Source organism: Cucumis sativus, chromosome 2, assembly GCF_000004075.3.
Source record: "Cucumis sativus cultivar 9930 chromosome 2, Cucumber_9930_V3, whole genome shotgun sequence".
Lineage (NCBI taxonomy): Eukaryota > Viridiplantae > Streptophyta > Magnoliopsida > Cucurbitales > Cucurbitaceae > Cucumis > Cucumis sativus.
The window spans coordinates 11,680,757-11,747,399 of record NC_026656.2 but is presented as its reverse complement, the minus strand read 5'-3'; the positions used below and the strand labels follow the sequence as shown (position 1 = coordinate 11,747,399).

The following is a 66,643-nucleotide window of genomic DNA, read 5'->3' as shown; positions in this document are numbered from 1 at the left end:
CAAAATGTCTCTAAATTTGTTTGAATTAATTTAAAACAAAAAAGAAACATAATTAATTATATTATTTTTAGTTATTTTAAACTAATTTTAAATCTTGACACTAACAAATAGCATTAAGTAAAAAAAATAGTTTTAAAGTATAATTTTCTAAAATTCATAGATTAAATTGAAACTAAACTCAAATATCAAACTTAAAGTTGTAACATTTTGAAATTTAGAAACTAAATAGACTAGATTCAAAATAAGTTTTATTTCTTATTTTTAATAATATGTGTTTTTTATTACTTTTTGCAATATCTAGATCCATACATATCAAAATCTATGGAAAACATTTTTCTTTATTATGTTTGATGTCAATTAAGGTGATTAATTTACAAAATTTATTTATAAATATAATAAAAGGAGGAGAACATTTATTTGTATATTTAAAAAGCAAATGATAAGAAGAAATGAATAAGATGAAAAAAAAGAAATGGAAATTATGGAGATAAAGAAATGTTTGACAAGTAGATGGAAATTGAATATACTCCGGCGGAGTGTCCGTTCCGTGGAAGCGACGTCCGTAGTAACGCGTTGATGCCGTCGTCCTCTCCGTCTTAGATGTGGGACCCATTTATCGTGTAGGGTCCACTCAAGGCTTTTTGTTTTTCTTATTATTATGAACGTGTTTTTTAGTGTCATTTAATCATTGTCTTTTTAACTCTAATTTATACCCAAATGGGTTAAATTTTTTCTTCACAATATTATAAGTTGTTGTATCAATGTGTGTGTGGAAATGGAAATTACTGCTTCCGTAAAAAAAAAAAATTATTATATTGAATTTGACTAATTAACCATTTTGTTTCTTCAAATACACAGTTATTGGGAATTTATTGCTCTTAATTTGGTAATAATGGTCCACACATGATTTCAACAAATGCTGAGATATATACATATATAATATATGTATGTTGATTGCTACAATATTCCTTTCTATATTTTTATTTTTAATTGCAACACTCTTTAACATATTTATTCACTTAATTCAAAATTGTATGTTCAAAAAATTCAAAATGTTTTAAAATGTTAAGAAGAATAAAATAGTGAGGCAAATTTCAATTTAGAAAAACACATCATTGTAATCTTTTCTAGAGGAAGAAGAGTTATTTATATAAACAGATTAAAAAAATAACCATTTTCAAACAAAGATTACATTTATTTGATTTAATGAGATAATAATGTTAGAAGAATTTTGATGGATCCCAAAAAAACTTAAATGAACTAGAAAGAATGAAGAGAGAAATGGTCATTAATATTTATACTTGGTAAATGATGGAAAGTTAGTAGAAAAGATGGTATGGATCTCAAGTAATAATCAAACGTAACCTGATTGAATACCTATTTGGGCTAGTGAAAATTATGGATTTAGGAGCAGAATCACAGTTCTTTTCGTGTGGAATATTAGTAAAAGACAACAAATTTAATTAACTAAGTCCTACCATTCATTTATTACGCTTAGCTTCACGAGAAGAAAAATAACCTAAAATTTGTTTTCTAGAGTTAAGACTTAATTTTGTATTGTTTTTCATGATCATTTACCTCTTTTATCTTTGACGTTTGTTTTTAAATAGCAAATCGGCGGGCTAATAGGTTATTTCTAAGTAAAAATGACATAAAAGTACTCCTAAATTCCAAAGGACTTGAACCATGTATTTGAAAAGAAGATCACAACAAGTTACGGAACAAAATTTTTATTTAAAATTATTAATCCAATTTTGGATAATAATTATTTAAAAACATTAAGTGATACTTATTAAAATAGTTGAAATCTTAAATGAATATACTTATGGAAGTAAACGTTGAATTTTAAAATGATACAGTTATTAGTTCAATATTTAAGTTGAGACAACTGAATTTATATTTGTACAAAAAAAAATTAGTTAAAGAAGAAAAAAGGGGTAAATTGTTGTCCTCTAAAGAAGTGGACTAAAAATTAGATCAAAGTAAAATTTAAAAGGAGTTATCTTAATCATCATAGATTAGCCTAGTGATAAAAAGAGAGACATGGTCTCAATAATTAACTAATAAACTAATGTTTGAATTTAAATAAATAAATAAACATAATAACCTTACGTTTGAAAGAGAAACAATTTTTACTAAGAAATTTACTCTAAAATGAAATACACCATTGAAAAAAAAACATGCTTTGAGTAATCAAATTTTTACATGTCATCGCAACAAAAGCTTTATTTGATCGGAAAATAAAAAAGGGCAAACTAAAAATATCACGTCACTTTTCTAGTCATCTCATTACAATTATTGATTCAACGGAGATTAAGTCCAAAAAACTATCAATAAATTTGGCTATTAGCGCGACTAGCATGAAATTAAAAATGGTAGTAAATTAAGTAATTAATGCTTCTCGGATCTGTGGTCCAATTCAATTTAGGCCTAAGGAAAACTTCTACAAATTATCGATCCAAGATAATTAACAAGCAAGAGATCAACCTAGGATGATCAACAAGCCATGTTGATCCAAGTTATCAACAAGTCATAAGCCCATCTAGATTAATCAACAAGTTCAAATCAAACATCGGTCCAACCCAATCAACAAGCTAAAGGTCGATCATCTAAGAAGATCAACAAGATTAAGGATTAAAGTTTAAATATTATAACTTTTATTTACAATATTGGAATCAATCTGAATGCAAAGTTCAAATTAAAAAGTTTAAATTTCTCTCAAACCTCTTCAACCTTTCATCTCTTTCTCTCATATAAGATCAAATGGTATATAAGGGCATCACTGTGAAAACTTCAAGTGAAGCTTACCTAGGGTCAATTACTATGGTGAATCCAAGGAATCCCAATAATTTGGCGAGGACCAAATGCCTAAGACTGCAAAGAACATTTGGAGACTAAAAAGCACTAAAAAAAATCCTTTCTTGGCTTCTTATTTATAGACATTTATTTTAGGAAATTCTCTTTAAATCCTAGGGATTTTTCAAAAGCTCAAGTATGACATTACAAAGCCCTAGACTAAGTTTTAGGGCAAAATAGAGAAAAGAAGTATGATGGATTTATTTCAGAGGTTGTCTCGAATTTATGAAGTGAAGAGCAAGACATTTCCGATAAATTCAAGAGCGTTTCGATAGTAGTGCTTCATTTTCCTTTTTTGTTATCGTTTATATGCTTTCCAACTTGTATGCAAATATATGCTTGAGAGCTATGAGTGCCTAACACTTTAGTTTTTCTAGAGGTCAATGATCTCTTTAGTTTTAGGGTGTTGATGAATTTATTTACGAATTTAAGTTTGTATTTCATGCTTTTAACTTATATTGTTGAATAGTATGTTATTCAATGTTGTTATGATTTGATTATTATCGATTCATCTTCAATAAACACTTCTATAAATTTAGTTTTTTTTTACGCACACAAATTTTGATTTTTTTATGGTCGTTGCAAAAAATCATCAACAAAAATATTTTTCTTGATACAATTTTATCTTGGTGGTCATGTACGTCAAGAAAAGTCTCTTTATTTTGTTGAAGAAATACGAAAAAACGTAAAAAAATGTGAATTTTTTATTTTCTTGATGGAAAAAGTTTTCTTAATTTTGTTGATGGTCCACAAACATCAACAAAATCATTTCTCGATGAACAATGAACTTCAAAGTCAATATATTAGTTGACTGGCAATGAGCATCAAGTTAGATAGGTTTTCTTAATAGACAATGCCCATCGATGAATGAATTTTCTTGATTTGCAATTGTCATCATCGAAAAAAATTAATATATTTGTTTTGGATTTCTTGATGGATTTAGAATTTTCTTGATGGACAAAGACAAAAAAAAATATCATGAACAAGGTCCATCAAGAAAAATGATATTTTGACGGACATTGTCTATCAAGAAAAAAAATTATAATTTTGGATGATAACATCATGGGCAATATCCATAAAAAAAAATGAGATAGTTGCAAATTTAGCAATTAAATTCAAAATAATTAAGTATATAGCAACATTTTAAAAAAATTGCAAATATAGCAAAATTTGTCAAATTCTATCAATGATAGAGTCTATCACTAATAGACCATGTTATAAAAATTGGTGATACAAGTCTATTAGTGATACAAGTCTGTCAGCGATAGTTTTGCTATATTTGCAATTTTTTTAAAACGTAGTTATATCCTTAATTATTATTCCTCAAATGGTCATCCATCACAATTACCCTAAAAAAAATGATATCTTGATGGACAGAAAAACTATTTTCTATGAAGCATGTAATTCAGACCCTCATTAACGGGTTTAGAAAACACGATATTCATTAATAATATTCTTAAAGCTTTATTATGTTTTCCAATTATTACTTTTTTAAAAGTTCACTGTTGTAATTATAACTAAAATAAATGACTTTATCAAAATTAAATTAGTTATTGTGTTCAACATTAATGAGTTGAATTGAAAGTTTGTGATTTAGAGTTTTTAAAATTTGAAGAAATTATAGAAAATAGGCTTAGTTTAACTGACACATGTATATATTTGTGAACAAGGTTTTTTGCTACATCTTTTGGCCATCAAGACAACAATTTTCTTAATGGATTTTTCAGTTTCCTTGATGACGATCAAGGAAGAGTTTTTATTGATATGTTTTGACCATCACTTTTCTTGATGGTGAACTTTCTTGATGTCAGCTTATTTAATGGACAAACACCATTAAAGTAGATATTTTTTTTACTTTCTTTGTAGATTAAAGAAGACTAAATTTGTAGCAGTGAAATGTCAACGTGAATGTTCAATTGGATGGATTACATGTTTAACTATAACTACCACATTAAATCATTATTAATTGTTAGATTGATAGTAAAAGTCCTTAACAACTTTGCTTTATGTCTGTTTCTTAATTTGGTTTCAAGAAAATTAATTGTCAATTAAGTTGCATGAGAAAATATTGCTTTTGAAAAAAAAAAAACTGACCTTAAGTTTCTAAAGGTAACCATATTGTTTATACAAGTTTCCATAAATAATATAAATATGATTTAGTGAAGTAATTAATGAAATTAACATCCTAAAACACTTTACTTCTTAGTTTTTCACACTCGTCCTTGGTATTTGTCATTGTTTTCAAAACTAAAAGTTCAAATTTGGTTTCCAATCCTTAGCCAAATTTGATAAAACTCTAAATAGCTAAACTATACCATAACATTTGATTCTCGAGAACAACACTCAGCCTTTTATGTCATTTTACTTTACTATATATAACTTGACCATAGTATGCTTGTGTGCCTTATTAATGAAAGAGCAAACAAAAGATGAGATTGTCATCTAGGAGACTTCTTTATTGAACATATGGTTCATTTTCTAAACAATCAGCCAAAATAGCATTATACTCAAATGTAATGTTAGTCATGATGGTCGATATTGGTAAAAGAAAAAAGAAATGGTGGTTGAACTAGAAAAGAATGGGAACATGCTAATAAAAACAGATGAAGAGAAATATTACATGATGTTACTGATTCAAGCCAAACACCTATTATTAACGATAATGACTAAAAATAGACAATCAAAAGTTTATCTTTTATAATACCAAAATTTGATGATTTCCAAAGTTTCATTCATCTCCAACATACATTATTCTTATTTGATGATCTTCAAATTTTAAGTCAATTTTTGTAAACAAACCACAACTACAAAATCCTTCTATAGCATGTCATCCAACCTAGGAATAGAAAGTTTATACTTAGTTGTAATTTTATTCATAGCCCTACAATCTATACACATTCTCCAAGATCCATCTTTCTTGGACACAAGTAAGACGGAAACATTACAAGGAATTAAGCTTTCATGTAGGTACATGTGAGCAAGCAATGTAACTCATCAACTTGCTTTTAAATCTCTTTTGTCTTTTGTGGATTGGTTTGTTAGAGTTGGTCAATTTCAAATTTGAGTACTCAAACAAAGTTAATCTTATGCTCTATATCTCTTAAAGTTCATAATTTTCTAGGCAACTCATGGCGAAAGATTTCATTAAATTCCTACAAAATAGACACAAAAATACTAAGCAAAAAAGATTCAAAGTCCTTAACTAGCAAGGAAGTAAACTTCTTTAAATGTAACTAGAAGTACGTTTCTTCTTTTAAAAAATAGTTTTTCTAATCTCACACTGATTTAATACTCCAACTTGCTAAATTTCACTCTATTTCTTTGGATATTGCAACCTATGCTCTTGCTTTTCCCTCAGTCTCTCGTTTCTATAAAGTTCTCTTTTTCCTCTTCTTTTTCTTTTGCTTTTGCTACCACCTCTTTTTTTTTTCTACTTTTCTGAATCTATATGGGTGATAGGGGTGCAAGTATTGTTTTCTTACCATTGTGGGCAAAAGTGTAATGGGGAACCTTCATAGATTAGCATTCCAATCAAACTACCAATATCTACGAAGGAGTATACTATATGCATTGGTACTACATCACACAATACTTCGTCCTTCTATATCTCAATTAGTATTCATCACTCTATATTACTGTCTAATTATATTTAACTATTGTTTTGCACATTTCATTTGAATTCAATTTTTGTGGTCAATATTTTGGTAAAAAAATGCTATTTAAAGTCAGTTTTAAAAGAACATACATTTATATTTTAAAGATGGTAAACGAAATCAATGACATGAAATAGATATTCTCTTACTACTTGTGATAAAATAACGAAAAAAGGGTTATATTATTCCAATGCCATGAACTTTTGGTATGATTCAATTATACCCATTTTAATTTGATAAGTTGTTCTTTTCCTCTGTATTTTGTTGGAAAAATACTTCTCAATTTTGAAAATTGAAACTATTCCTTAGATTAATTTTTTATTTAAATAAATAATGAAAACTTTTGATATAATTGATGGTTAAAAATTAAAAATTATATGGAATAATTGTTTACAATTATATAAAAAGATTAAATTTTCAATATATACGTTACATATAGACATATACACTATGCTAATTTCCAATCTTATTTGAACTGAAAATACTAAATAGCTTTCAACATTTATGCTCAGGATAAAATTCAAAGTTAATTAGAAGACACAAATAGAACTTTTCAATTAGAAACAATTAGGAACACAATCTACTTTGCATATTTTAACTTTCAAATAGTCCTTGTAAATTGAGACCTGTTCTATTTTTCTTCTCCAATCTCCTTAGTTTAAATGTCCAAAAAAGCTCATTCCTATTAGTTTATTCTTAACCTTTCTTAAACTAACCATAAAAACTAATTTAAAGATGTAGACACTAAATTTAGACATTTAAAATATATCAGTTCTTTTACTTCAAAATTCAAACGGGTGAAACATCCCCAACGTTCACGTGCACTAACCATAAAACTATTCGAAAGCAAGCTGAAAAATGTGACCTATAAAAGAAAAAAATTGTACATTGATGCTTAAGTTAGAAAGTTAGAGAGTTCAAAAGTAGAATTCTAGTTATCTCATATGAACTGAATCATCATGATGTATTTGTACAAAAGTTTGACCTAGATCTTCTTTTTATTTTCTCTCGAAATCGAACTTTATGATAACGAATCGATGTTATATGAGATATTTGGACTCGAGAGGGTGGTTATGCGCTTTAAAAGAATCGATAAATAGAGGTTGGACAAGAGACAAAAGTGCAGAACCCATATTGGAAAGTTTGAACACTTTGTTACTCTGACTAGTCCAACCACCCTGTCGGCAAGTAATGGTCAATATTACAAAGTCCTCTTTCTTTTTTCCTTCTTCTTTCTTTTTCCTAATCATCTAAAAAAAAGATAGTTCATTCTACAAATATAATGTTGATGTGATTGTTCACACCACAATTCAACCAAAAAAAACTTCTAGATGATATTTTTTTTTTGTTGGAAGATTGAATTTTGTTTAAATATAGTTTTAGATGCATCGTTGTAATATTTAATAATGATTGAACCGGAAAAAAATGGTATTTGGTTTGATGTTCTATTGACTATAATCACTTCACATGTACAATGCATTGTTCGTATCTTTAACGAGCTTTAATAATGAAGCGTGATTCATCTTATAATGGAGTCTGGTGATGGTCAATGAACTATTCTAAATTCTCTCTTAAATTTATGAACCCAAATTAAAACGAATGAGAACTTTTCTATATTGTGAAGTTTTCTATCTAGCATTAGGGCTTGCAAGGTGAGTATTAGGTTTTGGGAGCCTGATTCAATTACGGGGTATTTTAGGTTTTGGAATAATTGCATTTTGGATGCGAGTTTTTTCACTAGTGCATGGGCATTTAAGACATTTTTGCAGCAGTTTTTTTTTTTTTTTCCATTTTTTACGATTTTGCTTTATTAACAATTTAAATTAATTATTGCCACTTATGCAAAGTATATCGTAAATTTGATATTTTTCTGATCAATCTTACAAATTAATAAGGTATTTTTAACTAGAATAGCTTTAATAAGGATCTCTATTTACATGTTGGACATGATATTACATCATATTCACAAAAGTCCTAATGAACTACAAATTTACACAAATAATGGGTTCGAATGACAAAACTACAAACATTTAATATTAATATTTGAGAAAGAAAAAACTACGAAAAGTTGAGATATTTCTATTTCAAAAGTATATATAACCTATTGTCATAAATTTATTTTCTCGATTTGAAGTTTATCTTTCTATTTCCTCCTTCTCTCCACTTGTTTTTTTTTTTCATTTTAGTTTCTTTCTTTTTTAAAAAAAGTAAATATATATTCTTCTTTTCATGTTCTATCTTCATTCAGTCCCTTATTTGTACCTTCACATAATGTAAAATTTGTTACAAAATTAAAATATAATGTAAAATATGCACACATACATTTTTATTTTCATCAGCATACTATATTTCATAATTTCGTACATATAATTAATTTAAAAACTTGAAGGGATGAACATAATTAAAAAGAATAAACAAAAAAAGAGATCAAACGAAGAGAGAAATCGGATGGAGAAAAGAATATTTGAATAAAATCACAAGAAGAAAATTAATTAAGGAGAAATTTGATTATAACATTGTCATAATAGAATTAATTACATATCTTACTTACGTAAGATATTTAATAAATGTAAATCTTAACATTACATGAAAATAATTATTTTAATTAATTAAAAGACTAAAAATGGTATTTTAAAAAATATAACAAAACGGTAAAATATTTACACTTTATAGAAAATAATTTCGAAAACGAAAAAAGTTTCGGACCCACAATAGAAAATACAAAAAATATTTCACTATTAAATGACATGAGCGTCTAATATATTTGAAAAATAATCGTTTAGATTTGGGTCCATATGTAATCGATTTTTTTTTCAGTACATTATCATTTAGATCTGATTATTTAAATTTGGGTATCCAAATCTCTACTATTTTTTTTCAAAGATTTTTTGGAATTTGATCGTTTAAATTTGGGTAGTTAAATCTGAATGATATTTTTTTAAAAAGTTTTTTTTGTACTTTAGGTACATGGTTGTTTATATTTGGGAAACAACTATTTAGATTTGACTATTTTTGGTACACGGTCATTTACATCTTACAATCTAATATTCCAATAATTTTTTTTCACAATCTTTTATATTTGACGGACGATCATAAACAACCAAATAACAATTTGAAAAAAAAAAATTGCAGAAGAAGAAAAAAAACGCAAGAAAGAATATGGAAATGAAGAGCAAACAAAAATATTTAAAAAAAATGAGAGAAGAAGAGATAAGAAAATTGAAGAAGAGAATAAAGACAAACCTAGAATTTTTTAAAAAACTAACCAATTTCATGGATTTTTTTTTTATTTTTGTTACATACGCAGTATATATTTTCTTTGTTATATTTATTAAAAAATTTATAAGTTTTAAGGTAGATAATAAATGTATAATAAAATATTTATAACAATAAACTACATTATATTTTTGAGAATTTATAATATTTAAACTTTAATTCAAAAGAGAAATCGATTAATAAAAATATCGAAATCTTACCAAAGTGAAAAATAAAATTTTATGACATTGGTGTTTTCCCTAATTATTTCAATTAATAATGAAGGCCGAATTTATGAGGCCCATTAAATATGTTTAGGGCCTTGTAGACCCAACTTCATTATCCGGCCCAATTTGAAGAAAACAAACCCAATTTCCAATGGCAAAATCATTATTGAAAAATAAAATGAAAAAAAAGAGACGCCGTTGCCGGGGATCGAACCCGGGTCACCCGCGTGACAGGCGGGAATACTCACCACTATACTACAACGACTTGATGACATTAAACTCAAACATTAGTTTATATTAACTATTAAGTTTTACATTTTCGTTTTCTTAATTAATTATGTAATATTTTTACAAAAACAAATTCTTGTAAGTAAGATGTAAAATATTTGTATAAAATGGCTAAAATACTTACCATTTTTCTCTCTTCTTCTAACTTCTCCGTCTGTCTTCACCATTTCTACTGCTTTTCTTTTTTCTTTAAACTTGTCTTTGGTTAGGTAGAAGAAAACAGAACCCAAAATCAAAAAAGTTATCGCGTAGAGAAGTCAATAACAAGTAGACAAACAACTAAACCAAAAGAATGAAACAGGTTTTAGAAAACAGGTTAATTGGGGTTTGAGCGAAAGAAACCCGATTTGCCGATTTGCCTTGACCGATGTCAAACCCTCTTTGTTTGTTAAACAATGTGTACTATGGCCTACCTGAATCTTAGGAAGAAAATGGTTTGTACGATCAAAAGCTTAAACCAACCTAGCTCCTCGGCCTTCGACTTAGCCAACCTCCTTGTTTTGTCCCATTTAGCTCACAAAATAACTTTATATGATTAGAAACGTTGGATAAAGACACCTAATATAAGGTATGATTCTACTATAAATATATCATTAAGGCCTAAGAAAATAAATCCATTCTAATACTAAAGTGTTGTACTTGAAACACACATTTTGATTAAGCATCAGACCATGTGTGGTAAGTGCCACATCGATGTACAAATCTTTTTCCCTTTTTTTACAGGTCACATTCTTCTTCAAATTACAAATTTATTATTGTTACCACTTAAGGGTTGTCAGATGCATTTTCTTTCTCAAGATTTTGTAAATATTTTGACTCATCGTGCTATATCTGAAATGTACCTTAATTATTGTTTCATTACATAAAAAAAAATCAATACACATAAGCTAGAAATAAAGTTTTAAATTATTTTCATCGTAACACATGCATATTTTTGTGTGTCAATCATCCAATGCATATAAAATTTGTTGGTGGAAGTTGTACATAAACTTGTTCAAACTTTTTGTGTCACGTATAGTATATATAAAATACCTCCAAACACACATGAACTTAAACACATCCATCAAACAAAGAAGGAATAAAACAAAATGATGTTACACCCTACCCTTTAATTATACCCAAAATACTCATGATATTATAAATATTGTCATAAGCACAAAGCTATAATATATATCTCACATACCCCTGCAATCAAAGCAATACAAACAAAGGGCATAAGATAATCATGCATTTCTCAACCACTCTCTCTCCTACAAAAAGAGGAAAAAAAAACAATATCATCGAGTTGATCACTATGCATACTTGACACAACCCTCTAAAATCAAAACGATATCGATGAAGGACATGCCTCTACATAGTAAAAAAATAATACCAGCAACAACCATATGTTATCTTATCCATATCTCACCCAACCCTCACAAATAAAACAATACGAACATAAATGCACAAGTACTTACGCAGGCATAATGCATATATGATATCTCAACCTTCCAATCAAAACAATACAAACAAAGGTCATGAGTCATTTAACCACTGCATTTCTCATACCCTTTAATTTCTTCAATCAAAACAATAACAATGGATGTACAAATTGATAACACATACCTTACCTACCACTCAAAAATCAAAACAATATCAATGAATATCATACCTTTGTGTAATAAAAGCAATATCAACTCGGAAGAGATAAGAGTCTTATATGGTAAAAAAAACTTTTTAGAGACTAAAACTCAAATTTAATTAAGTTTTGGAAATAACCGTACATTGACAAAATTAAGTATATATAGAATCTAAATTAAAAATATTTTTGGAATTAAATCTAATTTAATGAAGGAATACAAAGAACACATAGATTTACTCTCTTTGATGTCTCGATATCTAATAAACGCCAACTATTTATTGAAACACCACCTGATGGAGTCTCTCCTATTCTATAAGTAACTCAACAAAAGCTTATTGAGAGATTATTTATTTAAACTTTTCGGCAAAATAATAAAAAAAACAATAATAGGTTAGGCAGTCCTCTTATGCAAAGAAAAAGAAGAAACCTAACGTAAAAAAAATATATTGTTATTATTACTATTATTACTATTCTCCTTTTCTCTTTCTTTTCCTATAGAAAAAAATCAAATAAATTTCTCTTTCCATCTTAAAACTCCCATCAAATCATCTTTTAATCATTTTCTCAAAAATTAATATACCTTTACAAATAATTGTATTTTTTCAAAATATAATTAACCTCTTTCTTAATAAATATCTTTTTTTCAAAATAATTATCCTTCATAAAGAACTTACTTGGAATTTTTCCGTTAGGGTTAATTTGCTACTGTCAATAACTTGATTCCTCCGGTTTATACGCTTTTCCACAGTAATTTGGTCTAAATTCGTGGAGAATACCCAAAAGTTTATTCATTTATTGGTTAAACAGTAGCTAAATTCTTCCAAGACCTCAAATCTAGCCTCCATTCAAGCCAAAACTCAATAAGTATTCGAAAATCTAAAATAAAAGCCAACTAAAACAATGAAACTTACCTCTAATCTACTATTCGAGGTGAAATGGTGATTAGAAAGGAGCAAAGCTAATGGTGATGGGTTCCGAAATAGTGACGAAGTATGACTGGGTGATGGAGAATTCGACTGGCGACCAAATCGTTCAGGAACTCGAACAGAACGACACAAAGGAAACCCAACTTTAGATATGGGTAATTCGCGAAAGGGGCAGCGTAGGGTGGTCGTCATCCGACGTTTCAAGCAACGCACCACACTCAGAGGTACTGGTGTCGGCTGGACGAATGAGAGGTGGGGAGTGTTAGTCATGGTCGATTTGATTAATATTCATGTCATGTTTATAATGTTTATGATGATGTTACATGCTATGGGTGAGTGTTATGTTAACTTTGTCTATTAGGATTCTACTCATATGGGTGTCCCTCGAGATCACCACTATTTTCATAGATTTATGTATGACTGTGTGTCGACCACCAGTCTGTCATGTTATAGTTATATTTATAAGTTGTTCGACTGGATCACAACAATCCAATATCATAGATGTTCCTTCAGGTTCATCGACAGATGAGAGTGTTTCTTTGAGATCATTAGATTGCATGTGTTCCATCGGATACGATTGTTACAACCCGATATCATAGGTGTTTCTTTGAATTCATCAATAGATGAGATCACTAGATTGTGTGTGTTCTATCAAGCACGTGATAGTTTCGAATACCTCCTCACAAAATCTTAATGGAAAGTTAATAGACACTTAATGGAACCACACAAAATCTTAATGGAAAGTCTTAATGGAAAGTTAATAGACACTTAATGGAACCAGTAGTGGGTTTTTGGGTTTTTGGGTTTTTTACTGTATATATTATATACTCACTCTTTTCTATGTTTAATAGTTTAGGTAAAGGCAGAGAATTCGAAAAGCAGTTTTGCTTATGCCTTCATTTATAAGTTCTTCACTATTTTGTTTTTAGATATTTCTCACTAATTTTTCATCCTATTTATTTAAGTTTATTTTATTTAAAGAATTGTTTCCTACATGTCATATTATTATAGTATTTTATTAAATTTACAAATTTTATGTTTTTCTAACATTTATTTAATAAAAATTTTAGTTTTTCCCTTTTCAAGAAAGTTATTCTTGATATATATATATATTAACAAGAGTTGGTAATTACAAATATAGTACAACAAAACCATAAAATAAAAGAAAGCAAACATACCTTATGGGACGGTGAAAGTCGAAAGCGAGAGGGATTTTTTTTCTTAAATTATTAAAGGTCAAGTAGGAGGCAAACTTTTTTTTTCGTGAAAGTAGGTAGAATGGTGAGCAACTAGGGTTTTAAAGCGGTGAAGTAATGTATCCAATCCACGACCCACGACGCTCTTCATGTTGAAAAATGTGGCAGTCAACTGCAGCTAACGCCGCACATGATAGACATGTGAATGGAGTCGTGTATGTACACGATTTCAGTCCCACTCATTGATGAGATCCATGATTTTGGGCCCTAGTATTTTTTTTACATTACTTTTCCACCTACCTTACTTTTTACATTATATTTTAAAAATAACATTATTAAAAAATTTAATTTAAATTAAATTTCTTCACAGTAATATAAAACTTTATAAAATTATAAAATTTCTTTTTTTATCATATATATATATATATATATGATAAAAAAAAGACTTTATAATCACATTAAAACTCTTATTTTTAACCTAAGCATGCATATTTTATTTTGAAGGTTAGGAAACAAATAGTCCCTACTACTCCAAAGTAAAATGTGAAAATGAAATGGACAATCTATACCAGAATCTTGGGCACAATATTCCTTTTTATCTTTCTCAAATAAAACAAAAATAAGCAAGAAAAAAAAAAAAGCACAATCACTAAATTAAATTACATAAAAAATTTATGATAAAAGTAACACCGAACAAAATAAAAAGATGATTACAAAAATGGAAACATACATATATTTTCATTTTCCAATATATTTTTTATTTGAAGCTAACGTAACTCATTGCGTGTACACACATTCAATAATAATGAATACAACTTTCTCCACATTAAAATCTCAGCCACTTCTTATCTTTATTTATAACTTACAAACCAAACCACCGGTTGCCTTTCTTCTTCTTCTTCTTCTTCTTTACCTCACTAACAATGGCTTCTTCAACAAACAAAAACGATGATGTAGCCTTCGATTTCTTTCCCTTTTTAAGAGTCTACACTGACGGTCGCGTCCAACGACTCATGACCACCTCCGATATTGTTCCCGCCGACGCCGACGACCCTAAATCCCCTTTCCGATCCAAAGACGTCACCATCTCGACAGATCCTGCTGTGTCGGCTCGTGTTTTCATCCCCTCCTCCGCTGATCCAAATCAAAAGCTGCCCCTCCTCTTGTACGTCCACGGCGGAGCCTTCTGCATCGAATCGGCTTTCAGTTTGCAGTACCACCAGCACGTGGGCTCTCTTGCTGCCAAGGCCAACGCCGTTGCGGTCTCCGTTGAATACCGCCTCGCGCCGGAGCATCCTATCCCCGCCTGCTACGAGGACTGTTGGGATGCTCTACGGTGGGTTGCGGCACATGTGAACAGGTAAAGTAAAGTATATCTCAATTTATTATTATTATTATTATTATTATTTTAATTTTACTTTATTGTTTTGCAAATATGAATTTATATTTTTCAAAAACAAAACTAAAATTTAGATAAGAGAAGACAAATGCTTAGAGATTTAGGTAGGCAAATTGCAAGATTGACAAACTTTCATAATAAAACATACATGATCCTTCTACTTATACCCAAAATTAAAATTGAATTTAGGACACGTTTAGTAACGTTCTTGTTTTCTGTTTCTTATTTCTTGTTTCATGTTCCTAGGTTTCCCTTACTTCTTCTATTAGATCAAAAGATAAAAACGGGTTTGATAATTGTTTCTTGTTTCTTGATTTTTTTAGATTTATTTTTTATTTTATTCAAATTTAATTCAATTAAACATCAAACAAAAATATATGTCCTCTATTAAACCTAAAAAATAAAATAAAATTATCAAACATAGATTAGAAAGTCTTCTTGTAATCTTATGGAGAACGAGATGAAAGATTGAGATATGAAGGATAGAGCTTACGAGAGGAAGACAAAAACCCACAATGAAGAGGAGGACTGAAACCCATGGTAAAGAGAAAGACAAAAATCGACAGCGAAAACACAATTCACGCAAAGAGGAAGACAATGAGAGATGAAGAGGAAGACTGTGAAGACAATGAGAGGAAGAGAAAGATGATGGTTATTTGGAAAAGAGATGGAAATGAGAGGAAGAAGAGAAATATATGTGTTCTTTGTATTGAAAAAAGAGGAAGAAAATGAAGAAAAAAACCGACGTGGAGAGTGGTTATTTTGGGAAAGAAGAAGAAAGAAAAGAAAATTACTAGAGGAAAATGAAATAGAAAAATAATTGAAAAAAAGAAAAGAAAACCAATAAAAAGAATTGAGAAAAAAGAAAATGAAATTAATAAAAAGAATTTGAGAAAAATGAAAAGAAAACCAATAAAAATAATTGAGAAAAAAAAAAACTAATAGAAGTAATTGACAGTCACGGAAGAAACTATTTTTTTTCAAACAATTTTTTATAAAATGATAAACGTTTCTATTTTTTTTAGAACAAGAAACATGAAACGTTACCAAACACTTCTATTTTTTTAAAAATGAAAACAGAAACAGGAAACAAGAAACGAAAACATTACCAAGCACACCTTTAATTTTTCAAGTTTCAATTTCAAAGCTTGTATAAGTGTTTGAGAGTTCAATTTTTTTAATTGAAATTTTTGAATGTAACTACAAATTTTCCAAATCACATAAACATTGAAAAGCAACCTTAAAAACTATCATACTTCACAACTAGCTGGGATTCTTTGGAAGAAATAGTCAAAATCAATTTTTTCAATAGTTATGGATTTAGTGGAAGATTGGAATAAAAATTACTAACATCTAAATTAAATATCAATTTTCTTTTAACAAAACTTAATCAATTTTTAACATTTGAGAAATATTTAATTTTGGTTTCAGTGTTAATGGAATAACTTAAGTATTTGATGAAAGCTGATGTCCAATTTGAAATATTAATAATAGTAACGATGTTTGAGAGGAGATACTCAAAATTAACAAAATAGAATATTTGACAAAATATTTATTAATTTTTTTGTTTGGGTCGGATTGGTTTTATGTTTTATGGAATGTATTAAAATTTTCACATTTTTGCAAAAAAACTCTATTATAATAATTACTTTAAAAAAAAACATGATTTCTACTCTTTTGGGTTTTATTTGATTAAATTTAAACTTTATTTTTCTAAGTATATTAATTTATACTATCTTTCAAATTTGATTTGATCAATAATGTGCATGAAATGTGTGATTTAAATCCACTAAATTTTTAAATTAATATTGTACCGATCAAACTTTTCAAATATAAAATGAGGTTATTACCTAAAAGAAATAACATTTTCGAACTTTTAAAATAACGCAAGGTCTACCCATTTTATTAAATAAAAGATAAAACAAACCATCTGAAAATAAGCGTTTGACAAACCATTAAAAATTACTAAGAAAATAAACCAATTATTCGGGCCCTATCTAGGTTTGAAGAAAATATAACGTAAATGTTAACCAAACTCTTTAACAAACGGGAGAAAAAAATATCGCAATGAAATCATGAAAATCATGGAAATAACGTAAGAAAAACATAAGCAAGAACGTTAAGTTCACATATGACAAGTCACAGGTCCTTGTCGCTCGATAACTTGTACGTTTCTTTACCTTTGTCTAGAAAGTTAAACATAGAGAAAGAGTGAGTATAAAAATACTACATAATGGATCCACTACTAGTCCTACTGGCTTAGCCGTTAACTTTCTATTAAGATGTATCATGGGTCATATAGTCTGGTAATCCCGTAAGAACACACATCAATCATAAAGTGAACTGAAAGGCACAATTAGTAGTGACCAATTAGTCATCAATATGAGTTTAAAAGTGGTGATCTCAAGAGACACAGTACATGTAGATTATAGCCTATTAACCAAAACTAACAGTTATTAACAACTACCAACAGTTTAAATGAGCCTACTATCGTCAAACATATAGTCTAATAGTAGGTATAAACATAACATGCAAACATCATCCAACAAACTCCTCAATTACATAATCAGTTACATAAATAAATCAACACATTCTCAGTCAAACCCCCACTTAAGCCTGTCAATGCAATTTAATTTTCGTCAATGAACATTTTAACTAGTCAATCCATACAATATGATTCCATCTTGATTCGAGGGTCCGAGGATAGAAATCCCATAGCTTAAAAAGAATTAAATTCGTGTGCACAACTCTTGATTCAACTTAAACCACAATTTCATCCTATCATGGTCAAAGTTAAATCAATAATTTTGCCCACGAAAATTGTCAATTTAATTAACCTTGGCTTTCCCCACTTATCCAAATTGAAGTTGAACCAAATTTCAAACTTAGCTTGATGGGAATTAAGAATCAAATTCAAATGGCTCCAATTCCATCTTCAGAGATCGAGAAGCTCAAAAATTAAATTCAATGAATTAGATCTTAAAATGTTTACTAAATGGTAATCAAAACCCCATAAAACCACATCTTACTCACCCTTGGACCAAAATACAAGATCGACAAGCGATGGCATGACCGGAGGAGCGACAAACAGAGTTAAATCGAATGAAGGACCCACAACGGTGGGCAACACGAAGTTGACACAGACAACTTGTACTAGAAGGGTGCTCGACTAGGCTCCTTGTTCATGACATCAAATGAACGAAGGAGAAGTCAATGCAGACAGTTAACCAATTATAAATAAATAAATATATATATATATATATACACAAACTAAAGGGTAATTGTGATGATGGTCATTTTAGGAATAATAGTTAAGAATATAGCAATATTTAATTTTTTTTTGTAAATATAACAAAATTATCGCGAATGGACTCGTATGGTCTATCAGTAATAAACCAATATTTACACTATAGTCGATCGGTGATAGATTTATATATCATTGATAGAATTTGAAAATTTTTACTATATTTACAAATTATAAATTTTTAAAATATTATTATATACTTAATTATTTCGAATATAATTACTAATTTGTACTTATTGATTGGTTAATACCAATTCTCTTTCTTCATTTAATTCCTTATCTCATCACCAACCATCACACCAACCCATCCCTCGTTAAATATTTTCCAACGAGTATCTTTCTTTTCACCATCCAATATATATATATATACACAATCAATGATAGTTCCACCAAAATCCACATTCTTAAATCTTAATTAAATATACATAAAACACGTGTGCTTAAATAATTTCAGATAAAATAACACCCAATACCAACTCAAACGTAAAATAAAATTAAACCCAATACCAACACAAACATAAAATATAATTAAAAATTACTTTAATTTTAAAGTGTTACAAGTATGGCAGGTACACTTCTTCCAATATTGATTTTACAAAATGTAATATCGAAGACGATATGTTTGAACGGTTTCATAGAAAATTTAGTCTAAGAGTCTATATTAATTAATTAATTTATATAAATTTAAGGGTTTAAGTGATATAATCATAAGTTTCATAAAGAGTTTTTTTCGAATGAAAAGGGTACAAATCAATACACTTAACAAAAATTCATGGTCTAAATTGTTACAATAATAAATTAAGATTTTTATAGTCTTGTGAGAGGTCACGTCACAAAAATCTCTTAAGTATTTAAGATCAAGAATATGAAGTATTTATAAAATGCCAGGAAATCAATTGTTTATAGATCATTTTTTAAAATGGGCTTCAATGATAATCAAAGCTAAACTTAACTGCCATGTAAATTATTTTCCTAAAAAAATTGAATTAAACTATCAAAATTATACTAAATATTAGAGAGACATTAAAAAAAACCATAAAAGTTAGCTTCTAAAGTTATAGATATCAAATTAAACTAAATTTAGAGTATCAAACACTATATAGTTAATTTGAATCAAAGTTGCAGTATCTTGATATTGAGTGTATTTGGTTTAAGTTTTTTAGTGTGTAATTTTAAAATTAGTCCGTTAGAAAAAGTTAAAATATTTTTGACAACTATTTAAAATAACTTTAACCTAAGTTTTAAAATAGTATTTTAAATGGTTAATCAAAAGAATTTTTTTGACATTTTTTTTATATAATCATTCAAACAAATAACCCTTAAACATCTAGTATTAATTTAGACCTAAATTAGTTTTAATTAACTAACTTCTGAAATATATTGAAATAATTATATTTTTTGGACTTCATCAAGTGAGCTATATACATCTATGTATGCTTTCAAGTATAATGTGATAAGAGATTAAGTTGAGTTAAATCTTTCCATAAACAACAGAGATGGTTCAGAGCCATGGCTAAACACATATGTGGATTTCAACCGTATTTGTTTAGCTGGGGATAGTGCCGGTGCAAACATCTGCCATTATTTGGCTGCTCGAGCAAGTTCGTCGGCAGAGGAACTGGGTGGAGCGAAGGTAGTGGCAATGGCTTTGATTCACCCGTTTTTTGGTGATGGGGGAGAGAATAGGCTGTGGAAGTATCTGTGTTCGGAGACAAAGTTACTGAGACCAACCATAGAGGATCTGGCCAAGTTGGGTTGTAAGAGAGTGAAGATTTTTTTAGCGGAAAATGATTTTCTGAAGTCTGGAGGGAAGAATTACGAGGAAGATTTGAAGAGCAGCGGGTGGAATGGGACGGTGGAGACGGTGGAGCACGGCGAAGAAAATCATGTGTTTCATTTGAAGAAACCTGAGTGTGAAAAGGCTGTTGATTTGTTGGAAAAATTAGCCTCTTTCATTAACTTAGATTAGAAACATTGTTTATGTTTATTCCAAATATTTGAAAGACATTTGAATAATTATCCTTGTCAAGGTAGGTGGGTATGGAGGAGGAGGGAAAGAGTTACGGAGGAAAAGTATTATGATAATTCTAATATTCTTAGTTTTATAATAATATGTGTTTGGGATTAGGGTTATTATTGGTAGTGTTATGATAATATATGTTTGGGTGAAGAAATATGAATGGTAGTGTTATGATAATATGTGTTTTGGGGAAGAATTATTGTGGTAGTATTATGATAGGGTAATTATAATTGATGACCATTATATTTTATGAATAATAATTATAGATATAACAACAATTTTAAAAAATTGTAAATATAGCAAAACAATCGCTGATAGACTTGTATCACTGATAGATTTATATGATCTATCAATAATAGATCAATATTTGCAACATGGTCTATTGATGAGACGATGATAAAATTTTATCATTGATAGAAGTTAACAAATTTTGTTATATTTGCAATTTTTTTAAAAAATGTTGCTATATACTTAATTATTTTGTATCTAATGACTAAATTTACAACTATCCCTGATAAGATGCGTTTGGGGAAAAAATTATAAATATAGTGTTATTATAACATGTGTTTGAGAAAAGAGTTATGAGTGGAGTATTATGATAAGGGTTATTTAACCCTAATCCCGGAAGTACTGTACATCCATTCCATAAACATGTAAATGTTCCATGCTTTTTGTATTTCCATTTACTGATGCTATCGTGGTCACTTACGGAGTGCGAGTGCGAATGTGTAATTTTGTATGTGTCTAAAAGTATAACACCACATATAAAACCTTTCACTTTTGTGATTCTTTTGTTTTCGTAGACATATTCTATTTTGGTCAAAATTTTATTTCTATAGACATTTTATTTTGGTTCTTAATAATGATATGGAATTGGTTTTTTTAAAAAAAATATGTAGAAATTTTTAGTGCCACACTTTAATACGTTGCAAAAGATGTTTGTAACGATCACAATAACTTTTATCAACAACATTATTTGTCACTAAAACATCACATTTAGTGGTGAGTCGGCCAATAAATCACTATAAAAAATAAAGAGTGACATAACATATATTACTAATAGTAAGCTTTTAGTAACGCGCAAACGTCACTAAAAGTATAACTTTTGCGGCGTGTAATTGTTGCGTCGATAAAACTTTTAGCTACGTGGATACAACGATAGTCCTAGTGACGAATGACTTTGCATTGCTAAAAGTATTGACAACGTGTTTTTGAGTTTTAGTGACACTTTTGCTGCACCACTCAAAACAAAATTTCTTGTAGTTAGTCTTGTCAACCAAGACATCTGCAGCTTCCCTAGGCACAAATGCTTCTCCTCGTATTACGGTATCAAACGCCTAACTCACAACATCCGATATGGGCCTCTTCTCGCCACTCATTCTTATCATGCACTTCTCTTCATGTGGTCTCTTTTCCTTCTTCTGCGCCTCGCGTAGTGTGCTTCTATCTGAGTGATTCCTCAGCAATAATTTTTCTCAACCCGACTTCCTTCTTTGGGTCAAGTTTTTTACGTATACTCCTTTCACAGAGCATATTTTGCAGTTAGAATTTACTTCATTTCGTCACCGTCGCAAAGTCTTTGCCGCATTGGGTGTAATCGATCGGAGCCTTACATGGTTGCTCTCACCTGTAAAAATCAAAGAAAAATTTCTCACAAACATGAGTTCATAATATACTCAAGGTTAAGCATAAATTACCTAGGTCTTCCTAGTGAAATAAAAACATAACTAGTAGACGAAGTTACATTTAGTGTTTACAATTTCATGGTATGATCTTATGTAAATTCATTGCATAGGAGTGGATTATTATTGCATTTGTGTCAAACACAAAGTGAGTCGTATCCATAGTGTTACCAAGACAAGATACTTAGTCTTATTCTTATACTATAGAATATCTTTTAAGTTGTCTCTTGAACATTGATACATGTAGCAACTGGATGTTAGTTTGTTGGATTTAGGTTGGCTCAGGATTTTATTAATGACAGTGGACGAATTTTAGTTTTCACCTTTCTTCTTCTTGGTCCTTCTCAATCATAGTTAGGGGCATTATATTAGAAAAAATAAATGTATGTAGACGAGATTCAAACCCAGAATCCTAGAATTTTAAAAGAGACACAACCATTATACCAAAGGCAAAATTTTATAATAATATATATTGTAATTTAATACTTTAAAATTAATATTAAAATATAAAAATGGGGAATGTGAGTGTATATATATTGTAGTTTAATACTTTAAAATTAATATTAAAATATAAAAATGGGAAATGTGAGTGGGGGCAGACGTCGATAGCCCCTTAATAAATTTGTGCCTAATCGAGATTGTGTTTGAATTTTGATAGTAACAATGACGGCAAGTACAAGAGAAAAGGAATTTTACGAAAATGCCTTCTAACCCTCCCAATACATATTTTGGCAAAAAAAAAAAAAACAAGGAAAAAGGTAAGTATAACGATATACTAGTCTTTCGATTAGTTGTTATAATTTGGATGTTGTTGAGATCAATAATTTTAGTGGTTTACGTAATCTTGGTGGCAAATTATTATTCTTGGTGAGTTTGTTTATACTCACATCCAGATATTTAGTGGAGGGTTAGAATCTCTTGAGGCAGACTTGTATGTTTTTGCACTAGATTTCTTTCCATCCTCAAGAAGAAGTAAATCCATAAGTTTACCAAAAAAACAAAAAAGAAAGAAAGAAAGAAAAGCATTTGAAAACTAAAAAAATGGTTATTTGAGTTGATTGGCGTAATAACTCTAAAAATGGTGGGTTATAGTTATAGTCATATTGATCACAAGTTTGGCAATTTGTTTGCTATACATGTAAATAACAATGGAAAACTACTTGCCACCAATAATTTCTCCCAAGGCCCTAACAACCCACCCTTTTTAAGTCTACAAGTTAGAACTCATAAAAATCAAAGCCATAAGAAAGAGATATTCATTTATTGGCATAAAAAAGAGAGAGAAATTTCTCTGTTAATTATATCCTTCTCTTCATCTGCCGCTTTTTTCTCCTTTCATCTCTACTCTCTCCACTCTCCAATGGCTTCCACTGAAATTGCCTACAACCTTTCCCCTATGCTCATCGTTTATAAAGACGGTCGCGCCGAAAGGCTCGTCGGCAACGAATTAGTCCATCCCTCTCTTGACCCTTTAACAGTCGTTGAGTCCAAAGACATCGTCATCTCGCCAGAAACCCCCGTCTCTGCTCGGATTTACAGGCCCAAACCCACCGCAGAACCTCACAAGCTTCCTCTTCTCATTTATATTCACGGCGGCGGCTTCTGCATCGAATCAGCATTCTCTCCTACCTACCACCACCATCTCAACTCCTTAGTCGCTGAAGCCAACGTCATCGCTATCTCCGTCGAGTACCGGCGAGCTCCGGAGCACCCACTTCCGATCGCTTATGAAGATTCCTGGACTGCTTTGAAATGGGTTGCCGCCCACTCGGCTGGAACCGGCCCAGAGGAGTGGTTGAATAAAATTGCAGATTTTAACCGGGTTTATTTCGCCGGAGATAGCGCTGGAGCCAACGTCGCTAATAAAATGGCGATCCGGGTCGGAATGGAAGGGGTGGCCGGGTTGAATCTGAAGGGATTGATGTTGGTTCATCCTTATTTCTGGGGAGAGAAATTGATCGGAGATGAAGAGAAGCTGAAGCCGGAAGAAAGATGGTTTATTGAGAAATTGTGGTATGTGGCTTGTCCTACTATTAGCGGGTTAGATGACCCGATTGTGAACCCGGAATTTGAACCGAATTTAGGGAAGGTAACGGCGGAGAGAGTGGCGGTTTATGTGGCGGAGAAGGATGCTCTGAAAGACAGAGGACGGTTTTACAGTGAGTGTTTGAAGAAATCGGGATGGGGGGGCGCCGTCGAGGTGACGGAGACGAAAGGCCAAGGCCACGTGTTTCATTTGTTCAACCCTACGTCAGACGATGCGGTTCAATTCGTCGGAAAGCTAGCGGCCTTCCTCAACGGCGGACCCCGAGATTGAGCTGATAGGAAGGATGAAATGAAAAATTCCCCTCCACACCTCCTTCTTCGGCGGTGGAATTTGAAGCAGTTTTCATATAAATTTCCTTTTTTTTTTTTGTTGTTTTCAATGATTTTGTAATTTGGAGGGGAAAAAGAATAAAGGGATTGTGAAAGTGAAATAAGTTTTTTTCTCTGAATTTAGAATTTGCTTTTTCCTCGTTTACTATGGTTGGTAGAATGTGTAGTCTAATAATGAACTTTGTTTTCTTATATACAAAGGGAGTGGATTGAATTATTCACTTCTATTTTATAAAATCATATTAATTATAAATTATAGTTCAGCTAAATTACTCCAAATAATTTTATAAATATAAAGTTGTTCTTTTACCTTGTGTTTATAGGATTCTGAAAGATTTGTCTATTTTCCAAACATTGAAATTTGATTTTAACCAAAGAAAAATATCTTTATAAGGGACCTTTTATGTCCAAGCCAAGGACACCATTTCTTTTACAACTGGCCAACATGTCTACAAACTTCCACAAAAGTTAAATGTCAATTCCTTCTAAGCCATCCAATCCATTACTTAGAGAGAGCTTTTTTCCCTCTTTTTTTCTCTTCTTTTTTTTTTGTTCTATATATATATATAATAGACAATGTGATTATGTAGTATATCAGAAACTATCATTTTTTTATATATTATGTTTCTATATATATATAATAGACAATGTCATTAAATCAACATTTAATTTTACATAAAATAAACTTTGACTAATTTTTTCTAACTCATTTGTAACTTGATATCACAATTATTACTCCTTTTCTTGATAAGTACTTTATATATATTTATTAACATTTATATATTGTCGTGTCTATTACAAATATATAAAATAATAGGAATCCAATGTGAGTTTAGCATTATCAATTTTGTTATAGGTTGATAGAAGATTAAATTTGTCATTCCATAATTAATATAATGAAAAGTATATATAATAAATGAGGAAAGGACATGGTTAGATTGCAAAGAACAGCCATAATAAAATTGGATTGTGATTAGGCCAATCCAAAGGGATGGGATGCATGGGACTTGTGAGATCCAAAATCTTTGATATCTTAATATATAATCTCAACTTTTGAAGATGTCATCTCCTTCGTCTTAGTGGGTAAGTCATTTTCTGTGTACATCAAGAAAGCACGTCATCTAAATAGTAAATACAATATTAATGTTTATACACTCAACATTTAATATAGGGTTTGCATGGTCTATTTATTTATCAAGAAGTTGTATACTTTACTTTCTTTTCAATCTTTAATATCCTGACATACATATAAGATAAGTTAAAATATCATCCTAGTTTTTAGAAATTTGTCAAAAATTAATAAAATATTTATACTTGACTAATAAATTTTCACTTTTCACTTTTTCTTTTTTTCATTTGGTGGGTAAATATTTTGTTTTTCTTTTTTTTTTACGTATTTACTTTAATCAATCTATATCATCTTAATTATTCAATTTTTAGTTTTTGAGTTTTTTATAAACTATATAATAAACGGATGAAAAATGCTCATGCCCACGATAGAAAATATAAAAAACGACCATGTATCAATATTTGAATGATTTTTTTTCAAGATCGTGTATTAAATAAATCTTTTATATTTGATATATTTGGTACAATATCTTTTATATTTTGTACACGATCTTGAACAAAAATAATAATACAAGATTTATGATCGATTGAAAACAAAGATCATGATTTCAAAAAAAAAAAAAATGGAGAAGAAAGAAGGGACAAATGTATATATAATAGACTCATATATATTTCTTTCAATCTAGTCGACTAAGATATTTCTTTCAATCAAGTAACCTATGTTAGTCATGTCAATTAAGAAGTCAAGAAAATGAACTTTTGATGTGAAGGTCTATTTGGATTATTTGTGCAAGAAAAAGTATTTTTGAAAGAGGAAAGCATTTTGTTTTAAACTACTTTGTAGGGAAATGTTGAAATCAAATCGTCAAAGAGGGATTGGTCCTCTAATACTAATGATCAGTACCACAAGTTCTAACACTCAACTTTATTTAGAAAAAAGACAATAATGAATGTGAAAATAATTAATAATGTTGTGGAAGGTAGTGCAGTAATCAATCAATTCAAACTAATAAATCATGTAAATTGAGTCAAGAATTTGAAGCTTTATGAGGATCATAACATGGAGGAATCAGTCTCATCATTGGCCCAAAGTCTAAGTTCGATATAAGCCCAGTCCAGTATCGATATAAGTCCAGTTCAAAGATTAAAAAACTAACCATAAGGGGAAAATGCCATTTTAACGGTAAGTTACTATATAACGGTAACCTACTAGGTTAATATTCTCTCTCTTCTTCTTCTTCTTCTTCATCACTTCATTTCCATTTCCATCCGCCATTTTTCTTCATCATCTACAAAGCCCAATTCTCAATCTATTCCCCTCTTCCAATTTGGCTTCAAGGTCTCTTCCATGGTCGGTAACTTCTTCTTTTAAGGGAAGTGATGGATCAAATTACAAATTTTTGAGGATGCAATAATTTTCCCTTTGTTTAATATATTTAAAACTATTAACATTACAGCTTCAGCTTAACGCTGGGAATGAAACTTCTTCTTTCTTCCTCTAACTTTCAGAGATGCCATCAACTGATTGGTTACTTCAAATATTATTTTATTAACCCAGTTTTTATGGTTGGCATTCTACACGTAACCAACGTAGTCTCCTGACCTTTTTGTGTGGCTTTATTTGAGTGAGTTAGCGTGCCTTGGTTGCACTGCATCTATTATTTTAATATTCGGATCCAAGACCTTACCATATTTTTCTAATATAAATTTGGTTCAACTTTTAATTTTAATTTGTTGACTATAATTTTAAACACGTAAATAATTCATCCAAACTTATGTCATACTCCTCAGTCCCCACATTGATAGGTACTATACTTTTATATATATAATATTTTTACTATTTATTTAATAAAAGTAAAATCAAGAATATTTTGTTATACGATTGTTGTAGAAAGTTAAATCATTGTACGTATAGAAAGTTAGTTTATCGTGTAAGAAGTAAACGATAGTATGAATGTCGAAAGCTACACGATCGTGTAAGAATGTAAATGATCGTTTAAAAAGCTAAATGATCGTGCAAGAGGTTGTAGGATAAACGATCGTGATAGTATAGAAAGCTAAACGATTGTATGGTGCAAAAGTATGATATAGTACAACAACATCTTCATTAGAAAAGAGTTAAACTTTACAAACATTGGGAATACAAAAAAAAAAAAAATTCCGACAACCCAACTCAACCCGTTTACACCCCTAATTCTATTCTATATTATATAGAAAAAGTTTGGATTATAGAAAAATTTATGTTATCAATATTATCATCACAATAAATAGAAACTCATATATGCATTATAGATCTGAGTTCAACGAATTCACGTTGTCTAACCATAGTGCTTGACTTTTCAAAGTAATTTGTCTCCCATGATATAACATATAACCTTTCTTCTAAGAGTAGCTCCTGAGCTAGAAGATCAACGAAAAAACTTTGTGGATCAATCGAACGTCAAAATTGTGAATAATGAAAAAAATGTGTTTTTTTTTTAACCAAATAGAAAATGGTCTTATTTATAGATTTATTCGTGGTCATTCGAAAAGTCATGTCTTTTTCTATAATTTAGTTATTAATTTTTATGAAGTGATGCATCAACACATGAATAAACACAAATAATAACCATTTATTCCAACAATCCTCTCCCTCCCTCCCTCAATGGTAAGTTGACAAATGGAAGAAAACAGATGTCCGGTGAGAACCTACGTGAGGATAAGTAGTATAAACTTTAAACTTTCCCTAATGAACATCAATCGAGTTTACTTGGTTAATCAATGGACATGATGCCTTGAACTGTCAAACGTTTTAGAGTAAACTAAAACAATACATATCACACAACTTCTCATTATAACAAAGTTTGTTTTCATGATTGTGTTCATTTTGGCCTTGAACAGTACCGCCTGGTCTCATGAGTGTTTTAGAGAATTCACCTTAAAATTCTCACAGAAGCAGTCCCTTCACACTTACATAGGCGATTTCTGTACAGAACATCATATATGCTCTTTTTTTTTTTACTAATAATTACCACTTACATAAATCATTAAAAGCAGAATGCTTACCCTAAAACCATATTAAGCACTATCTCATCATTCGTAGAATGAGTGAAAGATTTTAATGTAGTGCTCATTATGTTATCTAGAGATTGGTTTTCCAGTTGAATCTAGATCTTGGGATCTCTAGCCAACTAGATTGGGTTGCCTCTCTAGGTAACTTCATATTATAGGCTTATTCTCATTCTTTTTTATGAACTTTCAACCAACTCAACTCCCTAGTTAGGCCTTTAGTAAGTAGATCCGCAACATTATCTTTTGACCTCACAAAGTCAATTGTGATAATTCCACTAGATAGTAGTCTTCTGACTGTATTATGTCTCCGTCGTATATGTCGAGATTACTATTATACATAATATTTCATGTCATTCCAATAGTTATCTGGCTATCACTATGTATACATATTGCATGCACCGATTTAGACCAGTTGGGAAGATCTTCCAAAAAGATTTGAAGTCATTTTGCTTTTTCTCTAGCTTTGTCTAAAGCTATAAATCCAAATTCAATTGTGGATGATCGTGCTATACATATTGTTTGTGGAAGATTTCCAAGATATAACCTCACCTACAAGAGAGTAAAAATGTAACCAAGATATAACCTCACCTACGAGAGAGTAAAAATGTAATCACTTGTTTTGAAGTCATGATTCTGCTTCTTCTACAGCCTTGTCTAAAGCTATCAATTTAGATTCCATTTTTCACAAAAAAAATTCAAATAGAGGAAATTCTCATACAATATATAATGAACTTTCAAACATGGAGAGACAACATATCATAAAATGTGTCATGTCACAAATTTGGAATCATTCATTTAAAAGATCATAAAATCTCCTACCATAAAATTGTTACCACATATTTTTTCGTGTGGGTGTATGTATGTGTGTGTATGTATATATAACACAGGCTAATGATTTCCATAATTTTTTTTGCCAAATCCTATCTAGTCCACACTCACTCCAAGTGTGATTGTTGCATACATATTTTACATATATTTTTATGCCTCAAGTGCAAGCAACTTTGCTTTGTTGGCTTCTCCTTCAACATCATTATTGTAGTGTGAATTTTCAACAGTTACTCAAATCGAAAGAATAACATTTTTTATATGACCATAAATATTGAAATTATTGTCATTAAATTTTTGATATAAACTTCCATAATTTTCACCAACAATATGTTGTACAAAAAATTTAAATTGTTGATGACAATATTTATTTGAAATTAATCACCAAACATCTGTGAAACAAAGTAAATAACTTTACCGAACAAGTTCTCACAAAATAAAATCAAATAAAACAACAAATAAAACTGGAGATATTATTCCATTAGGCTTGAAATGACAATATGCATACACAATATACAAAAATTAGTCAATAATGCCATAAATAATATAATACTCATGGCTATCACTAGTGTATAACATTACTGCACATATGCCAAACACACGAACACATGCCAAAATTATATAAGTGGCAAAATATATATATATATATATGTATGTATGTATATATTAAATTCTTGCCAAAGGAAAAGTCTCAAATGTCATTTGTCCGAGAGTTTTACAGACTAATGAAAGTACATAACAACCCACTAAAATTTAGAATCACTTGAAACACTTCATGCAAATATTAGTTGAATGAAAATTAAATTTGTCTTAAGATTGTTATCAATATTATCATCACAACAAACAGAAACTCATATATGTTTTATAGATCTGAGCCCAACGAATTCACATTGTCTCCTTAAAACAAATTTACTCACCATTGTGTTTGACTTTTCAAAGGAATTGACTCCCAGAATAAACGGATCACATTTCTTCTAAGAGTAGCACTCGGTCTAGAAGATCAACGAACGAAACTTTGTGGATCAACTAAACGTCAACATTGTGGATAATAGTAAAAGATGTGTTTTTTTAACCAAATAGGAAAAGAAAAAGAAAAGAAGACACTACCGGTGGCGATGGCGGCAAAGACGAACGACGACGGCAACACAACTCTCCTCCTCTCAACCGATTTTGGGTTTATTTTCGTTTTACATTCTCTTCAATATAATAATGTGGATTTTCCTTGACGTCTTCAAAAGTACACACGTCGAGAAAAGTTTAAATAATAAATTTATTATTTAAACTTTTTCCAATGTGCCTCCTGCCACACGTCGAGAAAAGGTGAACATTGTCCTTTCAATACAGACACTTTTTGCCACGTGTGGCAGGTTGCATGTCGGAAAAAGTTTCAACAATAATTATTATTAAACTTTCTGCGACGTCACTCTACCCAATGTCGGAAAAAGTTTGAATGAAAAATCAATATTTAAACTTTTTCCGACGTGCCTCCTGCCATACGTCGGAGAAATTCTAAAATTAAATTTAATGCATTCACTTTCTGCAACGTGTGGCAGGATGAGGTCGGAGAAAGTTTAAACAATAATTATTAGTTAACATTTCCACAACGTGCACCCTACCACACGTCGAGGAAAGTGAACGCATTAAATTTAAATTTAGAATTTCCGTGACGTCTTGTTCATGTACGTCTTTTCCGCGACGTAACATTGCGTGCGTCGGTGAAAGGTGATCAACGACACCTTTCGTCGACGTTGTTTCTGGCGTCGCAATTAATCTGATTTCTTGTAGTGTGTAAAGGTTATGATCACTATCAGGCAGCATGTCCAAATTATTTAAAAAGACAAAAAAATATGTTTAAGTGCAACCTTATCAGATATAAATCTGAAAATAACAGCAGTGAAGATGAAAATAATCGAGCCTTTATTAGTATTCTCACTAAAAATCACTCGAAATCAAATATTCAAGATTCATCTATTATCAATCAAGGAAATACTTTGTCTTATGATCAGCTACACCAACAAATGGTCAGAGGACTTGTGAGTGCTTATGATTCAAAAAGAAAGAATTTAGAAATTAATTGAAGATAATCATATATTCATTGTTATCTATTCTTTCTTCCTTGAATCAGAACTAAAGAACACAAAGACAGAATATGGTAACATTTCTAAATCTGTCAAAATGTCATATTCCGATACTGATAATCCTAATCAAATTCTTAAAACAAGTAAGAGCGGCACGAATAGTGAAGAAATTGGGTATAATTGTCGAAAGGAAGACGATAAGAAGGATAGAAAGATTGTTTTTATTTCAGCTAATAACTCAGCTAAAATTACCAAAAAAAATTGTTCTTGTTCAAACCAATCAAATCAGAAACAACAAGTCCAAGAATTGGGTTTGTCGTTAATGTGGAAAGCATGGACATATAAGATCTTTTTGCTATAAACTAATTAAAAAATTCATTCTTTATCAAATGGGGAAGTTTGTTACCTTTTTTATGAATATTAAAATAGTTTCTTTTTATTTAAAGAAACATAAAAGATTCTCATTATCTTTACGGATCTTTTAGAGTATCATTTATATTGACAACTTCAAGAAGGAAAAATTTGTTCATCATATCATTTCATCATCTAAATGCGGTTGAAAGTTGAGTTTTCTATTTTATTTGCAAAGGGGAGAAAACTCTAGTTGTTGTTAGTTGTTATTGTTGGAGATTGAGCTTTGATATTTGGGAATTGTTTTGATGGTTATTGAAGACCTAGTTGAGTTGTCGAATTGTTATTGATAAGTATTTTAATGTTTGTTTTATTGGGATGATTATTGAAGACCTATTTATTTTGAAGACTTATCTTGTCCGTTTTTTTTCAAGAGGGCTCTTCTATAGTATTCAAGATTATTTTACGAAGTCTTGATTTTTTAAGATTCAAGAAGAAAACATATTCAAGATTATCAAATGTTCCGTATAAAAAGAAAATTAGTTTGGAGCAGTTTGTTACTCTTTTTGTTTTTGACAAATATGAAATTAGTTTTTCTGTATTTAAAGAAAGACAAAATATTAGAATTTTTTTTTTCTTTTTATTTAAAGAAAGATTTTTAATCTTTCTTTATCTTTAGAGATTTTTTTATTTTTTATTTTAGAATCTTTTCTAAATCTCTCTCATCTTTTAAAAAGATTTGTTGATCATCTCTTTACACAAGATCAGTTGGTTTACTGTGTTTTGTCCTTTTATATCTTTCTCTCCTATTATAAAACGATATGGTATTTGCCATTTACATACATCTCTGAAGTTTCAAAGTTCGTAAAGAGTCTTTGCTAAGGTTACCTTCTTAGCTATTACGTTAAGATTGTTTGATATCTTCATAGATAGACTCAGGTGTATCCATGATAAGAAATTAAAAGAAGACTAAGTAATTGAAGTTAGGATAAATTACTTCGGGAAGAGTTTGATTATCATCATTAAATTTAAATATAATTTAGGAGAAGTCTAATTATGTTTAGTTTCTGTTTATGACAAAAAAGAAAACTAGATCTAGAAGAGTATCTTCTAGATTGTTAAAGTGTTATATACTCGTTTGATTTAATAAAATCTTTGAGTTAGAAAAGCTCTCCAAACGTAGGTGAATTCATAGATTGGATTGATGTTTTTGTATTCTCTAGGTTATTTTTTAATTTTTGATTTTTGGTCCATTAGCTATTTACTTTTTTTACTTTTAATATAAAATTTGATTTTGAGTTGAGTTAGTTAATTAATTAATATTATTAAGAAAAGGGTTTAGGGGTTGATTGTAATAATTTGTATAAGTTGAGGAGTATTAGTGTAATTTGACATACAATGATGTATCCAGATTCCTCTATTAAGTAATATTAGATGAATTCAGAACGAATCGTCTCTTTCTTTATTTCCTACTTTCTATCTTCCTTCTTCTTCACTCTCATTCACCCATGGCTTCCGACGATATTGCCTTAAACGTTGCACCTTTTTTCATCCTTTACAAAGATGGTCGAATCGACAGGCTCATCGGCAACGATATCGATCCTCCCGGTCTCGACCCCAAAACCGGCGTCGAGACAAAAGACGTCGACATCTCGCCGGACGTCGCCGTTCGTGTTTACAGGCCCAAATCCCCCGACGAAAAACAATCTGAGAAGCTCCCTCTTCTCGTTTACTTTCACGGTGGTGGGTTCTGCATCGAAACCGCATTTTCTCCTTTCTACAACCAGCACATCAGCGCTTGGGTAGCCGAAGCCAACATCGCCGCCGTCTCCGTCAACTACAGGCGAGCACCGGAGCACCAGTTACCGATTCCTTTTGAAGATGCATGGACCGCCATGAAATGGATAGCGTCCCACTCGGAAGGAAAAGGACCGGATGAGTGGCTGAATGAAATCGCAGATCTGAACCAGGTTTATTTAGCCGGAGACAGCGCCGGAGGAAACATGGCACACAGGATGGCGTTGAGGACGGTGACGGAAGGGCTTGAGGGAGTGAAGATCAAGGGATTGCAATTGATTCACCCACATTTTTGGGGGGGAGAATTGCTCGGAGAAGAAAATGATTGGGATCCAAAGGACTTGTTCGTAGTGGAGAACCTGTGGTTTGTAGTATCGAAGGATATAAAGACACTAGATGATCCGATTGTGAACCCAGAGCACGATCCGGATTTGGGGCGGCTACCGGCGGAGAGAGTGGGGATATATGTGGCGGAGAAGGACAATCTGAAGGAGAGGGGAAGGCATTATGCGGAGTGTTTGAAGAAATCAGGATGGGGTGGAACGGTGGAGGTGGTGGAGACGGAAGGCGAAGGACACGTATTCCATCTGTTCAACCCGACGTGTGATATGGCGGGGGAATTGGTGAAACAGCTGGCGGCGTTCATCAAGAGCGGCTGCCGTGGGTAAGTGGGCGGAGGCGGAGGTTGTTCGTCGGTGGGGCTGTACAATTTTTAGTATGATCATGTTTTGATGTTAAGTTTGTGAGTGTGTTTTTCTTTTTAGTATGGGAGAAATAATCAAAATATCATTTTATTTGTGTTAAGTTAAAGAAGTAACGTTGGGTAAAGAATTTGAAAAAATTTCAACTTTTGCCATATTAATGCAACCAAATACAAAAGTTTAAATGCCATGTGAACGCATTAGGGAAGAAGGCATGGCGTGGCGTACTAATTAATATTTTATTTTTTAGATCTTAACATTGATTTCTTATATTAATACTTTATTTTAAACATTGATCTCACATAATTAAAGAAGGATTTGTTTTTTTTATAAATCTCACATAATTAATGCTTCTTTAGTACAAAAGTTCAACTTTATTAGTTTATTAATTTAATGAGGTTTTAACTCATACGACCTCATTATTTTATAAATTGAATTTCCTTTTAATTAAAATTAATATTAGGTTAATAAGAGAGAAATTTGTTTAAATGATAAAACTAAAAAAAATATTTATTACCATCTGACTCCATTCTCACATCATCTACAATTTTCTTTCGTTGTATTTGTAAATTTTGATATGATTTAAAACAATTCAAGAATAATAACAATTTTTTTTTGTTATATTCATAAATTTTAATATGAGTTAAGACAATTGAAGAATAATAATATGTACATTAAAATTAAACAGTGTTTATTTTAAATTTAAAATAAAATTAAGAAAATTATATATAAAACAATAGTAAAAATATAAAAGCAAAAACATATGCTTTCCACGTGATAATCTAGAAATCTCACGATGGATGAATACAAAATTGTTTCTCCACCGCTACAAATTTGGTCTTTTGTTACGCATGCAAATAAAAATGTTTATCTTGACGATTATGTATATCAAGAAAAATCATCTTATTTTGTTGAAAAAATACGAAAAAAACATTTAAAAAATGTAGATTCTTGATTTCCTTAATTTGCAATGGTCATCGTCGAAAAAAATTCATATTTTTGTTTTGAATTTCTTGATGAGTCTAGGGTTTCTTGATGGACAAAAACCATAAAAAGATCATAGACAATATTCATAAAAAAAAATGATATTTTGATTAACATTGTCCATAAAAAATTTATAATTTTGGGTTCATGATAAGATCATGAGCAATGCCCATCAAGAAAAATGATATATTGATGGGCATTGCTCATCAAGAAAAAACTGGCACCTCTGTGTACATATGGACAAGAGGTCTCAAGTTCAAATTCTCACTCATGAGCTTGTTAATAAATTTGGATTGTAATATACAATTAGCACGATGGGTGTGAGAAAAGAAAAATGAGATCTGAAATAGAAAAAACGAATAAGTTTTTTATTACATGTTTTGGATCAAGTAAACTGGTTTTCTTGATGGATTATGTATTCGGATATATCCTAGTATGTTAAAAAATCTATAGATGGCAATAAATCGTAAATTATCACAAATCAAAACTTTTAAGAAAGATGATTAATATATGATCTTAGTTTCGTGGTGTTAGCATAACCACTGTCTCTATAAGTCTAACAGTTCAATTTTAAATCGTTATCTACTAAAAGAGTTCAAGAATAATGATAGATTCTAATTCTATAAATTTTCTCAACTTTTTGCCAATCAAAATATATTGGAAACTTCAACAACTATTTGGTTATAACTCATTTATAGTATGATTTAGTATTTTAAGTTTGAACATCTCTGTCGTACAAATTCTCTCCATTTTTTTTGAAAAAAATTTAGTGCTATTGATTTACACACTACTTGATTCTTATATAGAAAATTTTTTATGATTATCAAACAATGAACAGGAAGTTGGTACTAATTTTCTTCTACATGACTTTTTAAATTTTAAGATATTAATTACAAGTTTCATTATCCAACTTATTGCTCCAAACACTTTCATTAGTTTTTTTTTTTTAATTTAAAGAAGCACCTCAATAATTAAAGGAAGTTGTAAACTTCAAAAATAGATTAGATTTTATAAAAAAATCTACCTATATTTTCAATCAAAAACTTTGGTTTAGATAAAATGTATTTTGAATAACAAGAAAATCTTTTTTCAAGAGTAATTTAAATAAATAAATAAAACTTTAAAAAATATTTGATATAACAAAACACACAAGTTGTGTGACTATCATTATACATATTAGTTTATCTTAATCTATCACAGTCCACCTTAAATAGTAAATAAATTATGATATTTTATTATATTTTATAAATATTTTAATTTATTTTATTATACTAAAAGATTATAGTTACATTTTCAAATTTCAAACTCATTTTTATTGTCTTTTTCTTTTTCTTTTGTATATTTTCCACATTTTTCTAAACTTTTTAGAAAGTTAATCATTGAGGATATGTTCATTTATTCCATGGGATCCCAATCCCATCAACCAAATAATTGAATCCCCATTTAGACAAAAGGAGGAAAAAAAAGATTCATTAGTTAAATGAATCTCTGTCTTATTTGACTCTTTCTCATTTATTATTATTATCATTGTACTTTCTTTAGCATATTATTTTTGTAATTATACATAAATTTAGGCCTTATAATGTATTGTTTAATATATTAAGAAAATGAACGTGTTTCAACTCCAACATATTTGGTAGCTAATTGTGTTTAGGTTATTTAAAGATATTTATAAATATAACAAAATTTTACTTCTATGATAAACTTAAATGGATAACTATCACTAAAAATATAACATTTTAAAATTTAATAATCAAATAAAACACACATTCAAAATTTAAGGTCAAAATCATTTTCCATAAAAAAAAAGTATATGATTCAAAAGAAAATTAAGGAATTAGATATTAAAGGGTGTTTATATTTTTAATTTTTAAAAAACCATAAAACTAAAACGAAATGGTTATGTAAATATTAATTTCAATTCATAAATTTTTCTATTTACTCATTGGCTAAATTTTGAGAGTTTATTTTAAGACTGAAAGAAGAGTATAATATTTAAAAGTTTGTATCAAAGTTATGAGAAAGACAGGCGTGAAGGTGCTGTTTTAGTCGTTATCATGGAAGAAAACAAGTGCTTCTTATACTATTACCCATAAATTATATCAAAATCAAATGCTTCAATTTCATACTTTCTCTCTTTAAGACTTCAAAGATAATATTTTAAACACCTCTACACACACCTCACATCTGTACAGGTTCCGGAAAAGAATACACAAATAATTTAGGGAAGTTTAATTATTATACGTCTACTCATTAATATGGACTCACTAATATTTCGTTTTCATATACTAATCTAGATACTATTGTGATGACATAACGAGTTAGAGCATCAAGGATATGTTAGATTTATTTTAAATATAATATTATTATTAACGTGGCTTACGTGCATTATATGTTATTTTATTTCTTTTTGACCTATTATTTTATTAAACTTATTCGATAAAAGGATAATGTCTTAATTAAACATCCATGGATAGTACTGTCTATAAATAGGACCCTAGAGATTGACTCTACCTCTGTTGAAGTAGCTCATTCTTCCCTATTAAAAAACTTAATTAAGTTCAATCTTTTAGAAGACCATTAGGGGATCAATGTTGCTATTTTTTTAACTAAATTTAATTTGTGAAAATCATATCATGTTATTTTCATTGTTTTTATACCATATGGTGTAATCATGAAAATAAAACTTTCGGAACAAGGAGATTTGAAACTTTAACCTTGTTTCGTCTAAAGAGGTGAAGTTGGTGCTGATGGTTGTTGGGAGGATTTGGGAGGGTAGGAATAACATGTTGTTTCATAATATCTCTACTGATATTGACTCAATTTGCTCTTCTATTGAAAGTGATATATAAGAGATATACAAATTTATGATGTGATAATTACCGGTGAAGTTGGGAAGAGGAAATAGTTAACCCATCTCCATCCTTACTCTATTGGTTGGCATCCTTTCTTTCAGAAGTTAAACTAATGAAAGTTGAACATTAACGTTGCTTGGATCGGCAGTCTTTGGTTAAGTGCTTCGTGACCCCATGAGGTATTATCTAATGATAATATATAGTTGTCTTCTGACATCAAAACCACCCAGTTTATGTTCAAAGTTGATGTTCATCTTGCTGGATTTAAACTTATAAATAGATGCAACAGGATCAAGATCCTTAAAGCTAAAGCTATATGTGAATTGAAGGGATCTTTAGCATGATATCTCTTGATCTTCAACCTGTTATTGTGGAGTTTTGACTGATATCTGGAATCTCTATGGATCATACTAAAGTTTCTTTTTTCATTAGTAAGGCAAAGGCTTCAGTCGTGGGCAATGTCTCTTTTAATTCGACCATGTTTGAAGGTGGAATAATTATATTTTTAGATCACTCTTTGCTTCAAAAGCGTTGGAGGAGCAATCATCTTCTCTTTTTTTTTTTTTTTTGCTCTTACCCATTGTGGTTGTATTCTTTGGTTTATTCTTCATGTTATCCTTTAGTTGCTTTTTTTTATGTTTTATCCTAAAAAAAATAGAGAGAGTTCCAATTTAGCATAATTAAAGACACAAGTCAGGATAATATATAATATAAGATTTCATCTAATAAGTTTGGCATGTCATAATCCTATTTAGCTAGGTTTAAGATAAACCTTAGATCAAATATCTCATAAATATAATTCATAATATGAGATAACTAAAACTTTTACTTCTAATCTATTCTACAATTTTGATTTCTAACTTTGACATATCAAAACTAACTTTTTTTATTTGTCATAGAGGTCCTCTTTTTTTCAAATTACAAATTCACTATTGCAACTACGTGAAGGTTAGGAGTGTTTTTCCTTGTCTAAAATTTGACATCAACATTTATGAAGATAAATTTATAGTATGAACAAAATAAAGTAAGGTACTCCTACAATACTATAAATTTTTACGACAAAAATGCGGTGTAATGCTCCAGGTCCAGGATTCGAATTTCAAATCCCGACATATTTCTTTACATCCTCTACGACCTGTCAACGTCATCCTTATTGTCTTAAAGGTTTATTTAAGAAAATTTCCAAAAGGTCACCTAACATAGAATTACTTCAAGCTAAGCACGCTTAACTTCGGAGTTTCTATATATATATATATATACATATGATCGAGCCACCAAAAAGAAATGTGTATCTTGTTGGTATAGGTAGTAACTTTTTTTTTAAATTCTTTTAAGTTGCTACTTATACCAATATGGTGCACTTTTCTTTTCAATAGCTCGATCATAGGAACTTTAAAGTTAAACGTGTTTAGCTTGGAGCAGTTCTATATTGAATGACCTCCTAAAATTTTTTTTAGAATGCATGTGATCGAGTGAGGACAAAGCATGTTGAAAATACTCGTGTTAGTTTGTGAGGAGAACTTTCACTCTAATAAGCCTTTAAGACATATAAGGATAATGCTACCAGTTGTTGGGTTCTGAATTTTGAATCATGGGCATGGATCATTACATGTGGCAAATCCACGAGTTAAGCATCAAGTTTGATATAAATAAAGACTAAATTTTAGGACTATTGAACAATTGAATTTGAAACTATTTAAAATTTGGCATGCATTCCAAATTAAAATAGAACAAATAAATTAGCAATTCATGATAACGCCACGTGTTTTCTTCATGACCATTGGATCAAGTTAATTATTTTGGTCAAATTAAATATTATTTATTTAGGTTAAAGTTCAACTAAGGAAGAAAAAATAGTTTAATTTAGACCAAATACTAAATAGGGCCTAAATCCATATGGTTGGGCTTAGATAATCTGATCTATGAACCAACCAAGTTCAAGCTCATAGGGTTCATTAGACAACTTTATAAAAATTGTTTGATCAAGCTAATTATTTTGGTTTAACTAAATATGATCTATTTGAGCTAAAGTTCAATTGAGTCCAGAAATAAACTTAAATTTTAGCTCAAATGCTAAATAAGACTCAAATCCATATGGTTTAGGCCTAGGGAGTCTGATCTGTGGATCAACCAAACTCAAGTTCATAAACTTTACTAGACAACTCTATAAATAGAGGAGTTCCCTTCATTTGTAAGGTTCATAAATGTTTACTCCAAAGAGGTTAGAGAGTATTCTCCCAATAATAAGAAGACTTAGTAGCTGTTGTAGACTGAATCATTTCCTAAAACTCAAGTTTTTCGAAGATACAAATATCATTCAAATACTCAAACTTCAAAAACATCAAGCACTCCGCTTCCACACATCAAACGTATGCATTCAACTGAGAGAATAAGCGAATCAAATACTAGAGATCGAACCACATCGTATCATAATCTATATCAACACAAGTTTACAACTCCACAAAACATGTTTCACCAAAACCCTCGGGCAAAATATAGGAAATTTTTGTGAGATTTTATGTTTTAACCTAAAGTTTTGAATTATATTTTGGATTTTGTGGAAACTTTGTTGTTAGAATTAAAAAAGTGAGGGAAAGAATAAGATTATCTATACAAAAAATGAAGATATCTATGTAAAAGTTATTTTCAAATTGTTTATGTTATTTTAAAATTTTCAAATGAAGATAAATTTTCAATATATATTTTAAGTGAAGGATATTGATTAAAGCAAGAATTGAAAACTCAATAGTAGTAAAAGTAATTTTCTACATAGGCCAAGTGTCGTACAAGTTTGAAACTTTTTATTTTTCCCATGAGTTACCTAATTTGATTGGTTTCTTACACTAACATCAAATCACTTATAAGCTATGGGTTTAGGGTTTTGGATGCAAACTTTGATTTTGATTTGGAAGGGATATGATGACCCATTAATTTCTAATAATGATCTTTCATCTTTTTACCTCCATTGTCCTATCAAATTACACCTTAAAAATTCTTTACTTTTTTTTTTCTTTTTTGTTTCTTTTTCCATTTTTTATGCTTTCTTTCTTTTCTCTTGTTGCACATTCTTCTTGTTTGTTTTCCATTTTTTTCCTAACATTTTGCGTGTTTGATGAAGAAGAAGAAGAAGAAGCGAGAAAACAAGAAATCAAAGCAAAAGGAAGAATTTAAACAAAAAAAGGTTCAAAGAAAAAAAATTGTAGTTTTACCTAAAGAGAAGCTAGAAAAAGAAAATAAAATATAAAAAAAATGTCTATGATGAACTAGAAAAAGAAGCTAGAAACTAGAACGATGAGCTAGAGAGAGAAACTAGAAAGATAATATATCAAAGAAAAATTGTTTGATGAAGACTAAAAAGGGGAGCTAGAACTAGAAGCTAAAGAGTGAAGTGAGATAGAGAAATTAGAATTCGCATAATGTTTGAGGGTAAGATGATAACTTTACACGTTGACATAAGCAAAATGTCATTTTGAAACAAATCTAAATATTGAGACAAATTTTATTTGAAACCTTAAAAAGGAGTCATTCATATAAAAATGTCCATTGATTTGGTAGAATTTTTCTAGAAATTAAAGTTACGAAAATTGGTAATTAAGTTTTGTGTGATGTCCTTCTTGTTAATTTAATAAAATTTTGTGTGATATTTCTTGATAACAGTACATTGTTCTGAAACCAATTAATATTAACATCGCACTCAACCATATTTTCATATTTGTGGTTAACTATGTATTCTTTATCATTTTTCAATTATCTTTATTTTGACCATGTAGTAGATAGCATAAATTGACGAAAATGGTGAAGACTTACCGCTTGAAAGCAATCATAGCACACATCGACGACAAAGAGAGTCATCCTTCGTTAATGGGAACAAGCATAATATATATGGAACAGAGCATATGTTTAGAAAGCAAGGATAAACACATATGATTCATGAACGGAACTCCAACTCAAAACATACACTCATCATGTTATTCCTACTTTTTTCATCACAATGGAAAAAATAATAACAAAACAATTCAACCACAGTGGGAGTCGAACCCACGACCTTTTGATCCGAAGTCAAACGCGCTAATCCACTGCGCTATGCGGTCATTTGATGTTATTAAATTACGAATCATTTTAGAAATTTAATCAATCTAGATTTTGATACTTAGCAATCAGGTTGTTTTTTTTTAGTTATTTTTTTCTAAACTTATTTATTCTATGTGTTCTTCCACTGTAAAATTTATATTTTTTTATAGCTGTAAAATCATTGTCTTTCTTTAACCAAAATAAATATTAACTTCCAAACTGTATTTTAGAAAAACATTACTTTAGTCAATCATGTAACAAAAATAGATAATAATTTTAGAAATAATAATTAAGTATATAGCAATATTTTTAAAAATTGTAAATGTAACAAAATGTATCGTAGACACTTAGGGTGTGTTTGGGGGAAGATTGAGTTATGGAGGGTTAGAGTTATGATAAACCTAAGATTATGATAAGATGTGTTTTGAGGAATTGTTAAGAAAAAAGTATTATGATAAGATGTGTTTGAGTGAAGGGTTATGTGGGTAGGGTTATAGTAGTGTTATAATAAGATATGTTTGGAGGAAGGGTTACGTGGGTAGTGTTATGAAATTTTTTATTTTTTATTTTTTATATTTTTAATTTATATTATAAATCCAATACACAAATTTTTATACTTAATTTATTCAATTATCTTAGTTTTCATAAAATTATTTGACTAAATTTCTTTAAATACAACGCTCATTTTCAACATTATTTTTTAGTAATCCTTACTTGCGGATAAATTTTTTTTATATAAAAAAAATCATATTCTAAATCTAATACATAAATTTTGTATATTTAATTTATCAAATTGTCATAGTTTTCGTAAAATAATTTACCTTAATTTCTTTAAATACAATGCTCATTTTCAACATTTGTGCAATTTTTTTTTAAAAAAAACCATATTCTAAATTAATTACATGAATTTCGTATATTTAATTTACCAAATCGTCCTAGTTTTCGTAAAAAAATTCCTTAATTTCTTTAAATACGACGTTCATTTTCAATCTTTTATAAGTAGTCGTTAGGTGCGAATAATTTTCTTTTTTAATTCATATTCTAAATTCAATAACACAAATTTCATTTATTTAATTTACCAAATTGTCTTAGATTTTGTAAAACAAGCTATCTTGATTTATTTAACTACAACGTTCATTTTCAACATTTTGTAAGTAGGGTTACGTTTCAATAAATTGGTTTTTATGAATGTGACATATGACCCATAAACATGTAAATAAAAGCAAATAACTATTCAAATTACTAAGTCCTGAAAATAGAAAATAACAATCAAGGCTTTTACCAACTTTAGTTTTGTTTTCTCGTGAAAAATTACAATAAATCTAGTTTTAGGTTTCTCATCAATTTATTTTAGAATACTTTTAAAATATCAACTTTAATTTTTATTATTTTTAACGGTGGTTTATGTACTTTCAAAATAATTATTTTAGTCATTCTGCAATAATGATTAGGTAAAAAAATCATGAATCTACCATCTCTATAACAAAAGATTTGTTACGTTAATTTAACAAAACTTAATTTAATAATCAAAATAACATTATGAAAGTGACGAAATATAGACCAACCACCACTAGGTTTGTTGAACTTACGACCCTCACTAATTTTTAATTTAATCAAATAGTTCTTATAGTTCGTTAATTGTTGTAATCAATTCATGGTAATTTGTAAAAATTGTACCATTTTTTTTTATTGAATTGATATTCTTTAGATATTTAAGCTAATTAACAAAATACAATAAAGTTGAGATTGATATCAAAATCTTAATTTCATAAATACATTGATGTGAATTCTAACATAGAGTTGATTGAAGGTAATTAAATTAAAATTTTAATTGTGTAATTTACAATAAATTATCTAATTCAAGAGTAAAAGAAGAAATTAAAATTTTAATAATGTATATAGAAACTATAAATGAGAAAAAAAATAGTATTTAAAATAAATGAATTAATTATAAATGAAGAAGTGTTGAGAAAGGGTTGGAGAAGGATTGAGGAATAATTAAGAAAATGTTGAGGAGAGGGATTGACTATGATAACCCTTCCCCCAAACAAGGGTTGAGTTACCATAACCGAACCCTCCATAACCCAACCCCTCCCCCAAACATACCCTAATGGTCTATTAGTTAAAGATCAATATTTGCAATATGGTCTATTGATAATAGATTTATATTGTTGATAGACTTTGACAGATTTTGCTATATTTATAAATTTTTTAAAATGTTGCTATATACTTTATTATTTTGAATCTAAGCGTTGTATAAAAATGAGTTTTTTTAAAATGTATAACAAAACGACAAAATATTTACACTATATTGAACAATTTTGAAAACGAATAAAGGCCACATGCCTATTTTCAAATCTAAACAATTTTTTTCAAGATTTTTTTTGCTACATGTTCAAGATTCTTTGGTACATGATCGTTTAGATTTGATTATTCTTTCATACTATTTAGATTTGGCTACCAAAATCGACTTTTTTTCAAGATTCTTTGGTATACATTTAGCTATTCTTTGGTACACATTTAGCTATTCTTTGGTACACATTTAAATTTGACTATTTATTAACACGATCACCCAAATCTAAAAAGATATTGTAGAAAAAGAATTCATAGACTTTTTGATTTTGTTACCTAGACCATAAATATTTTGATGTTTTGTTGAATTTTTCAGTTAGAGTTAACTTATAACTTTTTTTTTTTTTTTTGCATTTTTTACTATAAATTTTGAAAAAACATCCACACTTTGCAACATTTTTGCATGAAATATTATTGTTTCTGATACTATTTAACTATTTTTAAATTAATAAAGCTAAAAAAATAAAAAAAAAATCACTAACTACTTTGGACTAAAAAAACATTATTTAATATATACAATTATAAATAAATTTTTATAGTTTGTCGTTCAAAAATTGTTTCAATTTTAGTTATTTAAAAAAAAAAACTCATTTTTATTTAATTTTTTTATAAAAGCGGTTTAAATATTACATTGCACGCACATTGTTGATAGACACTAAATGTAGCTACTTCTTTTGCTTTTGTATGATTGTTTCACTATGTTACTTTTGTAAACTTTATCTGATTACATGACTTGTTATATTTTGTGAATGGTTCGTAATATTAGACCATTCATGTTAATGCAACTGTAATCAAAATTATTGTTATTAAATGTTAAACTTTCTCGTTTTTACATTATTGTCATGAAAATTAATAGAGTCAATAAATTGAATTATAAGTATAAAATATTAAAAAATTAATTAAAAATTGTATACAAAAAAATTTAGGACTTATTTCGTAAAGAAAAGACTAAACAAATTAGCTAAGCCTAGGAATTCAAAACCAGCACCCAAACACAAGTATCAAAAATTCAAATTTCCATTTTCTGTACCCAAACACAAGTATCTGTAATTATCAGACATCAAAACTTTATCGAATAAGCTCATAGTCATTTAATTGTCAAACATTTGATTCCAAACTCGTGTGCCAAACGCTCCCTAAAAGAATTAATAAACATTGACATTTTCAAATATAGTAAAACGAATCCAAATTTTAGACTTCTATTAATGTTTATTAATGATATTGATAGACATTTTATCAATAAATGATAGCAGCGTCTATTAAAGATAAATTTAAAATTTTACTATAATTTATAAATATTTTACACCCTTTTACCTAACTCAAAATAAATAATATTCTATTAAAGTTTAAAAGTTGACAATTTTAACAACTTATAGTGATATATAAATCATATATAGAAAAATGTACATATAATAAACCTCATGATCATATGGCTAATGTTAGCCATTTATATAGAAGAGTAAAAGGGAAGTTGGGGGAGAAGACAATGTAAAATGTAAAAATGGCAGTATGCATTGAGGAGGCGTGAAATCTATACTTCAGAGTGAGAGATTGAAATTTTAAAGGAAAATAATAAAATAATAAAGAAAAAGAATCTGAGATCCCGCCGTTAAATGCCGACGGAGGAATTGTATTCAGGGAGCGACGGAGCGATGGGGTGGGGGTGGTCGATCTTTGAGGGAGTCGTGGCTGTCGGTTCACTTTCTCTTCTTGGATGGGCTGGCTTATGGTTCTTGAATCGAAGGCTTTATAAAGAGTACGAAGAAAAGCAAGTCCTTGTTCAAATAATCTTCAGCGTCGTCTTCGCTTTCTCCTGCAATCTACTTCAGCTCGTTCTCTTCGAGATCATTCCTGTTCTTTCCAAAGAGTGAGTCCTCTCTCTTCTCTTTCTGCTCTGTCATTTCTATTCTGGGTTGTATGTCTGAATTTTTGGCCAATTTGGACTTATTTCTTGTTTCTGGTATTTGGGGGGTTTTCCCCCTTCTTCTGTTCTTGTGGAATACTTGGTCTCAAGTGCTTGCTTATTCGATTATGTTTGAAATTGTTTGCTTTTTTTAAATTTCTGTTGAAATGAATCGAGCAAGTACAATAGGATTATATATATTGGTTTGGTGCATTAGACATTGCTTTGAAAGTTCAATATTTTGCAGGACTAGTTTACATCAACTGTGAATTGCTTGGACATTTTATTTTTCTTGGACTATTATTTTGGTTGGGAAGAGCTTTGAAACGATTTTATGGTTGGAGTCTTTCACTTCTTTTTTTTGGCTTTCACTTGCTACAAGATGCCCATTTTCACATTCCTCAATTGAAGTTGAGAACAGGTCCATTTTCATAGAGGGGTGAATAAAAGCTAAGTAATCTGAAATTTAGTTAGGATGGCAGGTTATTTTAGTATAATTAATTAGGATATTTTAGAACTATAGTTTTTGTGTTCTTTATTTTGCAAGGCTCAAAGTTTTAGGAGAAGTTACCTTATTATTTATCCTCTAAAAATAGGAAGAAGGCAGCCAGTAGAGAGATGCAACAATTTTTTAAGCAAAAGAGACGCAACTTCTTTAAATTTGATACATATATATATATATATATATTGTTTTAGAGGAGAAGCATATTTTATTGATAAAATGAAATTAAGGGGTAAAAACCCAAACTCCTAAAGGTGGATTACAAGAAAGTTCTCTAATTTGAAATTGTAGTAGGGAGACTATATTCAGTAAAATGGTTTTACATTTACACCAATACAATGCATGAAAAAGAATCAAAGGAAAAAATATCCCTGAAGAATTCACTAAGCAAGCCATAATAATTTATTTGCATCATGGAAAGATTCCCCCCCCCCCCCCCCCCCCCCCAAAAAAAAAAAAAATAGAAGCTAGAAGATCATGATGTTTAGGGCCAAAGATCGATCATCTAAAAATTTGAAGCAAAGGAGCAATGGGCAAATAAATATCTAGGAGCCTCTAAATTTGACTAAAACATAATACCTCAAGAAGGGAGGTGGAATTAAGGTATTCTTCTCTGTAGACAATTAGCTTTGTTAATTGCACTAAGACTAAGCTCCACAGAAAAATTTTAATCTTCCTTTGGATAAGTATCATTCTAAATCATCAATAAGATTATTAATGTTTGGCGAGTATTATCAACAAGAGCATCCATAAGAGATTTAGCTGTGATATTATTGGAGGAATCTAGCAGCCAGGACCAACAATCGTCCAAGTTCTTGAGAAAGATTAGCCAATTCAGTGGTTTCCAAATCATTGAGGTTCCAATGAAAACTCAAATCCTAAGCAGCACGAGAAAAATTCCAAACTTCAGCAAATGTACTAGTTGTCCAAGTAAATTGAAAAAGACGAGGGAAAATAGTAGTAATAACGCCACAACTAATCCAAGAATCAAGCCAAAAAGAGACGAACTGCCATTACCTCAGCATTGTTGAGCATGACGGCCTAGTTACATTACTTTCTATATCTCCAAGATGAGGGAGATATGTTTCCTTTTATGGGAGACTTTTTGCAAACTAACTTTCCAAAGGCTTATGAAGAGTTGGCATCATGTATCTCTGATGGAAGCTTTCTAAAAAAGCGATTTTGGAAAAAAGGTTTCTCGGGAGAATTTTATTTCAGCATTCTGCTAGAACATGAGGCAAGAACGGAATAGAAGAATCTTCCAAGCAAAAGAAGTCTCTTATTATGGTTTTTTAATGCGATAGTTAATTTGGTTGTGACATTCTGTAAATGTCCTCCCTTATTCCACCAGTCTAGCTTCTTTACTTTTCTTTCCAATAAGGTCTTTCGTTGTCTTTCTTTTGGAAATTTTCCTTTTTTTTTGTAATTTCATCTCATCAACATCATGTGTCTCTGAGAAAATCTACTCACTAATGGAATGCTGTATACTCTCATTGATGGGTAACATTCTCCTAAACTGATTTTAGTCATCAGATCAGAAATATAAAAGTTCAATGGTAGGGATTAAAGGTTAAATGCACTTAAGTTTCTACCTGTAACATGCTTCCATGAATGGTCCCCATTGAGGCAATTGAACAACAGATCTCTCTTATTTAGAAGTCAAAAAGTATATCTACAATTATTTTTCACTTTTCTTTTAATAGAAATAACAACTTTCATTGAGAGAAAAAAAAAAAGAAAGAATACAAGGGCATACAAAAATCCAGCCCACCAAAACACCTTGACTAAAAGAAGGGTGCCCAACTAAGTAAAATATTACCAATGGAATAGTTACCAAAGGTATTTGAAATTGAAGTTTAAAGGGAAACGTGAAATCTAATCAAATATCAAACCTCACTATGATCCCTTTCCATACCACGAAACACCCGATCGTTTCTCTCCCTCCAAATGTCCTAAACAACATCTCACATCCTTGCAAGCCATAAAAATACCCCTTTCTCTTTGAAAGGCAGGTCGAGGAGGAATCTTCCTCGTATGAATGCTCTGATGGCCAATATAGCTAACACCATATCTTCAAAGAAGCCACTATATAGTTACCAAATTTATTTTTAGCCCAGACATATCTTCAAAGAAAGCCACTATATGGTTAAGGATGAGGAAGGACTCCTTTTTCCTATAGCAAAATAACATCGTATCATCCACAAATTTTACACTTATTTTTCATCGTTGAATTGTTGCAAGTTGTTCATAATTTAGGTGCATTAATTTTGGTTTATTTTAATTGCTTCAGGGCAAGATGGATGAACTGGAAGGTGGATTTGTTCTGTCTCATACTCTTGCTGGTTTTCATGTTGCCTTATTATCATTGTTACTTGATGCTTTGCAATAGTGGTATGGGATCCTTGCCAACCTAATAACTGAATGTCACTATTTTTAGTTTTGGTAAAATTATTTTATTCTTTTATGTTTTTCGTAAAATTTTGGTTTATTTTATTCTGTTGAAGGGATTTAAGGTTGAATCTGAGGTTTTCATTTGTCAAAAAATTGCATTTTATTTTAATCACAAGTGAAATTACAATTTTCTTTAGAAGGTAACTCACCAAGTTCAGTTTTTTTTTTCCTTTTTGGGTAGGAAACTGAGCTTTATGAGTAAAATGAAAGAATATACAAGGGCATACAAAAAATAATAAGAAGAAAATCAACCGACCAAAATTTTGATATAGATATATATACATTTTATAAGAGGGTGAAGCCCAAACCAAACGGTTTACGTAAAAGATTTCTCCGGTTAATAAAAAAGGACAGTTGGTATGATCTATAAAACGCAGTATACACACACCATGACATGACATAGTGAGGACAATAATATGATCAAGGGAGCTATTGAAGGTGCCTTCTGTATCTTGAAAGAGGTGCTTGTGCGCTCTTTTGAAGTTATCCTCCAATTTGTTTTATGATAAACAGTTGATGGTCCTCTCAACATGATGGGCCACTTTACTCCTTGATGTGAAGACATGATGCTATTAATATGGGAAATTTGTTGTTTCACGAGGCAGTTTGACTGTGTGGGGCTGCCGAGTTCATTTTATTGTGACAGCAAATTCTATCGGTAATCTCAGTTTGTCCATGAGCTTGCAATCAGCATATATTGTTGAATATTAAGTTTTAAGGAAGCTAAATTTTGGCCTCAATGGTTTCAAGGACTGCCGTGTTCAATCGGTAATCTCAGTTTAAAGGACTGCCGTGTTCAAGGACTGCAAATTCTATCCTTGAAACCATTGAGGCCAAAATTCGGCTTCCCTAAAACTTAATATTCAACAACATATGCTGATTGCAAGCTCATGGACAAACTGAGATTACTGATTGAACATTGGGTACCATCATTGTTGCATTTGTGTAAAGGACGTGTATGGCACAAGCACAACAAGCTGACTTTGCCTTTAGAATACACTTATTGGCTGTGCTAGTGCAAAGTTTGAGATTGTCTGAACGGAAGTATTCCTTATAACTAAATTTAAAAAAAAAACGAAAAAAGAAAAGAATTGACTATTTTGAGGTAGAATAAGGTTTTTAGCCGTGCTAATAACTTTTATTGTTCCTAACCTTCCTACGTGATGCAAAAACATTTATTTTAGGTGTGAGGAAGGAACGGGCTGCTCTTGGAGCCATGTTATTCTTACTGGCCTTTCTTTATGCTTTTTGGCGAATGGGCGTTCATTTTCCAATGCCTTCTCCTGACAAAGGTTGGGTGTTTTGAATTTGTTGTTTAATTTTGCTACCCTTCCAGATATTTAAAATTTTTCCTGTATGCATGTTAGTACCAGTTATTGAATACCCCCTTGAAATTCAATGCCAGTACCTGTTTGTTTTACTTAATGCTTCAACTTTTGACATTTATGTCTGCTTGTAACTTTTCACATTAAATGAAAAGCTTGTTTTTGGTTTTGTTTTCTAAAGAATATTTTCTTTTCAGGCTTCTTTACTATGCCTCAATTGGTCAGCAGAATAGGGGTGATTGGGGTCACTGTGATGGCTGTACTATCTGGTTTTGGAGCTGTAAATTTGCCGTACAGTTATTTGTCTCTCTTCATCAGGTACCTGTTACTAGTTCCTTGTGATATAATCATTTGGGCTGAATTGAGTTCCCTGTTTCTCTCTTTTTTTTCCTCTCTTTCCCAATTATTTTGTCCAATTGGAGAAGTCTTTTGCTACCCCTTTGGATGGGAGCTTTCTCTTCCCTTCTTTTTTGAAAATTTCATACATTAACATGTTGTTTCTTATCTTCCCCTCCCCCCACCTGCTCTTCAATAATAATAACAATAAAATAAACATCTCAGCAAAATTTTCAGTTCATTTTTTTCCTTCAATAGTGTTTTTGGATACTCTCATTCTCAAATACTACCACTTCAAGTAATGCAAGTTAAAACGTGAGATCTTTGTGGGAAGATGTAATTCATTTGGGAGGTTCTAAGTTTGACAGGAATGAAGGGAAGCCCTTCATATTACCTTGTCCAGTTTATCCACAATGGATGTGTTTTAAAAATTATTTCTACCTTGATGTTATTTTAGTTTTTCATTTCTCATTGTGCCTATGGTTTATTTTATAATTTGTAGAGAGATTGAGGAAGCTGAAATTAAGGCCTTGGAAAGACAACTAATGCAATCCATCGAGACTTGTATTGCAAAGAAAAAGAAAATTATTCTTTCCCAAATGGAGATAGAGCGGGTCCTTGGCTCAGAGGAGGTATCTTAGATTCTTAATATTAGTTCTATTAGCTGGTTAAATCTGGAATTTTATAATTTGAAGGTATTTTGGACTTTATTTTTTCACGCTGATTATATATAATTGTGGCCTAGATGGACCTTTTTTGGTTCTCTATGAACTTATACTTGTCTAATTTTGACTTTAAGTTTAGGTTTTAAGTAGCAAGTTTTTCGGTTTAGTTATTAATTTGTGACAATGATGTGAAATTTTATACTTCTTTCTTTCTTATTAATTTTAGTAGGTGGTTGGTTGTCAATATAATAGCATTTTTGTAAGTATTTGCTATGTCTTTTACTTTTGGATTGAAGCCATTTTTAAATAGTTAGTTTGGCTTGGATCTTTGGGTTGGATTTTCTTCCCTTTTCTCCCCATGTTTCTTATGGAAGCTCCATTTCCTATAAAAAAATTTATTGCATATTTTATCGGTTTAGTCTATTTTGAGTTGGGATATTTCATTTTAAAATATGTGAAGTGTGTGGGTGTTCATTTTCTTGGTTGTGTCAAAATCACTAAAATAAAGTCCCAAGATTTTTTCAACTCAGTTTTATAAAATGTAATTTGTTGTCATATTAAAATATTAATGAATTTGACTGCTTAATGTCACAGTAAGAACTTGTTCAAAAATCCCGACACATACAAGATCTTGATATTTAATTGCATCACCAAATGCTAATGGGTGAATGTTACAGAATTCCAAGTCTAGATCTTTCTTTAAGCGCCTAGTTGGTACTGTTGTTCGATCAGTACAAGAGGACCAAAAAGAGCAAGGTTAGAACAGTCTTTCATCCTTTTAGAGTTACTCTTTTCCCTTTTTTTCTATTCCCAAATTATTTAGTACCTCGTTCAATTTCTTGCAGAATCTGTCTGAAGGTCAATTTTTACGTTCTTTCTTTTTTCCTTGATAAAGTATGATCTCTAGTATTAGTCATTAAAAACATTTATGAATTGAACGCAGGAAAATAAAAGATGTGAACGAAGTGTCACGATTTTCTGAACTTTTCATTCTCCCATGATATTGTATGATTATCCTTGTAGTTTTATTTTCACTTTCCTTGTTTGACCTTGGATCTTCATTTTATTTTTGCCAATTGTTTGGGATCATCTTTGAAGATATTAAAAATATGGAAGCAGAAGTACAAGCTTTGGAGGAGCTATCAAAGCAGTTATTTCTTGAAATCTATGAACTTCGTCAAGCTAAGGTTTGTGCTGTACTATTTGTACGAGTGTAGAAATTCATAGCACATTTGCTTATTACTTTCTCCACCATCATTTATAATGGCCCAAGAGTGCTTTGAATTTGTGTATGGGCCTGTAGACTAGAAACGGTTTTCCTTTTCCTTCATCTTTGCAAGTTTGGCTTTCAAGTCCCCTGGATATTTATGTTTTGTTATCGTAATTTACTATGTTTTTCTTTCAAGAGGTAGGTAAAATGTCTATATAGTTATGGTAGAAGTTGCTATGTTAGTTGAGCTATTGTAAATATTACTGGAAATGTAGGGAGGATTGCCAGTTTTTGTACTTGGATGTACTGGGGACTGTTTGCTTGTGGTGTGTGCTATCTATGTACAATACATCCGAGGAAATTACAAAATGCCATTCTATTTGGAAGAAATCAGCAATGAAGAATAAGTGGAGAGAAAAAAGCCTTCAGAAACTGTACTACACAAAGGGGCATTAGGACTAGGAGTGACGATTCCTAAATTTATTACTCATCTCAGTTTTTTTTTTCTAAAATTGAAAATTTTATTTTCTAATAAAAATCGAGCTTCCATAAAGGAAAATAAAAGAATATACAAGACATAGCCAACGGTCCTAGTTTCAAATTCCCCACTCCCATGTTGTACTTAAAAGATCTTTTAAAAAAAATATACAAGACATAAAAAAAATAAAAGAAAAAAGAAACCCAAGATTCAAGAAAAGGAATTCCTCAAGCTTCAAGGACAAGGAGGAACTCCGATCCAAAGGGATCAAGTCTAGGTGGTAATGATTAAACATATGTGAAACATAAGCATAGAGTTAAGAAATCTACTGATCAAAACCTCCTCCCAAGACTTCTCTCCCCCCTTGAAATTCTATTATGGCTTTCTCACCGAATCCCAGAAAGTAGTAAGAAGGAAACTTAAAGACATCAGCTCCTGCGAGGAGGGTGTACCAAAACCTCCTCTAACGTCACCCTAAGATCTCTGCTGTGCCGTGGAAACATTGCAGAACTCCAGAAAACAAGCCCAAATCAACTGAGCAAATTAACAGCTCCAGAGAAAATGGTCAAAGTCCTCCAATGTGCCTCTTCACAGGGTACGCGACGGAGGCTCCAAACGAAGAGAAGGAACCTCTGCACACGGTCTTAGGTATTAACTTCTTCCCTATGCAATATCTGTCAAACAAGAACTCGGCATAGAGGGAGCACACAAAAGATAGTAAAGAGAACCATAGGAAAATCCTTGGGAAGGGCTAGAGGGCTGATTGCTAAAGCACTCAATCAAGAAAGGCATGCACATCACTCGACTACAAAAGAAAGATAGCTGATTGCTAAAGCACTCAATCGAGATCTGAATGGATAATCTGCAAATCTGGAAAAAAACATATCAAAATAGTTGGATATGTTTCTTTTAGAAAGCTAATTCTTTGTTTTTATAAGCACTAGTCATGCATGTAATAGGCCATTTCCCAATTGTATATACACACAATTTACCTATTAATGCTGTAGTTGCCAGGTTGATTAGTAAATTACTAGTGCATTGTTGGTCAGTCTGGTATGAAGCATTAGCAATTGTTATTCTAATAATTTCTTGGTCCATATATTTTTCGATACAGCATTTTCTACTTGGAAAACTGCTTCACAGTTCTTCTGACTTGGCAGGAGGCGGCAACTTATTCACGTACCTGGAGGGGTCACATGCAAAATCTACTCGGCTATGCATGTTCTATCTATTGTGTGTATAAAATGATTAAGGTTTGTTAATCTGCTCCTTCTACTTCTTTGGTCAGTAAAAAGAATTGGTCCTTGTGTTCAATCATTGATTGTGTAACTCTTTTATGATAATGTTCAACAATAGATATTTAAAGCCACAAAATGGGGTTCTATATTAAATTGATGGGATGAAGAAGTAAATGCGACAGTTTTTCTTACATTAATTCTTTCCTTAAAATTTCTAATTAGTTGTTAGGGTAGAAACCATTTCATTTGATATCATGAAATAGAATATAAAAGAAAGTCTTATCGTTGATAGTTACAAGAGACGTTCAATAAAACATGAGGGTAGTTAAACTGTAATTACAAAATGTGAAAGATGATTTACTTCATGACAAAGCTCACAGCGAAGTAGATTCAATAAGGTTATACATGTCAACCATAAGTTCCCAACAAAATAAAGTGTGTATATATATATATCCAAATGCTGGGGAAAGCCTCCCAATTCTATAGCATGAGTAAACATAAAAACAACAGAGAAATTAAAGAAAAAAATAAAGCTGAAACACAAGAATTCATGTGGAAAACTCTCAACTTGGAGAGAAACCACATACTAGAAATATATTACTATGTGAAAAATTAGTACTATCACTCAAAATATTTTTCACTCTCCATGCCCAATTACAAAACCACTCTCTTCAAAGCTTTTGACTACTCGCACCATTTTTTACTTCTCTCAAATTAGAGAACACAAAAAAGAAATTAGAGTCAATACACAAAAGCTTGAAAGTGTATTGATTTTGGAATGGATATAAAAACTAAAGGGATGGCCTCCTTTTATAGCATAGGAGCCACCCCTCCAGAAAAATCAACGACGTGGGATTTACCCACATCTTGCCAACCCAAAAAATTTCACCTTGGCAAGATGTTTGAAGCATTCACATCTCTAAAACATCTATTGTCTTCACCGACAATCATAATTCTCAACTCAGAGAGCTACAAAACACTCCACAATAATGAGTAGACCACTTGGAATGCCATCTTCTAAGAATTTTCTTTTACGTCATGTGCCGATAAATCTTGTTGATATTTCTGGTGCAACTTTCACCTACTTGGCTCACTTAGAAGTTCTTCAACCATTGACATAACAACTCCCACCACACACCATGCATAACTGCAAAGTCAATGCCTTGTACGCAAACATGTAGAATCACTGACATTACATCTTCTATCATTGCAAAGCGAACATACCACGAGGATGAATTTTGTTTTCTTCAGAGGGGTCACTGTCTCCTCTAGCAAGAAAGGCAATGCTAGCATCTAAGTCAGAGCCTTTTGACAAACCTACTCTATCAAGACAATTATTTTTCATGTGTTCAACATTCCATCAAACCCTTCTCTACACGAATTCTTTCTTTTTACATTTATGAACTGCTAGTACTGGATTCTTCTGTGAAGTATGCCCTTCACTCTTCAATATTTTTACTTCTGACAGTAGTTTACTAGTAACCTCATCAAAAAATAAAATGAAATTTCTTTCCCGTACATCAAGATTGGCTTCATGTGTCCATAAATCTTGTGGTGACTAGATAAGTTGGAGTGCCTCATCTTCATCTCCTATGATCACTCCTACTACCTCCAGCTCTGAAATGATACCTTTGAGAATACCCAGATGATCTGAGATTTTTGCACCTTCCACCATTCGCAACTGGGAAATTGCTCCTTCAGGTACAATCGTTTGACATGCTTTTGGCTTTGATACATTACTTCAAGCTTCTCCCAAAGTTCTTTGGTTGTTGAAATTCCATGCACGTTTGCAAGAATATTCTATTGGTCTCTCCTAGACCAATATTACTACTTGACTCTTTGGAAGCTCCACTCCTTGGTCTTCCCTTTAAAGTCTTGTGAAACCCAGCTTGTATAAGCACATCATTGACTTGCACTTGCCACAAGCCAAAATTAATCCTTCCGTCTAAAGGTGCAGAGTGATGGGACAAAGTGGCATTTGCTGAATGAATGAATCTGTATCTCTTGGTACTTCATGTAAAGGTGACAGCTATTGGGAGAGATAGATAGCCAGGGGACCTCTTATGAAGCTTGTCATATGTACTAATGCAAGAGTAGTTATGTTTCCAAATAAATAATTTCACCTGTTAATAGTTAATGAGTTCTAGTTAGTGATTTTCGGTTTTCTTTCTTTTGCAGCTATGATTTATCTTATAATTTTAGTTTTCCTGCAAAATAGTGCTTCTAGCTCACAACAGAAAACTATCAACCAGTAGGTAGGCTCTTGCTAATTAATTCTCAAGCCAGCAGTAAAATGGAAAATAATAAGAAAGTACCGTTCTCCATTCTCAAGCCAGCAGTAAAATGGAAAATAATAAGAAAGTACCGTTCATTCCTTAAATCCCTCTACTGTAATACTCTGTAAGAAATAGGAATAACTTTACATGCACTATTTAAATTATACTACAAATTTTTTTATCATTCAAACTTGATCTCTTAATAATATTAAAACTTATCCGTTGTTGCCAAAACGAGCCCAACACACTTGGGATACCATATGTGTTAGCGATCAAGAGGTTTTGCAGTTCAAATCCTCCCATCCCTAACTTCTCCATTGTTGCTTAGAAGTATCTTTGGAGTTTGTTGTCGCTTAGAAGTGATATTTAGTGACTCCAAGTTGGTTTCCTTTTCAATTTCTAGTATAATATATTTAAATCTTGGTATCTGATTCATTTTATTTTTTTCCCCTGTTTTTGCAGTCTTTGCAAAGTGTTGTTTTCAAGGAGGTATTGTTATAATGTTCTACTGTTCATTTTATTATTTCATATTGTACATGTAGCTAAGGGATTCTTATGTTTTTAAATCCATGTTTTCCAACAATTTTACCTACTTGATGTCTTCCACGTTTCAATTATGTAGGCTGGTTCAGTTGATCCTGTGACAATGACGATTAGCATATTCTTCCAGTTCTTTGACATCGGGATCAATGCTGCATTATTGTCTCAGGTAGTTATTTATGGTGCTAATTTTACTTCACCATCGTGAATTGATTGTTAGCTTCACTCACTTGATTTACTTTAATTTACAACTCTAGCCATATTGGAAAGGATAAACCTTTTATAAAGATGTCAACACTCGATCGTTTGTAATGTTTGTTCAACATTTCAAATATTATCATTGGCAGAACCCATCTCCAATTCTTTTGTTCATCCACCGATTTCAAATTGGAGATCATTCTTGTACTACCTTTGGTGGTGGGAGTCTACGAACTTCCTCCTTTTTTCTCATTAATGAGTGAAATTTTCATTCTCTTCTGAAAAATTAATTAGATAGACTTGTTAGGAGAAGATGGAGTTTTCATTCTTTTCTGACCACCCTGCATTTCTTGGAGTTTATAGTGCCGTCAGTCATGGAACAAATCAGATGGAAGTTGTCAGGCATATAAATTATTTAAAAAAAAGAAAAAGAAAAAGAAAAACCCTGAATTAGCTTTTCGTTTATGTGGGTTTTTTTTTTTTTTTTCTGTTGGTGGTTTCTGTTAACCTTGGTTTTTCTGACATTCTTTCTGTTTCTTCTGTAGTATATATCCCTACTATTCATTGGCATGTTGATCGTAATATCTGTACGAGGCTTCTTGACCAATCTAATGAAGGTATAATCTTTGGTTTTCATTTTAATTGCTTGTTCTTAGTGTTATTTAGGATGTTTGCTTTCCTTCTTTCTATTTTTTATTTTATTTTATGCCCCTACAAACTGAGGGGATGTTCTAAGTGAATAAGTATTACCATTTTGTTGCTACTTCTTTATTTTGCAAAAGGAATATATGTTGTAAAAGTAATTAAGATTAGTTTTGAAGCTTCCGTTTTCTATTGTAAGCTGTCCGTATGATTGCAACATTCATGATTCATATAATTTGGATTCAAGTGTACATTCTTATTCCTTGCGAGATGTGTCTATGTGAGCGTGACTAACTGCAACAATGAGCGTTTTTTTTTTTCTTGGGATGAAAGTAATGCAGTTACTTGGCAATTATTTTCCACTTATCATTTTCTCTTATTGTTTAATAGCTTGTACCAATACCTTGAAGCCTAAATATATACAATATTCATTTTACTTTTCCTTTTTTTTTTTTTTTGCTGGCATAGTTCTTTTTCGCAGTCTCTAGAGTTGGGAGTGGATCTTCGAGCAATGTCGTTCTTTTCCTCTCTGAAATTATGGGAATGTACTTTGTCTCATCTATTCTATTGATTAGAAAAAGCCTGGCAACAGAGTACAGGTATGAAATTATATTGTACATTTGAGTTAGTTTTAGCTTACTGTATGGAGTATCTGTGTGGATAAAGAATAATTGTACCAGAAACGATATTACATAGAAAATGGGACATGGAATCCAATTCTAATTCTCAACGCATGTGGAATTAACCGAAAAAATAGAAGATTTGCTTTAACTCCCAAAGTTGAGCTAGAAATATTTATGACTTTTCTAGATTTAGAGGGCCTCATTGCAGCTCTTGACAATCTAAGAATATTAAGGGAAAATTGCAAAAGTCAACCCGTAGTTGCAAATTGTAGTTATATTCTTAAACTTTCAAAATTAAAAATTAGGTTCTCAAGCTTATCCAAAATTTAAAATTGGACCCTCAAACTTACATAATTGTATTAATTGTATTGATTACATAATTTTGGGGGACTCAATTTTCATCATTTGTGGATTCAATTTCTACCATTATTGTTAGCTCGAGGTCGAATTTTAATGTTTTTATAAGTTTAGGAGCCTTAATTGTTATTATTGAAAGTTTGAGGGTGTAATTGCAACTACCACCATACTTTAGGATGGTTTTTGCAATTTGCCCAAATTTTAATTAAATCACGTTGGGTTTTTTATTAATGCTAATCAGAGAAATTTTTGTATATATTTGCCTTGGTATTGAACAAAAGTTACAAAATTTTAGTTTTCCGTTTCCCCCATTTTTTAAAACTCTCTCTCTAGTTGCAAGCATGTTTCTTATTCAATACATGAAATGATACTGCCATCTGTAAATCTGCAATATATTGATTTTATTGTTGATGCTCGTATCCCTTCAGGTTGATCATAACAGATGTATTGGGAGATATTCAGTTTGACTTTTATCACCGATGGTTCGATGCAATCTTTGTGGCCAGTGCCTTTCTTTCTCTACTTTTGCTTTCTGCACATTATACATCACGGCAAGCTGACAAACATCCAATAGACTAACTCAAATAAGGTATGTACATGAATATTCCTTGTTCAATTGTTGGGGCACTTTCAGGCATCATGTTTAATTAATTCATGAGAAGATTGGTTTACAGAAGTTTCTTTAAAATATATTGTTTCCATCGCTCTTTTTCTAAGACCACTTATTATTTGCTTCTTATTATCCTCTAGCTATGTGATTCATCAGTTCAACCACTAACATGAATCATGAACGCATATGCAAGAAATCATCATTGCTTAAATGGACAATCAAATTTGTGTTTACTATGTGATTAATATAATTTGTTGCTTGCTGTCCAGCGAGTCAATGTCAGTGTATTGGTGGAAAGTATTCTATTTGAAATCCTAGTAATTCTACCTATAAAGAAGTCAGATCTTTTGCAAATGTTTCAATGATTTGTATGGTATGACCGTAGTCTGTATGTTGTATTTAAAGCTTGTCATAAGGAGGATAAATCTTCCCTTTTTTTCTTTCCTTGGCTGCATCTGATGCAGGAATTATGCCCTAATGAGAAAGAGAATCGGTTCTCAGTTCGCATTTTTCTGCCTAGAATGAGAAACATATCTGTAGTGTTTGTTTTTTTTTTCCCTCTTTTTTTCTTTTTTCTTTTTGGTTAATTTCAAAGCATTTGTTTTAGTCTGAAAAACGTGTACCAGACGATCATCTCTCATATTTCTTTGACAAGATAATGGAATTCTTGCTTGTTTTCAGTCGAACATTTTCTAAACATTTCATTCTTCCTAAATTCATGAAAGTTGCCCCCACCCCCGTCTCCCTCTCACCACAAACAGAATTACTAAAATTATCAATTGATTCGACAATTGGATTGATTGGAGTCTTCTCGTGATTAGCATCTTGTTTATCTTTTTAAGCACCGGTTTTTTGTCTAGCACATGGTGGAGTGGCATTGTGGACATATATGATATTATAGTCCGAAGTTGGCTCCCTCTTCTGTCTAGGGCATGGTGGAGTGGCCGTTTAGGCAAGAAGTACTTAATCTAGGCTCTTAATTGATAATTTTGAATGCATTGTATTTCACAATCAGATATACACTAAAGCCCAGCTACTGTTGGTCCACCATTTATCACCTAAAGCTCAGCTACTGTGGTCTAATGTAGGCAAGGTGTTATTATCAGAACTTTGGTTCGAGCAAAACCAGAGTGTTCCATGACAGGTCTATAGAATGGTCTAATCGTTTTGGTTCTGTCCATGTCCTACTTTCTTCTTAGTGTGCTGAATCCAAGTTCTTTGTTGATTATTGTATTCTAGAATGGTTTCATTTTTTTAGTGTAACTTTGTTTTTAAGTTTCTTCCTCTCAACTAGGGATATTTGTATCCTACTATGGGTGTGCCAACCTAGTTGAGATAGCCGGAAGCATCTACTAGTCTTTACATTTCAAGTTTCTTATATTTATTAATGTCTTTGTAATTTGAGCATTAGTCTCTTCTCATTTTATCACTGAAGTTTTTTTTTTGGTTAAAGAAATAGCACCGAAGATTTTAGCTAAGCTCAATTTCAAAGAAAAAGTGGTCTTGTGGTGAAATTTCATCCAAACCTTTTTCCAGTCCGAATGAATGGAACACTCTTATCTTGCTGTTTCTTTGTGTAAATTCTCTATTATGTACTATCAAAGTTTAGTCTTGCATCTCTTATAGCCAATGAAATTGTTTTCGTAGTTCCGACTCCATTCTGTAATCTCATATGTTTATGCAGATTGAGAATCAACTGGGTAGCTTGGAGAAGACAAAGACCACGGAACACCACGAAACTGAATTTTCAGTTAGGCTGGATTCTTACCTTGTCTGGACGCATTGAGTGTGGTAATAACAGAGAAGGTCGCCGGGTGTGGTCTTAGGATGGGATTCATTCTTTTGTGCACAACTTCATCATGTATAGATAAAGGTTTGACTCAGTAGTATCAAACTTTGTTCCTTCAGTAGTAAAAAAAGCGTTATTCAATTTTATTGATTATGTCAAGCAGTGAAAAGATGTGTTTTTGATATGTATGCTTGGTATTTTTTGTGTTGTGAATTGTGATGTTCTGTAATGGGATGCCTCGTTTTCACAGAAAGGTATAGCAACAATTGTTTGATGTTGTGTTTTTGAGAACTTTAAGTGGAGGTTGATAGCATGTTTGGCAGGCAAAGCCACCCATATCCCATATCCTTTTTTATGTTTTTAGATTTTTCTGTTCAACAAATGTGTTTGATTGGTTGTCTCAATTTTTCTTTTGAAAGTTGTTTTTGGGTTCTATCATACAAATCTTGCAAATTCTAAAAACAATTAAAATTTGTTGCCATGTATCTAGATTTTAATATGGAGTTTTAAGATGGAGAATGAAAATTTTAAAAAATAAACCCTAACAAATACAATATTTCATGTTATAAACTCAATTTAAAAAAAAAAAAATTAGAATATGTAATATAATATAAGTAAATTATATGACATTACAAAGTAATTATTATACAAAAAAATTTAACATAAAACTTCATAAATTAATTAGTAATAGTTTATATTCAACCTAGTATTAATGGGTTACTCTAATTAGTTCTATAGTTTATAAATATATTTTTACACACCTATAAAAGAATAAAAGGAAGTTGGAATTTAATTTATGATTTTGTTATCAAACACATATCTAAATATGACAATCATAATTATAACCAATTCGAAACTACTTCAGAACTGCACTAGAAATGATTTTTTAAATCACTTCAAGACATACTTTATTCACTCAATTAATTGAATATTTAGTTTTACACTTTTAAACGTTATTTTCATATCATTGGAATTTGTTTTGAAAGAATAAAACCATGATTTATAATGATTTTAAGAATGCCATGATAGAGAGCAGTAAATAATAAAGCTGATTTAGATGTTTTATGACGATAGATTAAGCATTTTCCCTTTTTCCTTTTTCCCAACAACATGGCCTATGGATTTCTCACTTACTAATGAATGATAAATATCTAAACTAAACTAATCGAGTTTATGCTCAATTGTTCACTTATTAACTTATTTAAACGGAAGAATTTGAACTTATCACTTCAAAAAAAGTTGAAATGTCTTAAGCATTCAATTGTACTTCGTACCATTAGTATAAAAAGAATGTTAGTGTGACTATTTTTATCATGTCATTAATTTATTTAAATTTATATTATGTATTTTGTAGGATTGGTGGTTGGAGAGAAAAACCATTGTTGCTTTTTTTTTCCTCAAGATGTTTAGATGATTATTATTACTAACTACTCAAGAAGTTAAGAGGTGTGATACACTTGAAATTTATAGTCCTCTAGTTTACATTAGTTTGTTCTATTGTTTTAATTCTATAGTTTTAACTAGAAGAAAAGAAAACGTTATAGTAGGAATTTATGAAATTTTTAAAGGAAAAAGAAAAAGGAGGTTATCCACGGATAGATATTTATGTTTCATACTTATATAGTTTGAATCTCACCCATACGTGAGATGTATCATTTAAACCTGAATTTGTATCGTGTCAAATGATATGGTTGCCTATTCAAACATATTTATAGTTTAAATCACACTCATATGTTAGATTGTGGTTCATATAATATGACCACATCTCTCGTACAGGAAAGTGTTTAATTTTCTGAGTAATGTTTAAAACTTGTAAATAGAAGGTAGAGAGACGAAATAAAACAAAATTGAAATGGAAAGTAAATAATAAAACAAAATTGAAATGGAAAGTAAAAAAATGAGTTTAGTAAAAGGCATTAAAAAATTGACTCACCAAAATGAATAAAAGAGAGTTAAAAATAGAGATATAAGTTAATGGTTTATTGGAAAAATAGGTTGGGAGCTTGAGGTTGGAGTTTGCTACCCAATACCCATTATGGAAGAAAACATTTAATGTATAGCCATTACTCTTTCATGTTACACTAAATTATTTTCCCTCTCATTTATTGCTAAATTCAAATATATTCAAATCTCTCCATTATTTTCTCATCTTTATGAGCAATGAAGAAAAAGAAAAACTTCATTATTATTAAATATTGTTGCAAATTTTGGAAAAGTATTTCTACAATATGTTGTTTTTCAAAACCAAAATATACCCAAAATAAAAAATAAGGATGGTTTAATAGTAATTAACATAATATAATTGGAAGCATCTAAAAAAAATATGAGTCAAACTAAAAATTATTCTCAATAAGTTTATAAGGAAGCGTCTCATTTTTCTATCCAAGTCAGTTCGAGAATAAATGTCTATGTTGATTGATTTGTTAACCTTGCTTTAAATACGTTTATTATTTTTAGACATTTATGGCTTCAACAAGAATATAACCTCTCTTTCAACTTTTATAACTTATTTTTTAAATATTAAAGTGAACCTAACTTATAATACACTAAAGTCAAGCACGATATTATAACAAGATAAACGATAAACTAAATTTAATATCAAACAATAAGATGGAGAAGGTAGAAAGATATCGATTGTTGATTACCAATTTGATGTAATACACCTTTTGAAAATTGTATGGTTGGTGAAAATAAACTTCTTCATTATATAAGAAATTAAAGTGATAACAAAAAAAACTTAACTGAGATCACTCCTTCTTCAACTCAACAACTCGTGTAAAACCTACTCTTCAGTTTCAACTTAGGTTAAGAGGTTTCATTACTTACAAAAGGGCTAACCTTGCACGTAAACCAAAACCTACAATGCATATGGCTCAGCATTCGAGAAGATCTTTAATTAAGAAAAGAAAAAAGAACTGTCAACAAGAATAGAAAACAAGTCAACGAATATACACTACACATTTCAACCGATAAGGGAAAAAACTCCAAGTAGAATCTAAGATACAGAACATATAACAAAAGTTGTTTGAATTTTGCTTATAAAAAAATGAGCTAATCATGGGCAAAAAATACACCATCATATAACATAGGTGAACCATTGGATATGCTACCAATTTGGCCTTCTTTAATGTGCAAAACAAGCACGTCAAAAAAATGTCTACCTTTGACCATAAGAAAACGAAAAAGTCCATAAAAAATTGACTTCTTTAATATAGCATTAAAATCAAAACCCTATTTTTTAAATTTTAAATCGTGCTAATTGAAGTGTTAAAATCCAAATTTATTAACAACGCATGGGTGAATATTTGAAACTGGGACCCCTTGTCTACATTATGTGCCAGTTGAGTTAAGCTCATGTTGTCTAGTTTTTACAAATTTTAAAAACCCTAAATTACAAATTTTCAATTGAATCCATTAAAGTTGAATACAATAACTAATTTGATTTTGATAAAATCACTTATTTCAATCTAATTATAATTACCTCCGTTATTTTTTTAAAAAAATAATATTGTATTATTGGTGAATAGAAAGTAATAATTGGAAGAAAATAGTAAAGATTTAAGAATATTATTGAAGAATATCATGTTTTTTGAGCAAGTTAACGAGAGTTCAAATTTCGTGATTCATAAAAAATAGTTTTTTCTTGATGGGCCATGTCCATGATCTTATCGTGAACCCAAAATTATAATTTTTTTTCTTGATGAACATTGCCTATGATCTTTTTTGGTCTTTTGTCCATCAAGAAACCCTAGACCCATAAAGAAATCCAAACCAAATATATGAATTTTTTTTCGATGATGGCCATTGCAAATCAAGAAAATTAATTTTTACTAATTGAGATTGTCAAATTAATAATCAAAACAAACCATAAAAAAGCTTTAAAAACAACTAACAAAATGCACTATCAAAATTTGATTCTACTTAGACAACGTAGTACACTCCAAACATTCGCCGCTAAAAGTAGACTCATGGACACATCAAATTGCTTATCTACCTACTTAGGGTTGCACAAAAGCAAATCACATCACAAATCTCAACAAAGCCAAGAAAGCAACAAGAACATGGTCAATTCAAGAACCCATCTAGACGAATGGAAAAAAAAAAAAAAAAACCTAAGATGGTAGCATTGAAAAGGGAGTTAGCTATATCATAAAGCACTCTTTCACTATATCTTTGAATGAGGGAAACCTAAAGAGAAGTCAAGAATGAAGCCAAACATAACAAAGAACAATATTAGATCATATCCTAACATGTGGGGGAAAATATGTGATAGATGCTCAAAATAGCCCACAACCACCATGAATGAAAAAGGAATCCCTAGATTGACCAAATATTATGTGGATGCCCTATTACCATCAAACTTATATATATATATATATAATCTTTGGGACCATTATTTAAGAAAATAAAATATGCATTGGAGTTGACAGCATATGTTTATTATCTAATTAAGATAACTAAAATAGGGTTCAAAATTAGTAAAGCAAACAATGCTAGAAAGATCAAAAACTACTTGATTATCATTCATGTTAGCTTAGAAAAAGTATCATATATGTAAAATTAA

At 30.5% G+C, this 66,643-nt stretch overlaps 4 protein-coding genes and 2 non-coding genes across 7 annotated transcripts; 4 read left to right on the top strand and 2 right to left on the bottom strand.

Annotated features, from left to right (window-relative positions):
* Window positions 1–10,184: 10,184 nt before the first annotated feature.
* Window positions 10,185–10,256, bottom strand: TRNAD-GUC. The gene has a single exon. It is a non-coding gene; the product is annotated as a tRNA-Asp (tRNA).
* A 4,612-nt stretch (window positions 10,257–14,868) lies between these two features.
* LOC101215847 (2-hydroxyisoflavanone dehydratase) lies at window positions 14,869–20,861 on the top strand. Its single transcript, XM_004145310.3, has 2 exons — window positions 14,869–15,382; window positions 20,220–20,861. Exons 1-2 carry the CDS (start codon window positions 14,946–14,948, stop codon window positions 20,692–20,694), a joined length of 912 nt encoding a protein of 303 aa, XP_004145358.2. The 5' UTR covers window positions 14,869–14,945; the 3' UTR covers window positions 20,695–20,861.
* A 2,746-nt stretch (window positions 20,862–23,607) lies between these two features.
* Window positions 23,608–25,066, top strand: LOC101219532 (probable carboxylesterase 13). Its single transcript, XM_004154206.3, has one exon. The coding sequence runs from the start codon at window positions 23,788–23,790 to the stop codon at window positions 24,742–24,744; it is 957 nt and encodes a 318-aa protein (XP_004154254.1). The 5' UTR covers window positions 23,608–23,787; the 3' UTR covers window positions 24,745–25,066.
* Window positions 25,067–33,684: 8,618 nt separating this feature from the next.
* On the top strand, window positions 33,685–34,641 carry LOC101208483 (probable carboxylesterase 12). Its single transcript, XM_004145361.3, has one exon. It carries the CDS (start codon window positions 33,685–33,687, stop codon window positions 34,639–34,641), a length of 957 nt encoding a protein of 318 aa, XP_004145409.1.
* Window positions 34,642–42,530: 7,889 nt separating this feature from the next.
* Window positions 42,531–42,604, bottom strand: TRNAR-UCG. Its single transcript has one exon. It is a non-coding gene; the product is annotated as a tRNA-Arg (tRNA).
* Window positions 42,605–46,405: 3,801 nt separating this feature from the next.
* LOC101207876 (GPCR-type G protein 1) lies at window positions 46,406–62,417 on the top strand. 2 transcript variants are annotated; one of them, XM_004145312.3, is made up of 14 exons: window positions 46,406–46,803; window positions 49,632–49,732; window positions 50,977–51,084; window positions 51,315–51,435; window positions 51,956–52,085; window positions 52,796–52,874; window positions 53,217–53,305; window positions 54,967–55,059; window positions 57,783–57,809; window positions 57,943–58,029; window positions 58,604–58,675; window positions 59,169–59,299; window positions 60,109–60,269; window positions 61,975–62,417. In XM_004145312.3, exons 1-13 carry the CDS (start codon window positions 46,550–46,552, stop codon window positions 60,257–60,259), a joined length of 1,443 nt encoding a protein of 480 aa, XP_004145360.1. In that variant the 5' UTR covers window positions 46,406–46,549; the 3' UTR covers window positions 60,260–60,269; window positions 61,975–62,417. The 2 variants fall into 2 exon arrangements, with proteins under 2 accessions (XP_004145360.1, XP_031737097.1); XM_031881237.1 differs by lacking the exon at window positions 49,632–49,732.
* Window positions 62,418–66,643: the final 4,226 nt, after the last annotated feature.

Bases quoted from the DNA above. Each gene is read 5' to 3' on its own strand.
- LOC101207876 (XM_004145312.3), top strand. From the start codon at position 46,550: ATGCCGACGGAGGAATTGTATTCAGGGAGCGACGGAGCGATGGGGTGG. The intron at 52,875-53,216 runs GTTAGAACAGTC...TCATCTTTGAAG, and splicing joins AGAGGACCAAAAAGAGCAAG to ATATTAAAAATATGGAAGCA. The intron at 57,810-57,942 runs GTATTGTTATAA...TCAATTATGTAG, and splicing joins AAAGTGTTGTTTTCAAGGAG to GCTGGTTCAGTTGATCCTGT.
- LOC101208483 (XM_004145361.3), top strand. From the start codon at position 33,685: ATGGCTTCCGACGATATTGCCTTAAACGTTGCACCTTTTTTCATCCTT.
- LOC101219532 (XM_004154206.3), top strand. From the start codon at position 23,788: ATGGCTTCCACTGAAATTGCCTACAACCTTTCCCCTATGCTCATCGTT.
- LOC101215847 (XM_004145310.3), top strand. From the start codon at position 14,946: ATGGCTTCTTCAACAAACAAAAACGATGATGTAGCCTTCGATTTCTTT. The intron at 15,383-20,219 runs GTAAAGTAAAGT...CATAAACAACAG, and splicing joins GTTGCGGCACATGTGAACAG to AGATGGTTCAGAGCCATGGC.